This window comes from Amborella trichopoda, chromosome 2 (assembly GCF_054954075.1).
Source record: "Amborella trichopoda isolate Santa Cruz 75 chromosome 2, AtrichopodaSantaCruz75HAP2 v2.0, whole genome shotgun sequence".
Taxonomy (NCBI): domain Eukaryota; kingdom Viridiplantae; phylum Streptophyta; class Magnoliopsida; order Amborellales; family Amborellaceae; genus Amborella; species Amborella trichopoda.
This window is the reverse complement of record NC_142337.1, coordinates 12,331,121-12,385,690: the sequence shown is the minus strand read 5'-3', so window position 1 is coordinate 12,385,690 and position 54,570 is coordinate 12,331,121. Positions and strand designations below refer to the sequence as shown.

Below are 54,570 nucleotides of genomic sequence, written 5' to 3'. Positions count from 1 at the left end.
GATATTTTGAAGCGCTGGTACTATTTGATGTAGGGAGGTGGGATACGAAAAAATAAATAAACCAAAAGCATAGAAAAAAAAAAGGGGATTGAAATATTAATGCCCTCTCAGGATCTGCAGGGAAGTCTACTTTGAAAAGTCTTTCATAAGACCCATAAATTCTTCTCTTCTATATTTCTCGTTCAACAATTACACATTTATAGAAGGAAAAAAAAAATTTGTTAGATGTAGATACCGGTCGCTTGATATACAACACTTAAAAATTTTATGCTAGATACGTATATACACTTTTGCTTTTGCACCTTTTTATAAATGTAATGCCATATCTCATTGTTACAATCACTTAATTCTTTGATTAACACCAATGAAAAACATCATATACATCTTAAAACGGCCTCAACATGTTTTTAGTAGTAGGATTGATTCTCATAAAAAAAGCGAAACATCATTTAGATACAATGAGATTGCTTGCATACAACACAACTTTTACATATGAAAAATTCAGAACATATAATTCTTATGCAATTTCATTAAATACTTACATGTACAAAATCACAATTCAATTGCAATCTCATCCTTTACAACTCAATCAAAAGTGTGCACAACAGAGACAAGAACCATGAGAAGCAAAATTACAGCATAGGTGCCTAGGATCACCTCCTCGTCTATCCGCTTCTTGTGTATATCAAAAAATCTTCTATCATCAACCTAAAGGATAACATCATACATGTTCGCCTCCAGCCATTTTTTGTTGGTAGGAACATTTTGTTTGGGCCATTTTTCCACATGCATCCTCTTGACCTTAGCATAGAATAAGAAGAGTGATGCCCTTAAACTTTCCTTTAAACTCGTCCCATGCTGGGTAAAAGGGTGTTGTGTTAGGTAGGCAGCCAACGTAAAATTTTGCCAAAACTTATCATAAATCCTGAACCTACAGTATCTACTTATGCTAGGGCGTTCCTCAGAAGCAACGCGTTGTACCGAAACCCGGGTACAGTGAAAAATAAGCAAGGGGTAACTAGGGTGTTTCTCATAAGCGGGGCGCTACAAGTCTCTTTATTTTTTCAGGAGCAGAGCAGTCAAAGAATGAACCAGAACCTCGAGTATGACGAGAAATGATAAAGGATTAGCTAGGGCTAGGGCGTTCTCCAGAAGCGACGTATTGTAGCGCTGCCTGTTTGTGGTGAACAATAGGCAAAAGTTCTCACGACATCTTGGACAAGCGTGGGTAAAGAAGCTAGTCCAAGAGAATAGGATTCGTCTAGCCACATGGAATGTAGAAATGCCTATAAGTAAGAGTATGGAGTTAGTGGATACCAAGAGATGAAGGAGAGTAAACATAGTCCATCTACAAGAACTAAATGGAAAGGAAAAAAACTAAAGAAATAGATTGGTATAAACTTTAGTATACAGGAAAGGATAATAATAAAAATAGCGTAGGCATAATAGTAGACAAAGATTTAAAAGATAAAGTAGTTAATGTCAAATAAACTTGTATTAAAGAAAGATAATTAATGTAATTAGTGTTTATGCACCACAAGTAGCATTAGATGATAGAATTACGAGACAATTTTAGGAGGGCATTGATAGAATAGTCTCAGACATACCAAATGAAGAGAGGACCTTTTCAGGAGGGAACTTAGATGGCCATGTAGGGAAGGATAGTAGAAAATATGAAGGGCTAAATAGGGGATAAGGGTTTGGAAAAAGAAATGAGAGGAGTGAGACTATTTTAGACTTTGTTATGGCCTACAACCTAGCAATAGCAAACACCTACATTAAAAAACGGGATGAACGTTTAATAACCTATAAAAGTAGATCACATAAACGCCAGATAGACCTCTTCCTAGTTAAGAAGGTAGATCGATCATCATGTAAAGACTGCAAGGTTATCCCAAGATAGAGTTTGACTACCCAACATAGGCTCATGGTTATGGACGTCTGCATCAAGACATGGAAGAGAACGGGTGAAAGTAAAAAATGAGAACATAAACTTATTTAGGAATAAATTAGTCGAAGAAGGAAAATGAAACTCTGAACATGATGTCAATGTAATATGGAATGAGATAGCTGACCGTATCAAGAAAGTAGCAAAAGAAGTTTTAGGACAATCTAGAGGGAAAAGAAAACCCAATAAGGAAGCTAGGTGGTGCAGTGATGAGGTTCAAAAGGCTATTAGCGAAAAACGATCATGTTATAAAACTTAGCAGTGTAATAGAAATGATCAAAACTTGGAAGAATATAAAAATGCTAAGCAAAACGCTAAACAAATAGTAAGTAAAACTACACTTAAGGCATATGAAAATCTATACAATAAACTGGGAACAAGAAAAGGTAAAAAAGATGTCTTCAAATTAGCAAAAATAGGAGAAAAAAAGTGTAGGGATCTAAACCATATTAAATGTATTAAGAGCGATGATCAAAGGGTCTTGGTGAAGGATGATGAGGTCAATGAAAGGTGGAGAGTTTATTTTCAAAAATTATTAAATCACAAACACAATGGGAACATAGTGGTAGAAGGAACTATTGGTACAAATGAGGGCGGAGGTCATAAATACATTCATAGGATTAAGATGTCGGAAATAAAAGAAGCTTTGAAAGGATGAAGGTAAGAAAGACTTTAGGACAAGATGGTATCTCGATAGAGGTTTGGAAGTGCATGGGGGAGATTGGCATTGACTAGCTGACGAAGCTGCTCAAGAAGGTGTTGAGAACAAAGAAAATGGCAGAAGAATGGAGGAAAAGTATTGTGGTACCTATTTACAGTAACAAAAGAGAGATACAAAATTGTGCGAACTATTGAGGGATCAAGCTTATGAGCCATACTATGAAGCTCTGGGAGAGAGTGGATCAATGACTAAGGCATGAAACGTGTACATCTGAAAGCTAATTTGGTTTTATGCCAAGAAGGTCAACAACTGAGGTATTTTTTTACTTAAGGCAATTGGTTGAGAAGTTTAGGGCAAAGGGAAAAGACCTTCACATGGTCTTTATTGATCTAGAGATCGACTTGGTAAGAGATATATACGATGAAGTGCTAACTAGTGTATGAACAACTAGTGGAGATACAAGTGAGTTTTCAGTGACAATAGGTCTACATCAAGGGTCAGCATTGAGCCCGTACCTCTTTGTCTTAGTTATGGACAACTTAACTAGGCACCTACAGGATGAGGTACCGTGGTGCAAGTTGTTTGCAAATGACATAGTTTTAATCGATGAGACTCGAAACAGCGTCAACACAAAGTTCGAACTTTGGAGGAATGCTCTAGAATCCAAAAGGTTTTAAAATTAACCGGACTAAGACAGAGTACATGGAATGCAAGTTTAGAAATAATAGGGGAGTAGAGACAAGGAAATAGTTAAGATTGACAGTCAAGAAGTACAAAAAAGACCACACTTTCGATATCTTGGGTCGATAATCCAAAAAAATAAGAGATTGAGGAAGATGTCGCACACAAAATTAGAGGTGGGCGGGCTGGAGATGTGCAACTACAATTTTATGTGATCCCATATACCAATGAAGTTGAAGGACAAGTTCTATAGGACAGCTATGAGACCAGCTTTGCTTTATGAGGAGGAATGTTGGGCGAATAAAAATATATATATTCGTAGAATGAGTGTAGTGGAAATGATGATGTTGAGATGGATGGGTGCCAAGACAAGAAGGGATAAAATTTGAAATGAATCCATTCGGGAGAATTTAGGTATGGCACCAATAGGTGATGAGATGAGAGCGAGCGCACTTAGGTGGGCTGGCCATGTGTAGCGCCGACTAAGTACAACACTTGTTAAGAGGTGCGAGTTAGTTCAAGTGGAAGGACTGAAAAGAGCAAAAGGTAGGCCCAAAAGGACGTAGTTGGAAGTAGTTCACAAAGATATAGGGAGTTATAGCCTCATTGAAGGTATAGTCTTTAATAGAGCATAATGGTAGACCAGGATTCATGTAGCCGACTCCAATTAATTGGGAAAGGCTATGATGATGATGATGATGATAGAAAGGAAAAAAAAAACCTAAAAACTAAAACCTAAACTGCTCAAGAAGCTGTAATCAACATTAAATTTTAAGATCTTAACCCCTCATTTCCTAAAAAAAATTAAATTTTCAATTATACCCCTCAATTCCCTAACACAAAAAAAGACACAAATACCCTAAAAGAAAACTAGAAATCCAAATCACCCTAAACCTAAATTTAAGCTCCTAAAAAATAAAAAATGAAAAAATGAAAACCCCAGTTGCATCAGGGGATGAGATGAGATTCTTCAAGCTTATAAGAATAGCAAAACATTTATCTCAGCTTGAGGTAGGATTAGAACACGATACCCAGTCATACAAAATTTCTACTTTGAGCATTTAAACATGGCATAACAAGCAAAGTGATACAGAAACTAAAATCAAAGAATACAATCAGTTGGTAATTTGGTATAGAAACATCCTGTTCAATAAATCCAAAGTGACAGGTTGCACAAGAATGATGACCTAATGAGCAAGTACCAGAAAGCAAATGACAATATCTACTAGAGTTTGTACAAAGTTATGTTAAGAAAAAGCGTAGTACTATAGGCTATATTCTTCCTAAAAGACAACAGAAACTGCAGTCTATGACTTGAGACCTATTAGCATTTGCGCGATAATTTATCAAATAATAAGGCTAAAATTGTAATTTGACTCAAGACAGTCATCCACTACATTGAATAATCTGAATAGGATGGAAATATCGAACTTCTAAATTCAGACATGGCTCAAGGCTTGGACCAACCCACCTCAACTATGCAAGATTAGAAGAAGACTCGAGCTGGCTCAAGGCTTGGACCGGCCCGCCTAAAATGTGCAAGATTAGAGAAAGACTCGAGCCAAGTTCTGTTGAAAATTAATTATAATTTTTTTCATTTTTTTTAAAGATATAAAAGGTTAGAATGAGGGGTTTTAGGTTCATTTAAAACCTAAACTCACAAGAACCCCTTTTAGAGAGAAAGAAACCTCCAGAAAACTACATTTCATTGAATCGAAGTGTTTCTCAGAGTTTGGAGTTCGAACAATCAAAGTAAGTGCAAAACTTTATTTTTTAGATTGCTTGTTTTATTTTGAGATGTCTTCTTCAAGAGTTAGTCGGAGTGGAGAATCGGGTTGGAAACATGGATGCAACCCTAATCCCAATGACAAAAATTGCGTTAGATGCAGTTTTTGTGAAAAATATACAAACAGAGGCATAAACCGGTTTAAGAAACATCTTGCAGGTATTAAAGGGGATGTTGCCCCTTGTAAAAATGTTCTTGAAGCTACCAGAAAGGATGTAAAACAAAAACAATAACAAAATTCTTGTCATAGATTTATTTCTACTACTTCTAGAAGAAGTTATCCTGGTTGGAAGTATGGGTTACAACCCAAAACCAAATGATAAAACTTGTATAAGATGTAATTTTTATGAAAAAGATACCAATGGGGGTATTCGCCGATTCAAAAAAGGCATTGCTGGTGTTAGAGGTAATGTTGCTTCTTGTACAAAGGGTCTTGAAGCAGTTAGAGATGAGATTGAACATCTTCTGAATTTAGAAGAACCAAAAAATGATAAAAATAAGCCTTGTTCTATGGAAGTATCTTTTTCAAGTCCTAGTCGGAGTGTTGATCCGGGTTGGAAGTATGGTTATAACCCGAATCCAAGTGATAAAAATCGTATTAAATGTAATTATTGTAGAAAGGATACTAATGGGGGCATTTACCGGTTTAAAAAATACCTTGCCGGTATTAAAGGGGATGTTGCCCTGTGTAAAAATGTTCTTGAGGCTACCAGGGATGAAATTATACAATATTTGAGTTCAGAGAAGCACAAAGAAAATGGTAGAACAGTCAAGACTCCTAGGACCTCAACTGCACAGACTGCACATACTAGTAAGATGAAGGTAGAAGAAGAGGAGGAGAAAGAGGCAGATTCAGAAGAAATAGAGGAGGACGAGCATTATATTGAAGAGGAAGATGATTCTGATAATGATGGCCTCGACTCTGATGCATATGATGAGGCTTGCCCTATTGATATTCCTTCTAATGATGATGATGACAATGACTAAAGACTCTTGCCTCTTGGTGCTGAGTGTTGACTGTTGTGTTGAGTCATGAGTGTTGACTTTTGATAAACTGTATATTTTCTAAATTTCTGTATATTTATATTGTGTTGAGTGTTGACTTTATATCCTACACTTGTATGGTTTTACAGTTTACTGTTTTAACAATATGGATTATCAAAATTCTCTTCTCGACGTCTATCTTCTTCTTTTTTTAACTTGGAATATGGTATATTGGTATGTTTTTTACAACTAAGCAGCCGCCTAGGCGCTAGGCGACCTGGACCCCCCATGCCGCCTAGGACCCGCCTAGCGCTTTTCGATACACTAAATGGCAGTTCAAACAATAAATTAAGGGATTCACTAGGTCGTTTGTTTTAAGTTTATGTTTCTAGTATGATAATTTAAAATTATGTATGATAGCTAGATGACAGGAAATTTTCTTGATTTGACTAGGTTTTGTAATGCCAGTTTACAGAAGGAATGAATTTATGCATCTTTACCAAAACTTAGTGTCCAAATCCATGGTTACCCTTGGTTTATTACAGTATTTGACTCAAAATGTTATGTCAAAAAACAACAAACTTATCTTCAACAATGAATAACAGAAATCTAATAAACATTGTTATCATGAATAAAGATGGAAGTAAAGTCAGAGAATCATTACCAAAACTGTAATATCGAGTCTAAATCTCCCAGTCCTCACTTGGAAAAGCAACACAACTGTTCAGTGTAGCAGGGAATAGTTAGTAGTTAGTACAAAGGCAGTCCATTCAAGAGTTGCGAGGCGCAGGGTAATTGATGAATTTGAGCAGATAAAAAGCTTAATTATTGACTTTTCCTTAATAAAGGTGAAAATGAACATACATACGATGGCATACTAAGAAATTGATATTGTAATAACGAAGAATGTATATGCCACCTTAAAACTGCATCTGCAAGCACAAGTGCTTCAGGACTTGCCTCTGCAATCAAAGCGGGTGCCTGACACATTACAACCCAAAGCAACATTCATCTGTGAAGTTGAAGGACATTTTCCATTTGATGTGAGACATATCCAAGACTACTGATGAGACCCACAAATCCTCTTATAGAAACCAAGCCCAAGAACATTCATGGTTTGTCAGTGACTGATGATGATAATGTTCATGGTGTGAGACATATCCAAGACTACTGATGAGACCCACAAATCCTCTTATAGAAACCAAGCCCAAGAACATTCATGGTTTGTCAGTGACTGATGATGATAATGTTCAAGCAAAAACACTAATGCTACAACAGAAGAGACATGAATTTCAAATGGATCTTTAAAATCAAAATCAACAAGCAAATCTAGCTCATCATGAAATAGAGCATGAGTCAGGAAGCAAATTACAAAAAGTTCAGCACATGAATCCCAACTGACCATGGGTCCTCATCCTGAAAGTGGAGGCAAGGAGATCCATGAGGAACTAAGGACATTGAATGATGGAACAAGAGAGGTATGCACTTGGTTTCTGAAGCGTGGTTGAGTAGAGTATGGGATTGGGGAAGTCCTACTGGAACCCTGGGAGGTAAGGAGAAGGAGAGATGTTGAAGTTGGAGATGTGCCTATAGGAATGAGGCATGAAATCTGTAGACACTCAGTTTCTGAGATCACAGAGAAGGAACTTGCAGAATAGTACAACCAGTGCAACAGGAGAGTTATGGACAGGAAGATGACCTCAGGTCAAGGGTAGAGGATGAGGTTCAGGACCAAACTAGACAAGGGATGAAGAAAGCAGCCATGGAGGGAGAACATTACTAAAATGAGGGAGGTCTAAAATCATGTCCAGTAGGGTGCTTCCATCCAATGGTGACTTCCAGGGAAAAGAATAGCATGTGCGCGTCCATGGAGTGGACCACTTCAATCTCACAGGGCATGACATTTTTAAGAGGTGTTTCCCTTCTATCTCCACTCCACTCCAAATGGAAAGCACATCAATTACACGAGAGGGAGTGGTTTCGCATGTTGTGACTTGGGAGATAGTTTCTGGTTCCCCACACAAAAGTTTCTAGATCGATATGAGTTCGTGTACAACTTTTTCTTTAACTCTGTAACGGAAGTTATTCCTTTTATAAGTTACTGAAATCTACAACGCAACATTAACAAAATACTTACAGCTTGCCCAAGTTCTGCTATCAAGCATGCAAGACCTCCAATTACTTTCTCATCTCCACTACTAAGAGCAGGTAGGAGAAGTAGTTCTTTGAAAGATGGCACTCTAGATAGCAAAACTTGAGGAATACCCTGCTTAAGCCATAAAAAGGAAAACTTATAAGACTCTGGAGAAAGGCCATACATTTTCGAAAACTAGAAAAAAAAAGGGATGTGCAAGTTTCATGATAACCGACAACTGAGCAAGAAGAAATGTTCTAAATATTAAACAACAGTTCCCATTTTTAATCAACTGCACATGGATTGACAAATAAAGGTTTTGAACATCACTGTTTTACTTTTCTCATTAACAGCAGTACGGGTAAATCTGTCCAATGCAAAAATAGTTGCTCCACAGAAAGTATTCTAAGGAACTACTCATAAGGCTAACAAGTTCATGGCACCAAGAAACCATGTACCAACAACCCGTACCTCATGCCGACTCACAAGCTCCATAAGAACTTCAATGGCCAGATCAAATGACGGCAGAACCTATGCCAAAAGTAAAGTCATATGAAAGAACTTGCCATCACTCATCATCCTTGGATCAGCACCATATACAACACAATCTCAAGAATATCTACAAGTTTATTGTCAAAACATGAAAAGACAAACATTTAACGTTTAAACCTTGGGTTATAAATTAGACCACTTCATCAGACTAAGTTGGTGTACAAACTTAACAACATGACAAAGATGACAATTACTTGTAAAGAGCTGTCAACAAAATTGAGAAGAGGATGCTGGAATCTCTGAGAAACACCCAGCACGAACCTGTTTATCAATTCATTACCATGTTAAGTATATAAACAATGAACTGTCTAAAAAGAAATGAAAATAATTTGTACAAGTGTATGGGCATGCCACTAACCTAATCCAACTAGATTACCAAGTCACTAGTGAAAACTTACACAAGTGATAGGCTATGAATAGGAAGAACCGAAGAACGTTATCTACATTCGTAAACTCCTCCATATAGACACATACAACATAGCAGGAGGAATTGAGGCACTATGAAATAAGAAGAAAGAGAGTTGCTCACAAGCATTCTTGAGACTCACAAGTAGATGCAAAAATCAAGGAAGCTCTGGATTATGAGCCATGCTCCAATACTCTGTTAACTTTGGGACATGAATCAGATAATGTTAACAATGTATATCAATTATTGTGTTCAGGGAATAAATCCCTTATTTGCTGATACATCATTTAGAGTTGACCAAATTACCAGTATGGACACGTCACACATATAAAGGACCAACCTAATATTATGAACTAGAAGTAACAAAATTATTAGGAGATGCAATACCCACAAAGGCCCTGTAGAATATGCCAGTAAACCAGGACAAAGAGCTTTTCATCAATTGATAGACATGAAGATTTGCAATAAATGATACAGAAAAGTGTTCATCTTCATAACTTCACTCACAGAGCAAGCATTATGTCAGGATGATGCAGGATATATACATGGCAAGCATCGAAAAAAAAAAATGCATCCAAAAAAGGATACATACATACACTGTTTTTTGGAAGAACACCAATTCTTTATTACAGCTCAAAAATATACACAAATTTTAAATGATAACAAAGGAACGAGTAATTTATCCTAAGGAAATTGTATGTGTGTGTGACATACTAAGTATAAATAAGGCAGAGCATAAAAGCATGAAGTAGAAGTCTTACCCAGCTCAAAAGGCATCGAAGAACTCTCCGGTTCCTTTCATGGAGTTGGTTAACATCCTCAACCCTTCGCTTAGATTGTTGTAGCAGGAACTCAAGAACCTTGGGGGTATGAGACAAAAGCTGTTCAAAAGGTTGAAACACATTCAACATGAAAGCAAGACAACATTTCCATATGCATAAATGAGAGACAGCCTACCCATCTTATATGAGATAAAAAATGTGCAAAGCAAATAGTTGTAAGGCAGAAACAGGGTTCAACAGCTATCAATAAACAAGTAAATGACAAAATTCTAGGTCAAAATGGCCACACCTCTTGAGCAAATCGCCATTTGTAAGTCAGGCCCAAACCCAAATTGTGATTTTTGTTTTGGTCGTCAATAACTTCTTTAGGTAATACAGTTAGCATCTCTAGTACTGCAATATTACCGTTGTCCTGCCCCTGTAATTTGTATAAACTTGAAAATAGTTGCTCAATAGGATTTTCATGTTCTACTGAACGAAGAACAAGGGCTGACAGTGCAAGACAGATTTGTGTCAAGAGCTGTTAAAAAAAGATTTCCTGTCAATACACAGAATTGCTAAAACACACACATGCATGAGCACATGCACAAAAACAATAATACAAAACTTTGTAATCTAAGATGATGACATCACCACATAACCAAATAAAAACAGAATTACACGTTCTGTAATGAAAAAGTCATTACAATTTACACTTATTGGACAGAATCAAAACACTGTTACTTGAGGAGGATCCAAGCTAAATCTTTGTGCTGCTAGCAGAAGAGCATTTAGTAAAGCATCTTTAGCCCCTAATTGCAAATAACATCCATCGTTTTGGATCTGTACAAGTAACAGTTATTGAGCAATATGAGATGTTTATAGACAATGATAAGACAGACTGTGAGTAACGTAAGAATGACAAAGGATATAGGTGACAGTAATACCATGACCAACAAATGATAAACGTGCGTGTGAAAATCGATATAATTCCAGAGTTAAAATAAAAAGACATCAAAAAGGAAATATATGTGGTCTACCAAGCCCAGAGGAGATTGACCTGACATAGTCGTAACAGGACTAGTGAAGATGCTGCAAATTATGACCTGCCTGTATGATTGTTCACCCTAGTTTAATTTCCATAATTTGGCGCGTGTATCAAGTAGATACAAAACCATTCTAAATTTGTAATGTATAAAATGTTTGTGTTTTTTTTTTTTGTTAACTGTTAACAATTGTATTGATAATAAAAGAAAGATACAAGAGATGAAGTATAGTCCAAGAGTACCTACACCTGGGACTCCTGGTAAAAAAAAATAGGTCAACAGACCGTTTATACAAAATGGGGTTATAAGATTATCCCCTTACAAAGTATACTGTAGATGTACAAAAAAGATGCAAACAGGATTGACAAAGTAAGTCTAGAAGGGGTTCAAGTAAAGTGTAAGCTTTGAGCCCATTCCAAAAATGAACCGCTACACGGGCCATGGCTCCGTCCTTAGCTAGTAGATCGGCGAACCCGTTCGATGTCCTTGAGATAGGCATCCATAAGATTGATGTATCCCTGCAAAGATGTTCAATTTCATCATAAATGGGCACGAGGTACCAAAGGGGAGAAGCTAACTTGGAAGCCCAAGAGAGAATGTTCCTAGCATCACCCTCCACTAAGAGAGTCTGTCCCCAAGACCGATCGATGTTCTGAATGCCTCTAAGGAGAGCCATTGATTCGGCAAATTGTGAAATGTAGACACCAAGGTATTCGAAGTAGGAGAAAAGGATGTTTTGAAGATAATCTCTAAAGACCCTTCCCGCACCTGCGTGGTCAGCAACCGTCAAAATTAAGTTTGATTGCTCCTTGGGGAGGAGCAATCCAAACTGATTTAACTTTGTTTTTCTTCAGGTTGTTGAATAAAAGATGCTCCCAATTCTAGCTGAAAGAGTCTATAGAAATGCCCTTGAATCAGGGGAGGGTTGCCGCCCAAACTCATAAGCCCAACTCAGAAGATTACTTAGCCCATCCGTACACAATTACTTTCAATGTGCGCGTAATGTGTATTATTTTTTTGTAGTACCAATACAGAATGTGATATCAAATGGACTTCCCTTACAACATATATTATTCTACTATATCCCGACCATGGTCTTAGCAATATCTCACACTAGTCTCATACTTGTCCCTAAGGAGTACATGCTAAAGTGATTGATCGAAGCAAATTTTCCTAATACAGTTTAAGGTCTATGAGGGCATCACGGGTCACCTACTTATTAGCCTCGCACAGTAGCAAAAGAGAACAGGGATTATCTTTTTCCACATGAGTAGGTGTTTTGGTCACTAATATAACATGTGTGGCATGAATCACACGTCGTGGTGGATCACATCAAATGTACGTCAAAATCCACACCATGCAAGTTATAGTCTTTCTGCAGCCATGCAACCGGTTGCCATCTAGCGCCCTACAGTCACATCCATGTACCAACCTAAACATCCTTGGCTACTTGCAGGCTACATGATACTTGGGATGTCAATTTGAATAGATAATGTCAATTCCCTTATGAAATCTCATCTCGAACATTTGGTCGAGACAATAAATGCACCATATGTATATCTCATCCTCCAATATCATAGATATTGAGCAAAACTTGTACGAGTAATGAGCTTTAACATGCCGACAAATTAATGATAATCTCAGCTGTGTGTGAATTAAAATGTACAAACAATCCATCATAACAGAAAATAACATCTATATTTCATTATAACAGTGTACCATGATCCTCTAAACTCACAGGATCTTGAGGCCCATAGTTCTTACATGAGTCTGATGGCCTTGACAATTACCTTAGTCAAGGGATCTGCTACCATTTTAGCTGTAATAATATGAGTTAACACCACATGTTCATATGCAATAATGTCTCAAATATAATGATATCTAACGTCAATATGTTTTAACTTTATGTGGTCTTTTGGGTCTTTAACCGATGTACAAAATAGGCTCATTACCAGTTGCAACAATATCCAAGTTACTTAGGAATCTTCTCAACCATGTGGCTGTTTGTACTGCTCTACTACAAGCAATGTATTCATACTCCAAAATGGAGAGAGCGACACATGACTACTTCTTGCTACACCATGAGACTGCATCGCCTCTTAACAAGAAGACATAACCTGAAGTCGATTTGCGCTGATCTAGGTATGCTACCCATTCAACAATACTATATCCCCGTAACCGTAAATTAGTTCATTGGAAACCTAGCATCTGACTCGAGGTGCTTCGAATATATCGAAAAATCATCTTCACTACTTGTCAATGGCCTTGTCCTAGATTACTCTGATACCAGCTAACAAGACCTACTACATAGGCAATATTTGGACACATGCAGAGTATCACGTACATCAAACTACCAACCGCAATTGTATATGGAACATGGGACATTTTGTTCCTCTCAGCTTCTGTTTGCGGCAACATGTTGAGGCTAATAGTATGCTCTTTCTCAACTTGAGTATATATGGGTTTCGAGCCTTGCATACGGAATCGTTCAATAATCCTTAGGACATCTGTTTCTTGTGACATAACAAGAAACCTTTGAGAGCGATCTCGATGTATCTTAATACTGAGTATGTAACTTGCCGCACCCATGTCTTTCATCTAAATTTTGGAAGACAGCCACTCCTTCGTGGCAACAAGTTAATCCAAGTCATTCCCAACTAATAAAATATCGTCAACATACAAAGACAGTATCTGGATGCTTTTCTTATACTTCTTGATGTATACAGAGTGGTTTTATTAAAGCATTTCAAAACCATGTCATTATAGCCCTTATGGAATTTGATATGTCATTGTCTTGATGACTGTTCGAGACAATATATGGACTTCTTGAGCTTGCACACTTTGCGCTCATGACCAAGGGCTACAAAACCTTTAGGTTGCTTCATATAGATTTATTCCATTAAGTTACCATTTATAAAAGCAGTCTTCACATCCATTTTGAAGAGTTATAGATCTATATGTGCGACGATTGCTATGATTAAGCGAATCGAGGTCATTTTCACCACCGAGGACAATGTCTCATCACAATCCACTCCCTTAATTTGGGCGAACCCTTTCGCCACTAAACGGGTTTTATACTTGTCTATAGTTCTATATGTCTTCCTCTTGATTTTTAAGACCCACTTGTTTCCAATTGATATTTTATTATGAAGCATATCCACATGTTCTCAGACTTGATTCTGCTCCATGGAATTAAGCTTGTTTTTCATAAAAGACATCTATTGATCTACTACATGATAATTCGATACCTATTGGAATGAGCCAGGCTTATCAACATCAAGTGAAATGCATGTGAGACCCTCTACTTCGAAGTGCCTACGAGAAACTTCCTACGTTGATTCATTCGAAGTTCGAGCTGCGATTTACTCTCAATAGTCACCTCTAAAATGGATTGTGACTCAATGTGGGTCATTTTCTAATTTCAACATGCGGCTCACTCCCATTATTATTGATAATCATAAGAAAATTCCCACTATTACCCTCAAGTGGAGGAACCATCTCTATGTCTATCGGAGATTCAAGCTCTTCAGACATACGAGATTGCTTCTTGTTAGGGAATTTCATTTTTATAAAATCTACATTGTGATATTTTATTTCTTTCATCTCGCCACCATCATGTTCTTGACAGAACGCATATCCCTTTTAATGCTTAGAATATCTGACAAAAATGCGCTCGCGAAACCGCTTGTCCAATTTTCCTGCTAAGAAGGAATGTGAACGTGTACAGCTGACCCCCAAGGATGTAAATAAAAAAGATCTAGCTTTCTACCTGTCCATAACTCATAAAGGGTATTAGGAATATATTTTGATGGCATTCTGTTTAGGACATACATGGCAGTAAGGAGTGCATCTCCCCAAAATGATATTGGGAGGTTAACATAAGCCACCATAGACCTCACCATGTCCAACAGAGTACGATTCTTTCTTTCTACAATATCATTTTGTTGCGGATTATAAGACATCGAGTCTTGTCTACGGATTCTCTTATCTTCACAAAGCTTCTTAAATTGATCAGATAAGTATTGTCACCGTTAACCAGTTCGAAGAACCTTAATTCTTCTGTCCAACTAATTTTCAACCTCTAGCATAAAACCAGGGATAAAAAAATTGACGATCCAATCCAAAATCTGGCGATCCGGATCAGGAATCGTCGAGGACATTGCAGATTCAACAAAAAAAGGGGATTCGTCCGAGTTCGACAAAAAAATCGTTGAGTCTCTGGTTTTTTGGGCGAGTCTCACCGATTCCTTGCATGAAAAGTGAAAAAATCATGTGATTTTCACTTTTTGTTGTAGTATTGAACCATAGCAGGCTTTGCAAAGCATTATTGCTCACAATAATGCATTAAAACATTGTAAAAATAGTGGATTGGATTCACGGTTTTGAAAAAAAAAATCTGCGTTATAAATTTTGTTGCCATTTGATGAGTTACATGCAAATTAGAGAGTTTTTTTTTTTTATCAAAATCATAGGGTTTTAAAAGATCAAAGTGTTATTGAGAGTATTATAGTCATATTTTTGCTTATCCAACAATTATTTTGCTCGATTTTTGAAGAAATAGAACTCCGGCAACGTTTCTTAGTACGATCCGCCAAAATGATGATATCTACTGAAATTGGGCACCATATTGCGTTATATCTAAGGGTTTTATAAGCTCTTGATGTTCTTCAGGTCCTTGTGTAAGTTATTTTTGTTATTAACCATTTTTTGTTCATCAATTTATGAAGAAATTGTGGCTGATTCACAAAGAACCCTAATTTTCATATAATTTATGCCATTTGATTAATTTTAAGCGAAATAACAAGTATTTGTGATCAAAATCAGATGGGTTTTGAAGTTTTAAGTTATTCAGAGTATTGTAGTTATATTTTTTGTGATTAAGCACCTATTTTGCTCGATTTTTGAAGAAATCGAGCTTCGACAACATCTTCTGAAATTTTTGATTCGCCGAATTGTTGATTTTAGCACAAATTGGGCATCATTTTAAATGATATTAGAGGGTGTTTGAAGCTCATGATGTTCTTCAAATTATCGTGTAAGTTAGATCATCATTTTTTTAAGAAATTGTGATTGATTCATGTGTTCCCGAAGAACCTTAAATTTCGAATCAAAAGTTTTGATTAATATAAGTCGATTCAGATCAACTTGAGGTATTTATTATGATCCTCATTATTTCAATGCGTATATTTATTAGTACCATGATTTATCATTTGGTTTTTTTTATATATGAATTTCTTTATTGAAAATGCTCTGAGTAAAAATAGATCTCCTTGTTCAAAATGCTTTGTGTATGAATTTTCTTGAATCTAGGTATATAATTAAATTTCCTTGATACATCAAATTCATGTATGTTCTTATTTCTCTCAATATAAAAATATATTTTTTCTATTTTCTTGTAATTATAATTATAATTAAATATCCTTAATACATCAAATGTTCTTATTTCTCCTAATATAAGAAAATGTTTTTTTTTCTATTTCTTGTAATTATAATCATATGATCCAATTTTATGTCATAAATGTCTTTTTATCATGCATCAAATATATTTTTATCATGCAATAAAAAATTGTATTTTTAAGTTGTATTGTCAATTTTTTTTATGCACTAAAATGTATCTTCTTAAATCTAGATATGTAATTAAATTTTGTTGATACATCAAGTGATTGTATGTTCTCGTTTCTCTTAGTATAAGAATATATATGTTTTTTTTTTTTTTCTTATAATTATAATCTATGATCCAATTGTATGTCATGAATGTATAATTATTATGCAATAAAAACTTGTATTTTTTAATTTTATCGTTAATATGAAGATATGTGGCGAGTCTACATGTAGTGGCATTATGAATGACTATATCATTGTAAATCTTTTTTTTTATTGATAGTATATCATTGTAAATCTTTTATTTATTTATTCTAGGTTTGGCTGATACAGACTATTTTTATCTATAATGTTGCATAAATAAAATATTTTTGCCAGTAGGAACTAAAATATTTTTGTCAATAGAAGTATTTTGCATGGACAACAGAGATAACTTCATGAACTACCCCTACACATTATCACTACACATGGAGATTATTTTTTATTTTGAATTGTCGGGTTTATTTTTGACCATTTACATCTTAAAGCAGTTGAACCATGGCAAATTCCAGGGAAGACCCTGCATGGCAACATGGGGTCAGATTTGATCCCAACAAAAAAGAGAATTTTATTTGTAATTACTGCAAGAAATTTATTAGTAGTGGGGTATATTGGTTCAAACAACACTTGGCAAAGGTCAAGATAGATGTTTATGTGCGCAATAGTATCCCTGACAATGTAAGAAAGCAAATGACATTCATTCTTAAGGCTACCAAAGGTAAAAAAAATCAGAAACTAGATGATAAATGAGGAGATGACTGGTTTATATTGGCCATCGAGCAAGATGGATCCATAAGAGCAATATAATCATGACTTGGAGATGATCACAAGAACGAGCTTGCACGAAACATACCTGAGGCAAAGTGAGTTCGAAATGCCTCGTGGTTATTGCATGGGCATGTATGGAGGGCCCAGTCCAAGCATGCATGGTGGGCCCAACTAGAGCATGCATGGCGGGCCCAGCTCAAGCATGTATGGCGGGCTCAACTTGAATATGTATGGAGGGGTTGCTGGCAATATGTATCCAGAGGCACTAGACATTGAGGAAATTGTTCCTGACTTATCTAGGAGCACCAGTATTACAGGTCATGGTCGCATAAACTGATTTCTCTCCAAGCCCAAGTCACAACAAATGACCCTCAAAGGCATGTTGAAATATATAAGGAACATGTTGGGCAGATATGTTGGTAAATAGTTCTACGATAAAGGGATCCCCTTTGATGCAGCCAATAACCCATATTTCCCCCTTATAATCATCGCAATTCAGAGAGTTGAGCCTAGGGTAAAACCCTTGACTGCATATGAGTTCAGTGGACCGATCTTGGATGAAGATGTAGAGGAAGTTAGGAAGTGGATTGAAGAATATAAACCTGGTTGGCCAAGAACAGACATTACGCTCATAAGTGATAGTTGATTGAATAAAATTAGCAAGAATGAATATTTTAATTTCTTAGCCTATTTCTCAAAAGATACAGCCTTTCATCTCAGGAACAAATATGGATACAAACTTTTTGGTACTACTATATGATCAGTTTATTACGGACAATACTAGTGCTTGTGTTTCTGCGGGCAGCAAGCTGATGGATAAGAGGAAGCATCTAATGACCTCGTGTGCTGCACATAACATCGATCCTATGGTAGAGGAGATCAACAATATCAAAATTATGAATGAGACTCTAGAGCCAACGAAGTTTGTGTCAATATTTATGTATAGCCACTTTAAAATCTTATTTTTGTTTAGAGAACAATCCAATAAAAAAGAGATAATTAAGCCCGTCATAACCCGCTTTGCGACATATTACTTGGCTTGGACTCCATTCGGGAATATCAAGTTGCATTGAAGAGTGGTCAAAAGATCGTCTCTCGAAGTCCATAAATGGACTAAAAATGGAGGGCATAGTCACATATAAAAGGTTATGATTTCGGTGTTTTAGTGTCGTAGAGATGTTGACAAAAAAGCTACTATGGGCATCATTTATGAAGGTATCGAGATTGTCAAATCAGCTATTAGAGAGAAGTGTAGTTTTGCTAATAAAGTGATCGAGATTATAGAAAGAAATTGGAACACCAAATTGGGCTGCCAAATTCATTATGTAGCTACATATATATTTATATATTTAGAATGTTTAATCTAAAAAATATTTTTAATGTGCTTTCAAATGACATTTCTCTATCTATGTATTTTTTAGGTTACTACTTCAACCCAAATTTTTCTATTTTACACATGAACATCTCAACAAGATTATGGAAGGAGTCAGATATATTATTGCTAGGCTGGAGAGAAGCAATCGAAACCAAGTAGTGACAATACAGGAGGTAATATTTTACATTTGGGTAAGAGCTTCATTGAGTTGTTATATTTGTGAAGAATAACTAATGCACTAAAATGAGATATTTTTGTTTTAGCATTCAATGTATATGGATATTGTATAATCATTTGAAACTAGACTTACAAGGAATTCTCGAACTATGATGGATCCAGGTTAATCCCTAACTAATATTTTGTTATTTCATATATTTAATCTTATGAATTATTATTGCCCTTACAATGCTTTTTGCATTTTAATCCAACTGAATGGTGGGAGATATATGGTATTGATGCACCTCACTAAAGGAAGATAGGAATCAAGATGCTCTCCTAGACATGTTCTGCAACTGGGTGTGAGCGAAATTGGAGTACGTTCCAATGATTGCACACTGCTAGAAAGAATCGACTCGCTTCGGAGAGGCTTCACAAATTAGTCTATGTTAATTACAATTTAAACCTTCGAGAACGACAAATAAGAAGCAAGCTTAAAGACTACAAGCCAATAGACTTAGACATAATATTTATCACAGACACAACAGAACAATAGGTAGCAAAGGAAGGTGAGTCAGTGTTACGACAAATAAGAAGGAAGCTTGAAGACTACAGGCCAATAGACTTAGACATAATATTTATCACAGACACAACAGAACAATAGGTAGCAAAGGAAGATGAGTCAGTGTTGCACAATAGAGCATTCCTTGGGGCTATCGATGAGGAATATCATGAAAAAGGTGATGAGTAGCATGAAAGATAAAGCAATCGACCAATATATCCACAATTCATCAGTTATGTCAGTGGTGTTGCACCTAATGAGGGAGACTGAGAATGGGGTATAAGGGAAAATGAGAGAGATGATAATTCTGATGCCACGCTATCCCAACTAAATTATTCACATACCAAGTCCCAACAACAAGAGAGTAGGGCGAGCACGACAGTGTAGGTGAGTATAAAGAATGGACAAGCTTCAGGGATTTTGGATTAGGAGCGCAACAAATCACTAACACTCAAGGATCTGGGTATAGTCAGATGCCCACTAATTTGGATGATTCATTCTTAGATCGAGTCAATGAATTGTCACGCGAATTCAATCGATGGCACCAGCGTGACCAAGATGAAGAACATCATTGTCTTTCATTTTGGTATTAAGTTGTATTTTACAAATTGTATGTTTTATTGTAGTCCATGTGTAATGATATACTTCATCCATGATAACTCTATGGTTTTCCTTTTGTGTGATGTAAATTTGTAGTTCATACAGGGACAGAACAATCTCAATATTCGTACATTGATGCAAAAAATGAAAGTTCTTAATGGAGTAACCCCATTTCTTATTGGATTCATAAAAGACAACATTTATAATCAATTTTAATAAAAATTTTGGATTTTGTTAAGGATGAGTATGACCGATTCGGTCGATTCCCGATCTGAATCGCTAATTCACTGATCCATATGGGTTTTTAGGGAGCCCAATCCAAGGCACCGATTCGTTTTTTAAACCACTGGATAAAATGGTGAAAGCAATCTATTGCTTGCGATTTATGTGATATTAGGTATACATACCCCTAGCAAGAATAAGCATTGATAAATATGATAAAATAACAGGAACCGTCACAGGTCATAACATTGAATAGACACAAATGTTGAAATGTATTATATCTAGAATACCAGTTTATCTATTTGCTTTATGAATGAGTTTTTTAGTGAATTTTTCAGCTATACATAGTTTACAAATAGACATGTCTATTTTGGATAAAGGCAACAATCCTTCTTTGACTAATCGGATCATCCTATCTTTTCCTATATGGGCAAGTCTAGCATATCACATCATGGAGCTGTGTGTAATAAAAGAGGTAGAAAATGATGAAGATGTCATATAAATAAAAGGAAATGAAAAATTAACATTAACATTATCCAAAATAACTAAGTCATTCATAATCTGGCCACAACAATGAAAACCATATAGAAATGTAAAGGTAACATAATTAAGTATGAAACTAATAAAGCAACCGTCTCTAACTAGACATAGAACTGAAAGCTAACTTTTTATCATTCTGATAGTATAAAGACGTCATGAAGAAGAAGGGTCCGTCCAATTCGAAATAGGAGTTGGTATAACCCCTAGCACATCCTCTGATGCACAATACCCATGAAGATCTTCTGACTCCAACTGGCAAAGTTTGGAGTTCAACAAATCATTCTCGATCCCTTGTTATATACCTTGTCGCTCTTGAATCCACAATCCAACCAGTACATTGTGAATGAGCAATAAGCACCTGAGTGTAAACATTTGCATAGCTAGGGAAATCAGTTCGTACCTTTTTAGGTTCAGAACATTCGCGTGCATAGTGACCCTTTTTTCGCAATTGTAGCAAGTTATTTCAGATTTGTCCCTTGTGTGCCTCCTGCATTTTTGCCTGCCCCCTGCATTTTTGCCTGCCCTTTGTTTCTTCCTCAACTTCTTGCTTACGTTGCTCATCCCTTTGAAGTGCCCCATTCATAAACTTACCTCAAGGTTTATGGCCTCAAGGCTTGCTTGATTGGGCAACTAGAGCGGTTCCAGCTCTAGAAGTTGAGCAGAACTCTGCCTCTATCTCAAAGTGATGGGAAAGCTGGGAAAAAGTTGTTACAACTTCATTGTGTAACATTAGTGACTTGATATTTTTCGAGGATTCTGAAAGAGCAATCCGAGCATCTATTGCTCGTGACGAAGTTTGTTTCCAGCTTCCTCTAAGTCATGTATCATTTGAGACATCTTTCAAACATGGTATTCCATCGACACATTTGGAGGCATTTTGTATGTCTCAAAAACCATAGATAATGCTAGTAACTGAGTAGAGGAAGTGCTAGTATATTTCTATTGAAGGCCATCCCACATGGCCTTCGTTGTTGTGAATCCCTCGAATTCACGAATGAGGTCATCAACTATAAAACGAGTACTACGGTCAGCATTGTTCCATGCGTCATATTCACGGATAAGTTCCTCTACGGCGCCTTGCTCTGGTTTTTGCTTAATGTTAGTTAGGTGTTCAAGAGTATCTTACTTATTTAGAAGGTATTGCATTTTCCTATGCCACATAGGAAAATTGCTCCCATTCAACTTTTTACCTTTAGTGATAAGCCATTTTAAATTCCAGACAAAAAAAATGCATCGATTAATATGGATGTCTGATGGTTTGTTTGATCTATGATGGCACTTAGATTATCAATTTTACGCTTTTTAATTGTCTAGTTATTTGAAAAAAAACATGACCCTTGAAAGTCTTGATATAAAAATTTCACACGACCACATTGAGCTCTTGCTTGTAATCAATACCAAATTTATTTTGTTGGATCTAGTATCTGAAATACCTCATAATTTGCAAGTGGTGCACCTTTCTAGATGTACTCCCACTAAAAAAAACTATATATGCGGCCTTAAAACACCAGCAAAAGGAGTAGGACCTGTCATGCATGGCTTAACGTATGATGCCTATAAAAGCAGGTAGTCATGATTCTCATGGTCTAGGAGGCATCAACTTGCATAGGCCATACATACGGTTGGCAACTCCTTAATGAGTAAGGCCTACATCACTATATGGTCGTTACATAAAGTTACATAGTACACCTGCTCATGGTTTTAATATAACCATCATGTGCACTTTGCAATATTATCGGTTAACCATAACCGAGCCTTAGAAGAAAAAAAAGGCAAAAAAGATAATGCGGGCACAATCAGGAACCCCGTTCCACGATGACTCTGATACCAATGATTAAACAATAGACCTTTGATATTGCCAAAACCAATGGAGGCCTTTCCTCTCAAAGAGGGAGCTGGTGATAGTTCAACCATGACATTCGCATCAATCCTATTCATATGCTTCTCTTTCAATTCTTCGTAGGATATGTTCTGAGATTTACCAAATGCTGGATATGATAAGCCATGGGTGCTCAAATGAGGTCCTTAGTAAGATATAACACACTTGGTAGATTGAGAATTGTTTAGTACACTCACGTTTGAGATATGTGAGAGCCAAGGGGAAGTGGCCATTGAAGAGGATTATGCAGTTCACCAGTGCACCTAATCTGATCCAGTGCCAGTAGCCTAGGGGAAAGATTCCATGAGACCTCAACAGTTGCACTCCAAGAGTTTTTGTGTGACCCATTAGTTACATGCACAAGACTTTCAAACATGGAGTTTCAATAGGATATGGAAGCACTGCACATACCAATGTAATATTTTAAAGAGAATCTCAATTTCTGCTAGCTATCTCCAAGGAATTCATTAACTGATATTGCATTCTCCCCATACATCATAGGTGAGATACAGCAGCCCCATGTCCACCACTTTTGCCCTGGCTCTGTTAATCAAAGTAAAAAGAAGGGTCACATCCATTACTCAAATTTCCATCGGATAATGTATACTATAACCCCCTGGATAATGGTTTTTTCTTCGCCATTTGAATATATTGTACCTTCTCTTATTGATCACCCATTTTGTGAATGAAGTAACAGGAAATAAAGTTATGCAGAATTAGTTTAATTGCAGTGAATTACCTTGTCAGAGAATGAAAGCGCCAAGAACCATTACAACAAGAATTGCAAAGTTCCCAAATTTTGTTTGCTACAATCATGTCCCGACCCACGAACATTTCACCATGAATTTGAATATATCTCCAAAAGAAATCCAATCTATAGCTTTCTAATAATGTAAATTAAAAATATTTAAATAAAATGCTCCTTTCATTGTTTATTTATTTATAATTAAGACAACATATTTTTTTAAATATGGATGGTAGTAAATAATTAATTAGTCAATAATTAATAAAATATTAACCATTAAATATTAAAAACATGAGCTTCTCAAATAAAAGAATTATTTTTTTTAGAATTTAAATCACAAAAAAATAGAAATGCTATTTATTTAATATGTTAAGGTTGAATTCATAAAACAATAGTTAGAATTACATGCATAAACTTTTCACCGTGAATTTGAATACATATCCAAAATAAATCCATTCTATAGCTTTATAATAATGTAAATAAAAAAAAAACATATACAATAAATTTAAAAAGGTTAGATGAATACCTTATTTAAATATTGACTTTGGAGAGAATGAGAGATCGCCCTAATTAGTTAAAGTGTGTGATTCTAAAAGGTTGCAACCTTAAACAATCCAATTAAGGTGCACCTCCAAATTTATCATAACGTGTAATTTTGGTGAAAACCATTCTTAGGATTATCTCAAAATCTATTTTCATATCGAATTAAAAAATTTTAGACTCAAAATATGGTTAAAATCAAGTGGATCTATAAACTATGAAAATCTTGAAAATGGACAATCTAGATAATGTATTGTAAGATGTACTATTTATGGGACTCAAAATCTTTTTTTTTTTTCCATATTCATACATCTCGATGAGATGATCACTTAAGGGTTTTTTCAATATTAAAACAACCCTTTCTGATGGATTTTTGCGGTGCATCTATAATTCTACATTTTAAGGTTGTAACCTTATATTAATGTTTTCCTTAGTTAAATATCTAAGTTAGTAATCTATATGATACAATAAAATATAAAAAAGAAAACAAAGAAAAGAGCAAAGACTCATGTTATTACCTGCATAGAAACCGCAGCTATAAAACAATAGTATATATATATATATATATTATTTATTTCATACGTGCATAATAAATTTTTATTCAGGATAATGAATGTATTGTTTGCTTCTAAAACAACATGATTGTTTCCATTAATTTTCAAATAAAGTATGACTAATTTTAAAATATTCCTAATATTTTGTTATTATAATAAAACAATGAAATATAGACTTAGCATATGGGTGTTGGATATAAGAACAGCATAGATAAACGTATATTTAAAGCTACCGATATGTGTTAACAATTATGATCGAAAAGCATCGACTATCTAATGGAAACACAATTTTTTTAGATAGAAAAACATTTTTTTTTTTTAATCACTGCAACCATAAAAAAAAATACTATTTATGTGAAAAACTCACTAATGTTGTGAAGTAGAGTGAAAATTTGTAATTATTTTCATTGCTTGTAATTTTTATTTATTATTTTTTACTTCAAATAGAACGTCCATAAAATAAGACCATGTGCAAATTAATTTAAAGCAAGTACTTATGAAATTTAAAAACAAAATAATTGCATATCTGGGAAACACAAGGTTTCTCTTACCTTTAAAGATACATGTGTTTCTCGATCTTCATAAAATGGGAAAAACGTCTAAAAAAATACAAACAAATATGATACCAAAAATAAATAAAAATAATTATTATGACTTACCTTCAATATAAACACCTGAAATGCATAAAAAACACCTAAAAAAATACAAACAACAGTAGTTCAATAAATAAATAAAAAGAATTACTACAACTTACCTTCAATATAAATACCTAAAAAATACAAACACGAATAATAATAAATAAAATAAAAGGAATTACTATGACTTGCCTTCAATATGGACTTTGTTAAGATTCATTTAACTTAAAAGTTATTGCAATATCAAAATTTAGATGTAGAAAAATAGGTAACATCATTTCTTTCTCTTCCCACAATTAAGCACACCATAGGTACTAGCATTTCTAACTTCTATAACATTAAAACCTTGACAATACAATTACAAAATTATTTAATATCAAAATTGAAAAGTATCACTATCTATCCTTAATGCATCAATTTTAGGAACGGTAAACAACACAAATAATTTATTTATTTTATATGTGCATAATAAATTTTTACTCAGGATAATGGATGTAATGTTTGCTTCTAAAATGACATGATTTTTTCCATTAATTTTCAAATAAAGTATGATTGTTTTCTAAATATTGATAATATTTTGTTAATACAATAAAACAGTAAAATATAAACTTATCATATGAGTGATGGATATATGAATAGCATAGATAAATTTATATTTAAAGCTACTGCTACGTGTCAACTATTGTGTTTGAAAAGCATTGACTAAGTAATTGAAACACGATTTTTTTAGATAGAAAAAAATAAAAAATATTTTTTTTGTCTCTGCAACAATAAAAAATAATATTTATGTGAAAACTCACTAATGTTTTGAAGCAGAGTAAAATTTGTCATTTTTGTTACTGGTTGTAATTTTTGTTTATTATTATTTTCTTCAAATAGAATGTTCGTAAAATAAGACCATGTACAAATTAATTCAAAGCAAATACTTATAAATTTTATTTAAAATAATAATTGCATACCTTTGGAAAAGCAAGGTTTCTTTTACCTTAGATTAATGTGTTTCTCAATCTTCATAAAATGGGAAGAACACCTAAAAAAAATACAAACAAAGATAATACAAATGACTTACTTTCAATAGAAACACCTAAAAAATACAAAGAACACCTAAAAAAAAAATACAAACAAAGGTAATGTAATAAATGAATAAAAATAATTACTATGACTTACCTTCACTATAAACACCTAAAAACTACAAACAAATATATTAGAAAAAAATAAATAAAATAATTTGGGAAGAACACCTAAAAAAATACAAACAAATATAATGTAAATAATAAATAAAAAGAATTACTACAACTTACCTTCAATATAAATACCTGAAAAATACGATGAACCCCTTAAAAAAAAAATTAAACAAAGGTTATGGAATAAATAAATAAAAATAATTATTGTGACTTACCTTCAATATAAACACATAAAAAATACAAATAAAGATATAAAAAAATAAAACAAAAGGAATTATTATGACTTACGTTCAATATGGACTTTGTTAAGCTTCATTGAACCTGAAAATTATTGCAATAACGAACTTTAGATGTAGAAAAATAGGTACCAACATTTCTTTCTCTTCCCACAATTAAGCACAAATACTAAATGAAATGTCCCCTTAGGGTTTCCTAACATCTCTATTGTTTCTCTCTCCTCCTAATAAAATACTTAAGGAATGGTGGAGATCATCTTTTCTCTACTCTTCACGCACAAATTTAGAAAAATGTTGGATTAAAAAAATTATCCTATTTCTCAATAAGATATAGAAATAATATCTCTCTCTTCTTAAAATCTCTACTTCCTCTCTCTTCTTCAAATCTCTACACAAAATTTTAGTCTCTCTCTGTTTCCCTAAACATGGGAATATGTCCTACAACCTCGATAACATTATGGTCTATTATTATTTGCGCAATATGTGTTCACACCTTAACACTTGCTTAATGATGTAGTATAGATATAATATAAATTTCATTTCTCCTGCAAGTTCCATAAAGTAAGGCTTGTATTTCAACCTGGAACCTTCAACTACACCATGATAATTGCATCAAGTTCCATAAAGTAAGGCTTGTATTTCAACCTGGAACCTTCAACTACACCATGATAATTGCATCAAGCAGATTAAGGCATTAGGGTAATTTAAAATGTGGGAACTTTACCATAGATCAGCATGAAAATGGGCAATATTTGCCAAGGAAAGTTGTTAAAAGTTCCCTAATGAAGTTGAAGACTATGAACTAAAAAAGTAAAAATATTATCATAAAACCAACAGTAGAAATATTTATTAGGAGGCATAGAACAAATATGTCACATGAAAGTAATGGGTGAATCCACTAAAAACAAGAAGCACAAATATAGTGTACTTCATGATGAGATTTTCTTCATCAATGCCTCTCAAAGTGTACTTCATGGTTTCCAAAATCATTAAATATGACAAGTAAAAAATAACACAAAATGAAATATTGATATTAGATAAAAACAATCTTAAGCCGCCTTGCACCATTAAACTTTTGTTACCAAAATTCTTCCCCAAAACCCAATGTGGTCCCATCATAGTTCTCAGCCATTGTTCACCCCCTTCAAAAAAACCCAATTTAAAACACAACCAATACATATATTTGGAAACCTCTTATGCTCAAAGAGGTTATTAAGAACTCTACCAAAAAATCACATTATTATAAGTATAATTCATGCAATATTTGCAAGCCAAAATGACAGTAATGTATTTCTCAACTTTCTTTTAGATGTAGCTAAACAATAGCAACGTACTTCACATGATGTATTCAGATACTATCCAAACAATAATAATTCATTTTCAAGTAATGTATTACTCAGTAATGTATTTCAAAAATAATATATTTCTAGGTACCCAAACGGCCCCTAAGAGTGTGAAAATTGTAGAAGATAATTAAAGAATAGTCATGGAATTATTTGAAAATTGTGTAAGCAAAATGGGCTATATAAAAGATATATGTCAAAAAAGTACTAGATGAACTCCTCTCGCTTACTTTGTTCTTTTTTAAAATCATAATATTTGTCTTAAAATATTAGAAAATATTATCCTCTTAAATTTCCCTTTCTTGAATTCCTACTCTTAAATGCCTTCTTTTTCTTAGAAGTGTGGAATTCTAGGACGTAGTTACAAGATGATCATGAAATAATTTGAAAATTGAATAATCAAAATGGGCAATACAAAAGACATGCCAGAAAAATCGACGGTAAACTCTTAATTTTCCCTTTTTTAAAATCCTAAACTCTTTTTAAAAATATTAGAAAATATTCCTCCCCTCAAATATCTCTCTCTTAAATTCCTTCTCTCGCATGGCTCTTTCCTTGTCTCTAAAGGTTATGTTCATGAAATAATTTGAAATTTGACCAAGCAAAATGGGCAATACAAAAGAAACATGTCGGAAAAAGAGAAGGCAAACTTCTCTCACTTAATATGTAGTAGATAGATATATTATATAAGATACATGGGAAAATATAGAATGAGATCATTTACCTTTGGGACAAGGTGGTCACATTAATCTTGACCATTGTATGTGTAATTTGGTGGCTGCAATTATTCCATTGACCAAGCTCAAATTGTAAAATAATTTTTCTCGAACTTTGTGACACATCCAAGTTATCAAATTTCACATTGGATGGGTGTAAGTAAATGTGATAGGGTCGTTGTGGTAGCATCCTCACAACCACATTATGGTTTCCATCCCTATCAACAACACCACCCCACTAATATCTTCAAAAATCTAACTCCTAATCTACTTAAATAAATTGGTAGGGGCCTATCTTCCCCACTGAATTACCAAAAAAAAAAAGAAGAAGAAGGGTAGGGGCCTACTTTCCCCATTGAATTACCAAAAAAAAAAGAAGAAGAAAGGTAGGGGCCTACTTTATTTCCGCACTGAATTACCAAAAAAAAAGAAGAGGAAGGGTAGGGGCCTACTTTCCCCACTGAATTACTAAAAAGGAAGAAGAAGGTAAATGGTTTCATTATATACCACTAACACCTTCAAAACTCTAACTCTTAATCTACTTAGTGTCAAGACAAGTAATGATTAAAAAATTAAACACAATACAATATGGAGAGAGATTAAACACAATATAATATGGAGAGAAAAGAACAGAGAACAGAGATAACACAAGATTTATGTGGTTCAGGCCGAAGCCTTACGTCCACAGATTCAAAGCCCAATAGCTACATCTTCACTATTTTTTATGTATCTTTACATCAAAAGTATATCTATATATAGAGGACAATCACACAATTAGAAAAGCTAATTATGGTATGATAATACCTAACCTTATCAAGAGATTTATACATGTACATCCATAATGATGTATGTCAACATGAACCGAGATATCTATATCCCAACACTCCCCCTCAAACTCAAAATTATTTGAAACAAAGCAGCTCAAGTTTGAACAATATTAAATTGTAAAAAAATGCTCTCTACTTTCTTCTCTGAAGATCTTCTCTCTTCAAAGGCTTATCGGAAGATCTTATCTCTTAAGAGGCTTCTCTGAAGATCTTCTCTCTTAAGAGGCTTATCTGAAAATTTTCTCTCTTCATAGGCTTCTCGGAAGATCTGTTCTCTTCAGAAGCTTCTCTGAAGATCTTCTATCTTCATAGGCTCTCTGAAGATCTTCTCTCTTCAGCGGTTTCTTTTCTTTCTATAAACTTTCTCTCTTTAAAAAAACTGATATTTTTATCTCTCTCTCTCTTCTTCTTTTGTTTTCTCTGCAAAAGAAAGCTCCTTATATTTTTTCCAATACACCAAGAAGAAATAACAGGCCATCGCAACATCCGGGCTCGAGTAACGAAAAACTCGATCATCACACGAGATGGAGCAACAAAAAACTCCATCCATCTCCTCTCTCTCTACAACTTACATGTTCCCCTTTTTCTCTCTCCTACTCTATCTCTAAAAACACAAACACAGACTCTCTTTAACACAACCTCTCTCTTTCTTCTTCCAGTTAATGGTTTGCTTTCTCAATCTCTGCCTCTCTAAGAGGATCTCGCGGCACAAAACCCGCTGCTTATAAATGGAAAACCAGGAGTAGTTTTCTAACACCATGATGGAAGGGCCTAACGGCATGATGGAAGGCCCCAAGAACCAGAAGCTAACCAATAATGGCAATATGTACGAAGGCGATATGTATGAAGGCGAATTCCATCAAATGAGGAGCTCAGGAGTGGGGTTTATTACTATTATGAAAGTGGGAGATATGAAGGGGATTAGATTGATGGTAAGTATGATGGCTATGGAATTGAGACTTGGGCACAAGGGAGTAGGTACAGAGGTCAGTATAGACAAGGAACAGGAATGAGACATGGATATGGAATTTATAGGTTTTAACATGGAATAGTTATGCAGGTGAACGGTGTAATGGACAGAGCCATGGCTGTGGGGTTTAGTCCTGTGAGGATGGAAGCCGATACGTTAGAAACAGAAAATCATAAACATGAGCGTGAACCAAAAACCTCAGAAACAGGAGCCAGAAACAAATCAATGAGTGTGAATCAAAAATCTTAGAAACAGGAGCCAGAAACAAATCGTGACGTTGCTTTGATACCATATTAGAATTCGTGGGAGCATAGAATTGAGAGAGAACAGAGATAACACAAGATTTACGTGGTTCAGGCCGAAGCCTTATGTCCACTAATCCAAAGCCCAATGGTTACATCTTCATTATTTTTTATGAATCTTTACATTAAAAGTACTTCCATATATAGAGGACAATCACACAATTAGAAAAGATAATTATGGTATGATAATACCTAACTTTATCAAGAGATATATACATGTACATCCATAATGATGTATGTTAATATGAACCTGAAATATCTATATCCCAACACTCCCCCTCAAACTCAACATTATTTGAAACAAAACAGCTCGAGTTTGAACAATACTAAATTGTAAAAAAAAAAATTCACAGGTTACCATGGACTTCCAAGAAACAACCTTTATTGGGCTCTCTACTTTCTTCTCTAAAGATCTTCTCTCTTCAGAGGCTTATCTGAAGATCTTATCTCTTAAGAGGCTTCTCTGAAGATCTTCTCTCTTAAGAGGCTTATCTAAAGATTTTCTCTTTTCATAGGATTCTCTGAAGATCTTTTCTCTTAAGAGGCTTATCTGAAGATCTTCTCTCCTCATAGGCTTCTCTGAAGATCTTATTTCTTCAGAAGTTTCTCTTCTTTCTATAAACTTTCTCTCTCTAAACAAAACTGATATTTTTATCTCTCTCTCTTCTTTTTTTGTTTTCTCTGCAAAAGAAAACTCCTTATATTTTTCCCAATATACCAAGAAGAAATAACAGGACATCGGAACATCCGGGCTCGAATAACGAAAAATTCGATCATCACACGAGATGGAGCAACGAAAAACTCCATCCATCTCCTTTCTCTCTGCAACTTGCAGGTTCATCTTTCTCTCTCTCCTAGTCTCTCTATAAAAACACAAACACAGTCTCTCTCTAACAAGACCTCTCTCTTTCTTCTTCCATTTAATGGTTTGCTTTCTAATCTCTGCCTCTTTAAGAGGATCTCGTGGTACAGAATCAGCTGCTTATAAATGGAAAAATCAGAAGCAGTTTTCTAATACCATGATGGAAGGCCCTAACACCATGATGGAAGGACCGAAGAACCAGAAGCTAACCAGTAATGGCAATATGTATGAAAGTGATATGTACGAAGGTGAATACCATCAAATGAGGAGCTCATGAAGTGGGGTTTATTACTATTATGAAAGTGGGAGATATGAAGGGGATTGGATTGATGGTAAGAATGATGGCTATGGAATTGAGACTTGGGCACGAGGGACAGGTACAGAGGTCGGTATAGACAAGGAACGGGAATGAGACATGGATATGGAGTTTATAGGTTTTAACATGCAATAGTTATGCAGGTGAATGGTGTAACAGATAGAGCCATGGTTGTGGGGTTTAGTCCTTGTGAGGATGGAAGCCAATATGTTAGAAACAGAAAATAAAAAACATGAGCGTGAACCAAAGACCTCAGAAACAAGAGCCGAAAACAAATCGATGAGCGTGAACCAAAAATCTTAGAAACAGGAGCCAAAAACAAATCGTGACTTTGCTCCGATACCATATTAGAATTTGTGGGAGCATAGAATGGAGAGAGAAGAAGAGAGAACATAGATAACACAAGATTTACGTGGTTCGGGCCGAAGCCTTACGTCTACGGATCTAAAGCCCAATGGCTACATCTTCATTATTTTTGATGAATCTTTACATCAAAAGTACCTTTATATAGAGAGGACAATCACACAATTAGATAAGATAATTATGGTATGATAATACCTAACCTTATCAAGAGATATATACATATACATCTATAATAATGTATATCAATATGAACCCGAGATATCTATATCCCAACAGGTGCGATACCTTATTATGAGTTAATATATATCAATATGAACTCGAGATATCTATATTCCAACAGGTGCAATACCTTATTATAAAACTCATGTTTCATCCAAATATCAGATAGAGTCGACGAATGAATCAGGTTCATTAACAAGATTAGAAGTGGAAAAAAATAACTCATGTTTCATCCAAACATCATATAGAGTCGACGAATGAATCAGGTTCATTAACAATTCCCATATTAGAAGTGGCCAAAAAGAAATCATTGACTTCCTTGCCATATGCCCTCGGGAATTTCTCTATCATTTAATAAAAGTTTGGAACCTTACGTTACAAATTGGTGGAATACCAACCAATACAAAACTTTCTTGAATGAACTTCAAGAAAATAACGTTCTTGAAAGATTCATAAAATGAGAAGAACTATTCATATTGGACGAAATGATAAGGGATTATCCGTACACATATATAAAAGCTTCGTATAAGAATCCATAAAAAAACGATAGAATTGGTAAAAATATACAAGATTATATCCATATAATTTCGTATTTCTCGACAAATGTAATGAGTTTTGCTATTCTAAGTATTTACACCTTAAAAAATCTAACTCTTACTTAAAAAAAACTGGTAGAGGCCTCTTCCCCACTAAATTACCCAAAAGAAGAACAAGAAGGTAAATGGTCTGTTGTATATAACCCGTAATATATATATTTTATATATAGACCTGGAGCCATCCCGACCCAATTGATCAATCAGATTGACTTAACCCAATCTGACCCGACCGGACCCGACCCACCCCTACCTTCGGCTACTAGCCCCTCCGTCAATTTCCCACTTGCTTAGTTTCCCTCTCTCACTACTCGAAATATTAACTCCTCTCTCCTTTTCCCTCCTTGACTACGAACCTTCATTTTTAACGCTCTCCACTTTACGGAAGAATTTCCATTAGGTTTTCCCTCTCCTCTCTCCTCTCTTCTCTCTCTCTCCACTTCTCTGTCTCTCTAACAAAAAGGCACCCAGTCATTTCAGAGCTTTAGGGCGAGCACAGAGCGAAGAGGGAGGGGGAATGGGAATGGGAATGGGAATGGGAATGGGAATGGGAATGGTTTCAGCAACCAAGGATGCGAGGATCAAGTGCACAGGGAGACCGAGAGATGATCTATTGTTGATCACAATGTGCCTCATAGGCTTGCCTGTTCAAGTCCAGGTCAAAGATGGCTCCATTTATGATGGGATCTTTCACACTGCTTCTGTTCACAAGGAATATGGTATTCTTTCATTCCGATCTCTGCTTGTCGTCAATTATGTTTTTCTCCATCTAAGAAATTTTCGTTTATTTTTGTTTTCTTGTTTTTATGTTTTCGTGTTTGGTTTTTCCATATACTGTGTGGATATTTTCGTTGTGGGCGCGTGTAATCTTGACATGAACATTTGGGATTGATGCTGGAATTATTGTCTCATTTTGATCCTGAACCCATCAGTTTTATAAATTATAAATTGCCTTAAAATATGAAATGCTAGACAATTTGATACTTTTATTGTTCTTACAGTGATCGTGAGGTAGAGATCTTAGGTGGGTATATGACTATTGTGGGTCGTTTGTGCTATCACACTCTTTGTGTATTTACTTTATTTCTTTCCCCATCAAAAGAATTTTCATATTTTCACCTTGAGTATTGAATCTAGTCTTTTGGTTTTCTACAAGTGTGGTTATGTCCAACGTGGTCTCATTATGGTATGTATTTGGAGTTTATGTTTATTGACTTCTATGGTAATTTCTCAGTGATCTTCTTGTGTGATCACTGGGAGTCATTACTTGTTTCAGATATGATCAAATGTGTTGTAAATTTGCATTTTCTCATCTTATTCTTGCCCAAATCAAGTTGTGATTCTATATTGAAATGCTTATGTGAAAATATGGCGACTCATGTTTTCCTTAGGTTGATCATACATTTGTTTTTCTAAATAGCTTCTCGCATTTTCTCCGTCTGGTTTTTCTTGATAAGAAAACATTTGTTCTATTGAAACAATGAAAATCTGGTGGTATGATTCTAATGGATTGGGCTCATTTTGCCATTTGTTTATTTCTTCTGTCTATATCTTATCGTACTGTTTATTTTATTACAGGGATTGTACTGAAAAACGCGAGGATGGTTAGGAAAGGAAAAATCAATGTGAACTTACGAAGAAGTCCTCTTATAAATACTTTGGTTGTTCTCTCCAAAGACCTTGTTCAAGTGCTGGCAAAGGTTAGGAGCATGATGTTGTGGTTATTTTATTTTGCATTGCATGATATTTATTGCTGCTTAATTTCATTTATTTTTGGTTTATTCTTAGGATATTCCACTACCTGCAGATGGACTTTTTGATAGCGTAGGTGGTGAAAATGCAGAAGTTATGATTGGGTCTGTCAGTGCTCAATCTTGCCTTAATGAATCTGAGAACGGAGCAGATGTGCCAAACTTTGACAATGGTGCAATTCAAAACTCTGCACTAGAGACTACCCTTTCAAATGGCTCGGATGAGTAAGTGACTGACCTGAATGTGTTTCTAAAGTCTCTTAACTAACATTAAAGCAAAATTGTTTCTTAACCGAAGGATTCCCCCTGCAAGGTTTATTGCACTTGTCAATAGTGATCTAACCAGTGTGTTTAATTGTCGATAGAGATAGTTCCACTAGGTTTTGAAGGAATCATATTTCAAATTTGATGCACATGAAATGTACATGATTTATAAACACAATGTATGACTAGCACGGAGATCCAATATGATAGCCAGTGATTTATTACGACTTATTTACATGTGAAGTTGATCTTCCTGGTTTTCACTTCTTGGTCTAAATATTTATTGTTAGCTCTGTAATATAAATGGGTGATTAACTTTGTTTACAATTGAATATCCTCAGGAACTTGCACCACATAGATGAAAATACTGCCATTTCAGATCTGAAACATAAATTGGAGAACAATGCATTTGCAAAACTTGATAAGGAAATAGAATTGAGAAGTACTGCTTCAAAACCTTTGGAAATGGGTCATGAAATTGAAGTGATGAATAACAGTTGCTCGATGCAGGTAATTGTATTTGACATCTTAAATAGGTTTGCTTTCATTGGTTACATGCATATACTTGGATTTGTATCCATATAATAGACTCTACTATTTTTCACTATGAGAGAATGAGGTGATAACATTTCTTTATCAAGCTGAATTCTCCAAAAAAAGGAATCGGGTTCTATGTCTTGATGATTATATTCAGCAACTTTAAGATGCTTCAAAGCTTTCATCCAATTTACTTCTGCTTATGTCTCTCGGGATATTTTTGTGGATCAAAGTAAGTTTCCTATATTTGCTGGTAAAGTTTATTTTGGCAGTTGCACAATGTGTGGTCATTTTACATTCTAATGCTTCATTTCATTGATTGTCTGCATCTTTTGAGTTCTAGTTATGCATAACTGTAACTGTAAGGTTGGCCGCCATTTCAATTGTCTTAATAGTTGAACTAATTTTCTACATCTTGGATACGTAGATTTGTTGTGGCGGAGTCTCAGTTTTCTTTAAGTAGGGCCCAAAACATTGTCATGGCTTTCCCATCGTATAAAGGGATACCATGCAATGTAACTATTGGATATGTTTGAGAATTAAAGAATTGAGTCATTTTGGTCATCCTTTAGAAGAATGTGAAGGAAAATATTGCCATAACGGATCTAGCGACTGCAATTCTTTTGTTTCATGAATCTTTCAAGTACTCAGGGGCTCTATACATACACTCACACATAGAAAATATTTTTGGTAGCCCAAGTATGGAACAATTTTAGCCCTACTGCTCAGGTTAAATCTTGACAAGTCTTATGATCGGCATTGTTTGGACATTGTTTGGTTTTTAATACTTTCTTTTTACAAGTCTATATGACTTGAAATATTGGGAGTATGACAAGAGTGGGGATATGTTGGTCATTTTAATTTTTGTGTGCATATACTCTAGTTGGAGATGGTGAGATGCGGATACCCTCAAAATTTCAGGTCCATTAGATTTATAGAACAAATTTTTAAAATCAAACATTGAGCAGCTAGATTGGTCCTGATTCAATTAGGTCTAATACCAATATTTTTTTAAAAAAAAAAAAAACGGATTGGTGACCCAGATGGCCCATCTGGAAAATTGGTCGGATCGGTTAGATAAAAAAATCACTTAAATTTCTTAAAAACTAGTTTCTTATGTTTCTAAAGAAAATGGGGGTATTGCATTGTAGATTTCATTTTTTTATTGGAAATATGTAAACACTAAGAACCTATTTCATGCTTGGGTGTTTCTTGATCAAAGCAAAAGTTTTTTTAATTCTCCGTATGATCAAGATAGAAGTTTTTAACTCTCCATCTTATCATTTTTTCTAACAGGCCGATAAATTTATGCTTCATTTTCATCAAATTCTAGATCGGCCAGATCCGACCATAAAATTTAATGGCGATTTAAAAAATTTTAAGCCATCTCTGTCGCTACATTGGTCTAATCCACCGTTAAATTTTCTTTTGCTCAATTTTTCAAAAAATGCTGGGTGGCCCAGCTTGGCGCTCAGAACCTCAGGTGCTTTGTAGTATGAATGCTTTAGATTTATACATATATGTGCTGTCCAAACGCACATATATGCATATAAATGTGTCAATTTAGTAATTTATTGCAGTTTGTATGTATTGTAACATATTTTTTCAATACAAACATATTACATGTTAAGAATAAACTTGTTCAAAATTTTAAAATTCAAATCATAGAAAATTTTACAAAGTAAGAAGTTTAGTCTATGTATTAATAATAGTCTCCAAATCTCCATGTTCCATAATAGGATGGACTCCAACTCTCCAACCTCCAATACTACCCCAAAAATAATTCCAATGAGAAAAGAAAAGTTTAGGATGCTTCTTCAAACCACAAAAAATACTTTTGATTCTCAGAAATAAGTATAGCTAAGAGATTTAGGGTTTATGGAAGTGTTCTTTTAATTTTGGGGGTTGAAAATAACCCCTCTAATCTATTTGTACTTTTTTGGGGGTCAAAATTACCCCTTTTGCCCTTTTGGGCTTCTTTAAAAGTTAAAAAAAAGGCTCACGGCCATGGGGGCCTGCCCAAGTACAGCCGCCCAGACTGGGGTGCATAGGCCTAGGCATGTGAGCTGAGGTCTCTTGGGCACTTAGGCACTAGGTGGCCTATTTTTTAAATCCCTGGGCGGCCTGTTTTTTAAAACCTTGCTTTTGCTTTATTTTTCTAAATCATTTATTTTCTTTTCCCAGCACCGGTCTAAGCTTCTAGTTGGGCTCGATTTTATTTTGGCATGCTTTGAACGTGGTGATGGGAAAAGAAAAGAAAGGAAGGGTCACTCTTGAATGTGGTGGCTCTTGATTTGGGTGTCACTACTGCACATTGTGCCCATGGTATGTCTGTCTCGTTAATAATAGTGTTTAATTTTGATTAGAATTTCTTATTTGTAAAACAACATATGAATTTTACGTATACCCTTGCTTACCTATATCCCTATTGTTCGTCACCAAGAATGGAGAATGACGATATAACATATACCAAGTAACATTGAACTACTTCAGAGTTTTAGATCTACGAAATGAACATGTAGAATAATGTACAATATGTTTAGAGGAAAGTGAGCTTTAGACCCACATGGGGTAGTCCATGCATGGTTCCTGTTTACGAGAAAAGGGTTGTGTCCCTTTGCAACCCGTCTTTAAATGATAAAAAATCACCAAATAAAAATAGACTAGAAAAAATAAAATTTTAAGAAAAAAAATAAAATTTAAGGTAGGCTAGTTGTGCGGTCTCTGGTTTGACAGAATCGGTCGAGGGATCAGGTTGGTTCAGGGGGGCGGGGGGGGGGGGGGGAACTGGCTGGCTCGCGATCTTTAATGGGAATCAGCCCCACCATTTTTCGATTCAGATCAGGTGATTTCATTTCGGATCGGTGATTTTTAGAACTTTGGCTAATATTGTTCTATTGACCCTGTGGCTAACAAAACTTAAATGAAAGGTGTGGCTGTGTAGAATTCCAGAGCATAAATTTTAAAAAATTTCTTTATTTTCTTTAATAAAAGCTAGAATTTCTACTTACAAATGCAACAATGTGATGCAGAAATAAACCTACTGCACTCTGGGATCTTTTAAATCTTAATGCCCCCCAAAAAAAACTTTATTTAAAAATGAACTCCTTAGGAAAGAACTAGCAATAAGGAACATCAAAATAAATAAATCTGGGAAGACTTACTAAAATATTGCTTAAGGGTTACCCCCTTAGGACTTAGCACACACACTCGATCCCCTGACTGATGGTGTACTTGATCCTTAGATCCTATTGAATCCATCAATTTGAACTGGGAAGCACCTTTGGAACCTCCTTATCTGAAATATATAGGGCTCAGAGCATGAGTCACAAATAGGGTTTCTTAGACCCATTTTAAACCTTGGGGCATACCACTGAGTGGCACCCCAGCTTAGTCTAGTAATGGGCATGCCCCTTCTCTCCCCTCTTCTTTTTGAGTGGTGTGTGCCACCCAATATCCTTATAGGGGTGGCGTGCCACCTAGAGAGAGAGAGAGGAAATAAGAGAGAGAGAGAGAGGGCTGAAGTGTGTATATAAATTGGGAGGGGTGGGGGGTTCCCCCCTCTTTATATAGGCCTTAAGGTGCCTAGGGTGTTCCAATCAAATGAGGATTCAACATTATCCAAAAAATATTTAGATAATCTGTCAGGCGAGAGAGAAATAATTTGAGCCATCCATCCTTGAAATTGGCCATCATGATTTAGGGAGAATTTCAAGAACCTTTTCCCCTGAATTTTTTGATCCATATCCATTTCTAGATAAGACTTCTATTTTAATTTGAATTCTGGTCAAAGTAGGAATCCTAGTCCACGTAGGAATCCTAATCCAAATAAGACTCCTAATGCAATTAGAACTTTTTAAACAAATAATATTTTATTACGATTTCTCATTAAATTGGAGCCCTAGTCCAGATAGAAATCCTAGTCTAAATAGGATTTATAATACAATTTGGACGCCTCAAATAATAAAATAATAGTTTAAATTTAATTAAGGGTGTCCCACTTTGTGTGTGGGACATGTGGCCCTTGTGGGTCACACTTCCCACCCTATGTGGCCTACCCACATATGGGAGTTGGGCCCTTGGCTCCCTACGCGGATCCCACATAAAAATCAAGCCCCTTACTAAATTGTAAAATATCAAATTTTCCCTTTTTAGATTTCACCTCATAAATAAATTTTTTCAAAAATTTCTTAAAAAAAAGCACGTAATCATAATTAAAGCTGAAAAAGAATATTTATGAGGTTCTTAAGAATTCTCAAAACACTTATGAATACATCTAGAAGTGAATTGGTACTAATGAGTTAAGAAAAGTAACTGTCAGGCTACTCCAACGAGGAAGAAACCATGATCCACAACTATCTTATCAGAACAACCCAACGGAACCCATGACCCACAATCATGCGCAGGGGCTTGTGATTGGCCTGTCAAAGCTGACTAGTAAATAGATACCGATACATGGAATACAGGTTCCCTCTTAAGAGCTAGTCAAATGCATGTATCACTATAGAGCAATGGAACTATCTCCATGCACATGTACAAGCATCCCTTTATAGGGTTGCTTCCTAAAAATGTGTTATCATATGTACATATTGTGTGGAAGTTCTTTTGAGGATTTGACCTTTGTTCTCACAGGCTTATATCTGCACACAGGAGACCACAAAGCTTTCATGTCCAAGAGCCCTTTCCCTTGGGCGTAGGCACTATTGTTAAGGGTTTCTAGAGGGTCATCCTTTGTTAATGTCAGAAAGATGATTAAATTAGGAGTTCTAGTTCAAGTAGGAATCCTAATTCAAATAATATTCGTACTACAATTTGGGTTTTTTAAATAAATAATATTTTATTATAAGTTCTGATCAGACGTGGAATCTATTCCAAGTAAGAATCCTAATCCAAATAGGAATCCTAATACAATTAGGACTCTTTAAACAAATAATTGTATTAGGAGTCCTATTTGGATTAGGATTCATACTTGCATTAGAATTCATAATCTAATTAGAACTTGTAATAAAATATTTTTTGTTTAAAGAATCCTAATTGCATGAGGAATTATATTTGAATTATGATTCTTACTTGGACTAGGACTTCTACTGCGATCAGAAAATTGAAATAAAATTCTATCTTATCTAGAAGTGGATATGGGTCCAAAGATTTAGGGGATAAGGTTCCTAAGATTCTCCCTATATCATGATGGCTGATTTCAGAGATGAATGATTCAGATTATTTTTCTCACCTTACATATTATCTAAATATTTAATGTTGAATCCTGATCTGATTGGAACACCCTAGGCCTCTTAAGGCCTATATAAGGTCGGAAACCACCCCCCCCTCCCATCTGCAAACACACTTTAGCCCTCTCTCTCTCTCTCTCTCTCTCTCTCTCTCTCTCTCTCTTTCCAGCTTCCTCTTTCCTCTCTCGGTGGCACGCCGTCCCCATGAGGACATTGGGGTGACGCACACTACGCAAACAAATAAGAGAAGGGGGATTGCCCATCTGTAGACTAGGCTAGGGGGTACCACTTAGTGGGATTGCCCTAAGGATTGAAAATGGTCTAAGAAATCCAAATCGTGACCTATGCTCTCAGCCCCATAGATTTTAAGTAAGGGTGTTCCAAAGGTGCTTCTCAGTTCAGATTGGTGGATTCAACAAGATTTGATGATCAAATGCACCATCTCTCAGGTGTGATTGGGTGTGGGTTGTGCCATATCCTAAGGTGGTAGCCCCAGGCAACATTTAAGTAAGTCTTACTAGTTTTATTTATTTTGTTGTCCTTGATTACTAGTTGTTAAGTTCAAGTTCATTTCCAAATAAAGTTCTTGTTGGCAGTAAGATTTAAAGATCTTAGGCTCTAATAGGTTTATTTTTGTATTGTATAGTGGCTTTTGTAAGTACAAATTCCAGCTATCAATGAAGAAAAAAATAATTTTTTTGAAATTATACTATGGAATTTTACACAGCTACACTTTTCATAAATTAAAAAGAATTTTTTTCTTTATTAATAGCTGGAGTTTCTGCTTATAATTGTCACAATATAATGTAGAAATAAACAAGATCTGATGATCAAATGCGCCATCTCTCAGATGTGATTGGGTGTGGGTTGTGCCATTTCCTAAGGTGGTAGCCCTAGGCAATATTTTAGTAAGTCTTACTAGTTTTATTTATTTTGTTGTCCTTGATTACTATTTGTTTCCTAAGTTGTAAGTTCAAGTTCATTTCCAAATAAAGTTCTTGTTGACAGTAAGATTTAAAGATCCTAGGCTATAGTAGTTTTATTTCTGCATTGTATAGTGGCATTTGTAAGTAGAAATTCCAGCTATCAATGAAGAAAACAAAGAAAGTTTTTGAAATTATACTCCGGAATTCTACAGAGCTATACATAGCTGAAATTTCTACTTGTAATTGCCATAATATAATGCATAAATAAACCTCCTACAGTCTAGGATCTTTTAAATCTTATTGCAAAAAAATAATAATATTTTAAATCTTGCTGCAAAAAAATAATAATTTAAAAATGAACTTGTTAGGAAACAAATACTAATCATGAACAACAAAATAAATAAAACTGGGATGACTTACTAAGATATATATATATATATATATATATATATATATATATATATATATATATATATATATATATATATATGAGGCAGTGATCTAATGCAATGGTTGTATCATAGTATAATGCAACCACACTACTAGAAAACCATGTTTGTGATATTTGTATGACCCAAAATTTTGCATACACACTCTCTTCATCTCAATAATCAATCCAAAAAAAAAAAAGTTCAATTTGAACCCTAGATATGGTCAAAATGAGTCCCCTCCAACAACAAATCTAGACCATTCATTTGGTGAATTTCAAGATCTTAGCCTTTACAAACTCAAAATCATTTTTTTATTTTATTTTTTAACATTGTTCATCTAATGATAATAAAGTCATCTAAAAAAATTGGAAAAGAAAAAGTCTTTCAAAGGCCTAGATCTAAGCATCTTAACAAAATGGACGGCCGATGTGAATTGGGCTAAAAAACTACTTTCTAGGTTGCATTTTCAATTTTTTCTTTTTTGTGATTGTTCGTTAGAATGAAAAGTGCGTATATTTTAAAATTTGGATCAAACAAATGACCCTAACATAGTTTTTGAAGATTGTTGCATTATATTACTATACAACTGTTGCATGAAATCACTGCCCATACATATGTTCTTCTTTTTTCTTAATTTTGTTTTCTAATAGGTAACTATTGTAACACATTTTATTGTTGACGGGTAATGGACTAATTTTTGTTAAAAAGGAACAAATTTATACAGCAGGAAGGTTGTTTGCCATCAGAGGTGTCATCCCAGTGTCATGCTTTTATGATGGAAAAAGTTTTAAAAAGGTGTCAAGGGTACTCTATGTTTATAAGAAGAAAGATTCACTATTCTATGTTATGTCTGCATGAAATTTGAGGAAGTCAATAGGTACTATGTAGGACATTGTGAGGAATTTCCTCATGTAAGACGTAAGACAGAGAGTACTTCATCAGCAGATTCGTGAATACTTACCCCTAAAAATCGTTAGTCTTATTGGTTTCTATTTGAAGTGAATTGTGTTAATGTGAATTGTTCGATTGATCAAATCAGGTATTATGCTTCTTTTGAGTTCTTTATTATTGTACCCATGCAGGTTGAAGAGCCTTTCAGTAACCTCTATGTTATAGTTGACGATGGGTAATTTTTTTTGTTCTCCCAAACATGTGAAATTTGATGCGTCTTTCTTTGTTCTCCTGAGTGGAAATTTTGTTTTTGCAAACCTGAACTCACTGCCTCTCTCTTTACCTTATCTATTTATCGACTTACTTTTGCTGACAGACAGGCTGGAAAAGGCAGGTCACATATGAAGGAAGATGCTCATGTCCAATGTTGTGCTGAGAACGGAGGCAGGAATCTGAAATTTTCTGGAGGGACTTCTATGGATTTGCCTGTAAGTGGAAGGAATTGTAAATAGTATAATTCTTGGCGATAGGAGTGAAGTTAAATTGCAAATGTAGAACACCTCTTTTAACCAATTCTGTTTGGATGAATCAATTTTGATACCTTTCTTTTCCTCCTAACCATGCAGATTGTACATGAAACTCCCATGTCAATTTTGCCAAGTGAGACCTTGATCCATTTCATCCAGAGTATTTCATTGTTTTGTCTCTTATTGTTGTCTCACAACTGAGATGTTTATATTTCATGTGACGAATTGATTTATATTACTATGTGCAGATATAAGTGAAAGTGCTCACCATGCTATAGAATCTGAACCCTTCCTTGCAACAGATAGTTCACGCTCAGATGTTCAAACCGCAGATTCTAATGTCACTTTGTGTTCTACATCATCAGCATGTTCAAATGAACCAGTGCCCATAAGAAAATCAATCGGTCATTCTCATGCTAAAGTATGTCAACTGTCATATATGTTTATTCTTCTTGTCACATTTTCAAGGGACTAGGCTTTTATGATTTTGAATATGAGAAATTTCTCTTTTCTTGGGTAGGACTTCAAGCTCAATCCAAGTGCAAAAACCTTTTTGCCATCTCTTCCAAGTAGTAGATCGGCATCACCAGTGTTTGTATCTGGTGGTTATATGCACGACGGTTCTTCTGTGGTACCTGTTGCTGCTACATATCCTGGAGCTGAAGCTAGCACTTTTGCCCCTCATGGCATGTTGCCAATTAAATTTGTCCAATACAACAACATGGTGACTGGAAACGTTGGGAGTGGGTCTCAATATGCACAGCCTGTATGTACTTTTATGCCATTGAAGTTATAAATTTTATCATTGAACTTGAAGAGTTTGGATGCTAATATATATATGAGAATAACTTCTTTTTTTTTTTCAATTGACACAACTACCCCTTGCACTCAGTCCCTTGATATACAATTTTACATTATTAGTTCTTTTGCCAATTAATCAATTAATTGTTTTAGATCTATACTTTTAAACCAAGTAAAAGTCACTTTAATATGAACTTAGAGTTTGGAAAGCCGTACTTCTACTTGCACAACTTTTTCAATCGTTTTCCTTTATTTTTCGATATTTAAGAAATTTATTGTGTTAGGCCCTACTCTTTTGAATTTTGCCTTCACTCTGTGCTAAAAACTTTTACAGGTGTTTAATTCCATAGTAAAACTCACCAACTTGCAAATTGAGTCATTTTTTTTTCTTTTCCCAGATGAGCATTGGAGGACTTTAACTTTAAATCGTTGGCAATTTGGGAATAGAAAATACACTTATGTAGATGGCCCCCTATGATGAATATATCCTTCTGCTAACTGCCGTGCAAAATTAACCACTTGTGGAGGAGAATGCGCATTCAATCCTATTGATTGCAAAAGAGACTACACAAAAAGGTTGCTAAGTGCTCAATAGAAGGACCATCGACCTGTCCAAAGAGATACTTGATAGAGGTGTTAGAGTTGCTAGGGCTCTCAATGGCTCATTCACCTTTTCAGTTGGAACGCCTTCTGCAATCAGGAGGGTATCTTGCATTTCTCCACCTTCTCGACTAATTTGCTTTGTTAGGTAACTGATGGGTGTAATCCTTATAGGGGGCATCTACACACACGGAATTTCAGTTCTCAAAATGTTAGTATTGTTTAGAATATAAGGGGCAATGGGGTGCTTCTTTCTCAATGGTGTGTTCTCTTAAACTATTTGGTATTACAAAAACATTATACCGATCAAGAAAAAGAGAAATGGTATATCAAGCATCCATTACTCAGTCTATGCTTCTAGAATCCTGCTAAAGGTATTTTTCATGAAAAAGGAAAAGGAGTACGGCCAAAGGTTTTTACAAACCTGCTATTCGATTTGTAATTGTTGGTACTTGTTTTTGTCCGTGTGCTGGTTATGTAGTGTTTTTACCTTAACTATAATGTCTGATTTGTGCCCTAGATGATGTTATTTTTCATGCTCCAGTTCTCCAGAACATTGTAGATTAAATAATAACTTTACCTAAATCCTAGAAATGCTTTGTTTATAAATGCTTAAAGAACTTCTTTGGCATGGTCACAGGTTGTTGGAAACATGGGCGGTAGGCAGCAGCCCTTCAGATATGGTGGCCAATTTCCTCCCATTCAAGGGATGCCTGCATTTATGCCCCCAAATAATCAAGTTAGTCATTATAGAGAAATTATTATGTTGATTTTTTCAATCTCCATTCACATATATTTTGGTTTTTAATGACTAGAAAATTATGGTACTGCTCTATTAGCTATTATTAAACCTATAAATTTGAAGCTGCCTTTTGCTGCAGGTAATGGTTGGTCGCATGGGACAACTTGTTTATGTGCCTCCACTTTCCCACGTAAGCAAGAAAGTTTAGTTGTGAGAATTGAAGCACAAATTTTAAATGCCCATAATTGACATCCTGAAAACGAGTTATTCGAAGTGCTTTGGTACATGTGTCCATAAGTGTTATGGAATTTCTTATTCCACTGATGCAATAGAGCTGTCTGGTTGACATTTGACTTTCGGGGTGGTGACATATATTTGTCTTTTGTTTTTCTATTTTTGACTTTTGATGCATGGCCAAGTGACCCCTTTGTGACTTTGTGTATTATATGTATCTTCCTATAATGATATGTAGGATTTCATGCAATTTAATGTGTCTTACAGTCTCTCTGTAATATATGTTTTTTTTTTCATCTCAAGGGGTTTGGGGGTCTAAAATTGCCATAAAAACTCCCTAAGGCCTAAACCCCTTCCCTAAGAACTCCCTAGTCCTATTTGTTTTTCGTTTTTTGTTTTTTTGGGAGGGGGGTTGGGGGTTCCCTACCAGTTCTTGTCCCTGGGCGCCCCGCCTGCAACGTTTTGAACATTGATTCATCATGCATATCAATATAGGGATTTTGTTCTGGGGCAAATGTTCCTTGAAACATCATTATTGGACAATGATCATGGTTATGTATTTATAGAACTAAATCTTTGTTCTCATACTCGAAACCAAATATAACTATAAGGAGTCATTCATGATGAGATTTCATATGTGCAGAAATGATAGATTCAAGTTAACTGCAATGAACTATAAAAACCTATAGTTACTTAAATAAATTAGCATAAGGCCAAGGCATTACATTAAAAATAAAGGAGCATATGAAAACTCTTGCCAGAAATTGCAGTCTGGCTCAGGAAATCCATATGATTGCCTGACTTCTATTTTCACCCCTGTTATGAAACTTGAAGCTTAAAAGATGGTGCAGATATGGCCGACCTGTAAACACTTGAAATGGGTGGTCCAGAGATTGTCTTACAAGATACATTATATGTAGGCTTGAAATCCTTCTTTTGTTTTTCTCCAGATCCATAGTTTTTGAGGTCAAAATGACAGTTTGAAGGATTTTTGGCATCGGATTTGGATTTTCCAGCAGGGTTTTGATATGTGGATTTACTTTTTATGACATGGCCTCGGCTTTATATGGCCTTTTTCTTTTCTTTTTTGTCCTTTTTTTAAATATGTTAACTGTTGTATTGAGTAAAGAAGCGTACAAAAAAATCAACGGCCCACAAGTCCAGTGCTCAAACCCAAAAACTCCATAAAGGGCCGAAAAAATCTATACAACCCCAAAAAATAGGTAGAATATAATATACAGGGACTTGAGTACTCAAAAACTTCCCAAAAAAGTCCCTTGCGAGTTATGTAGGTTTGCTCCCTCCTTAGCGAGGGCGTTGGCTATGACGTTGACTTCCTCCAAGTGTGCCTCCATACAATATGTATATCCCTTGACATGGAAAATCTTCTCAAAAATGTGATCCATTTCCATGGGCAAGGTGAAGCTCTGGAGGTCCATGCAATGACATTCTTGGAGTTGCCCTCAACAATCAGGGAGGGACCCCATGTGTGGTCGAAGTACCTTAGGCTGAAGAGGAGGGCTGTAGCCTCCATTGTGTTGGAGTTGGCTTGGCCTCTGAAGCAAGAATAGGAGAACAGGGTGCAGCCATCCTTGTCTTGGAAGATACCTCGTTGCCCGAGGAGCCCGGGTTGCCTAGGGAGCAACTGTCAAAATTGAGCTTAGATTGGTCACAATCTAGAGGTCTCCACAAAGATGCTCGAGGGATGCAAGTGGATTGGAAAGAGAGCATTGCTTGCCAGGTCTCGTGGAAGTCTGCCAAAGACCAATGCTTGAAAGGTTTTTGTGCCAGAAACGTGACCAAGGAGCTAACCTTCTCTCTTTAGGGTCTCGACATGGGTTGTCTCGCCACGGACTGTTCTGTTGTTTCTATTCAACAAGTGCACCCAAATTGTGGCAGCAACAACAGTTCTCTACAGGAGTATACCTGACAGGGGCCATGAGGGGAAGAGGAAGGACAATAACAGTTGATGAATGGAATGTGGAGTTGCCTATGACCATCCGAAGAGCTGGAGAAGGCCACCCCAAACCTATCCGGTGAGGTTGCAATGGATGAAGATGTGTGTTGGATTCAACTTCATTGTGGCACATGATACAACAATTAGGAATCTGCATACCCAGATTTGTACTCGATCCACAGTCAAAACACAATCGGAGATGGCCATCCTGCTGAAAAATTGAACCTTTGGGGGAATGAAAGAAAACCAAGCTCTGGCAACTGTGGTTGGAGGTGGGGAAGGTCCCATGGAGGACCTCTTAGGGTTTGGTAAAAGGCGGATATCGAGAAGATGCCTGACAGAACTGGAGATCAGACAATCTTATATATATATATATACGAAAAAGGTTGTTTTAATGTTGAAAAACCTTGTGATTGATCATCTCAACATCGAGATGTATGACTATGAAAAATAAAAAGATTTTGGGTCTCAGAAATAGTGCATCGTACAACATAATATCTACACCGTCCATTTTCAAAATTTCCATATGTTTATAGATCTACTTGATTTTAACCATTTTTGAAATTTAAAATTTTATAGTTAGATATAAAAATAGATTTTGAGATAATCCTAAGACTATTTTACCTCAAAATTATATATTATGATAAAATTTGAAGGTGCACCTTAGTCGAATTGTTTAAGGTTGTGACATTATGGAAACCACATCCATATATATATATATATATATATATATATATATATATATATATATATATATATATATATATATATATAGAAGATACTACAAAATGTCTATAGGCGAAAATGAATAGTGATTTCGCCTACCTTCATCACCATCCAAAGTTCATCTCATGGTCACGATTGTCCGTTAGTGTTTCATTTTTCATTTTTTTTCTATCAATTGGAATGACATGAAATTTAGAGTGTGTGCTTATAAAAAAATAGGCGAATTACAAAAAATATCAAAAAAATATTTTACATGAAAAAATTGATCAAAATAGCCCTGAAATATTTTGGGGGTATTTTGGTCAATTTATTTTTCACAAATTATTTTTTTTATATTTTTATTAGGTGCGCCTCACTAAGATGTACAAAGCCTTCAAATTTCAGATCATTCCGATTTGTAGAAAAAAAAATGAAAAATGAAACACTATCAGACAATTGTGACCATGCGATGAACTTTGGACAGTGATAAGTGTAGGCGAAATCACTGTTCATTTTCGTCAGCCCACATGCTGACTGCTACAGTGTCAACCAATGGATTGAATCTTGGCCGATCTGACGGTCACGACCTTATTTCGTATTTGAATTTTCATTTTTTTTTGTACAAATCCAAATCACTTGAAATTTTAGGCCGACATTCTACTTATCAAGGTGCACTTAATAAAAATATAAAAAAATAATTCACAAAATATAAATTGATCAAAATACCCCTAAAAAGTTTTGGGGGTATTATGGTCAATTTATATTTTTTGAATTATTTTTTTAATATTTTTATTAGGTTATCTCAAGTGCTTTTCTAGGAACCAACTTGGTGCTTTTGACTAACATAATTCTTCCTTGTCAACTCCTTCTATTATACATATTCTACCTAAAATTATGTAGATGTGGTTAAATCTTTAAACTTCTTGTACAAACTGTTATTTAGTTGCAATTGATGTTTTCTTTAAAAAAAAATGTAAGATGCAGAAATTCCTTTGGATGTTTGTAATTTTTTAAAGCCACTTTTTCCTTTCATCCATTCTTGACTGTATCGTCCTAACGTCATTTTTGCGGCCAATGTCTAAGATGCAGTTCCTATATTATTCAACATCCTATTTATTCGAGAGCTTCTGTTATCTACTCTTCTTTTTTTCTGGATGGTTTTTTTATATAGTCAAATTGCTTTGTTCTGTTGATTGATTTGTCCTTGTAATGAGTGAAGGATGCCATTCAAGGAGTGCCAAATCTGTCACAAGGTTCACTTCGCCCTCACCTTGCTGTTCATCAAGCTCATTTGCCAAAACAACATGGTAATCTATGGCTTTTTGCATCATACAACTCTTCATTAGATGTTCGCATGTGCAAATCACTAAACATTAAGATTATTCGGTCTATGGGTATGTCACTGCTATATATAAATGTCATTTCAATTGGAGGGTCCATCTAGATGAACGCCATAAATCTTTCCAAGTTGACTTTCAAATTTTTGAAGCTTTCAGGGCTTTTTCGTTGAAGCTAAAAAACAGACCAACATGCTTGGTTTTCTTATTTGCATGCTCTGTATTTGTTGTGTAAAAATGTGGCCTTAACTGCATGAAGACAACAAATCGGATTGAAATGATCAATTCTTTAATGAATTATGTTGAAAGGGATATTAATAGATGTCAAACAGATGTTTTATTGTTTAGTAAAAATATGGTTCAATGAATGGTTTATTGAGTTTATCATGGGAGATCTTAGCATGTATGATGGTTTACTTGCCAAAGCATCGGATACTTGTGATTGTCATCAACTGATTGAACTCAATTTTGATGAAATATTCATCTATTTTAATTGAACCTGAATTGAGCTTGTGTAGTGTGCAGAACTTGAAATTAACATATGTGAATACACCTGGTGTGCATTTGGAAGATGATGATGTTCTGCAATGTTTTTTGTCTTCCTGAAAATTCACTTCATAGTAACTTCCTAAATGTAGGAGTTAAAAATAACTGGACATCATTCGTTTACATGGTTCCCCCACTAAAGAGAATTGGTATTGAACTAGTGTCTTCTTGAGTCGTAGGTAGCAAGATCTCATATTAAGCATCTTTCGCTGCACTGCACTGTAGTACTTTAAATCTCTTCTCCAACTTAATCATAACCAGCTGTAGATGCTCAAAAGAGAACTCCGTTGGATCTTGAAGGGAGCAGCTAATGAATTTACGGAGTAGGGTAGGTTCCAGAGAAAGAAACTCGACAAATAAAAACCGGTTGTGGGAAGGTATAGAAACCCCTTCACAACCTTCACCATACTCTGCTGACCTTGTTATTGGATTAGTTTAAACATCCATCTCAAGACGTACCCAAAATCTAACTTTCCACCCATAAAAGAATCATGAAAGTCTGCCTGAGCTGATGCTGATTGAGAAGGGTCTCTTGCATGTTGTTTGGCTTTGATTGGCAATAGGCCAGGCATTAGTGCTTAAGCAATAATAGCGTGGATTTCCAAGAGTCACTTAAATGTGCAATGGGCTCCCAGATATGCTCCTGATCTTTCTCATTTGTTATTCTCCAACTAAGCTGTTGATTGCATTATGAGTTTCTTAGCGTGGGTGACTTTTTTTCTTGTTTTGGTGTGGGGATTTTTGGAGGAAGTAGACATGGGTCTCAAGTCCTACACTTGGTAGTAATTTGGAGAACTTGGAATAGAAGATGAGAGATCTTTTGAAGGACAGGAAATCAAAGTGAATTTGATGATTAGTAGTCATATCACTTAAGGTGTGCTTGCTTGCTTTGATCAGCCTACCTATATTCACATCAATCACCAGATGGTGGTTAAGTTGCATGAATATTGTCTGCAGTCTCAAGCTTTCTTGATAGATAAGCCAAAACCTAGGCATTCTAGGAAGACTGGAAGCATTACCTGAGGAGGGTCATTCTATGATGGCTTTCTTGGGGCATGCAGACTGATACATGCTTAATCACTATAAAGGTTCCCCTAATTTTATGTAAGTAAACACTTGACATTAAATTATTGAGTGTGGCTTGGAAGAAAGTGTACTTTCTTCGAAGGGTAGTTGCACATGTGAAGAGGTTGCGCATTTGTCACTCACCTTAAAAGTGTCAAATGGTGGTCCAGCCTAGGAATGCACGACAGCTTGCAAACTATCTTGTGTTTGGTTGGACAACGATGATTTACTTATTAAATGTATTAAAGCATTTGAATGTGTGCCCCAAAAAGAGGCTCAGGGGCTAGTTTGGTTATGAAGATGCTCGCCGCCTTCCCAGAATATGAAGAGGTCACCCTTTTTCGGCTATCAAGATGGCTACTGATTTTTGTAGAGAAAGCTTGTCGAATCACATGGGGGGATTTGAGATAGTGATATGGGACTGTTTGCTTTGTGTTACGATATAGGTCAAACTCCAGGTAGTTTTTACATGTTCTCTTATCCAAAGGCACCCAGACTGATGGCATCACGGAGTTTATTTGCTTTTTAGTTTAAAAAATCAATAATGTGGATCGGGAGTAGCTCTACACAATTTAACGTGTATGACATGTAATAGAGCCATTTTCATCATAAATTATATTGTGGTTTTGGTGGCTAGTGTGCTTGTGTGCATTCATCTTCAAAACAGAGGCTTGAACCTGTCAATTTTTTTTAAAGTTAGAAGATGATACATAAACCATTTAAATATTTTGTATAATACAGAAAGTTCTATCATGAATATTAGTCTATTTTGTTCTTTTTGGTCACCCGCCTCGGTGACCTGCTGTATTTTGGCCCTTTGGGTCCTCTTTGTTTTTCTTATCCATCAATACAATGTTAATATAATTTTAAAAAAAAATGTTGTGGGTTTGTGGCCAGCGCATGTGGGTGTTCACCTTTAAGACTAGTTTGTAGTGTCTTTTTTTTGTCCTTTCAATATTCCAAAGTGATACATGTACCATGGAAAAAGAAAAGAGGAAGTGGGGGTTCGATCCCTCAACCTCAAAAGTCATTACCCGCAACATCAGCAGATTTATAGAGTTTATCCCTTATCTACTGTATGGTTTTCTTCTTTTATTTCTGGATTTGCCAGATTGGCAATCGTAGCTGGGGTCAGTGGGTGGACGATTCCACTGCGTTAAGCTGTTTTTCAAAGCACTGCTTTTATAAATGGCTCTTTCATTGTTATCAAATGATTCGAGCGGTAATTGGATCCTAGCGATTTACCTATCTTTCCAAATACTACAAGTATATTTATTTATACTTTCTCATGTTCTTTTTTCAGGTATTGGAGGGCAGTCATTTACGTTATATATGCCTCCACCCATGGTAGCTGGCCCGCAGCAGCCATTTGCATTACCAGCTCCCGTGCCGATTTCGCAACCTTTTGCCGCTATTCGTCCTCCAATTTTTAGTAACAAGTTTCATGTATAAAGTCTTTGAGGACTTAGTTCTTTCAATTGCAACTAATTGTCGGAAGATTGAAAATTCTTAAATTTTGGTATGTGAATGTTTTGGCAGAAAATAAATGTGGCATAGCGCGCTGTATTTTTAATTGTCCTCTGGGTCATTTGCTTTGCCTTAAACCCTGTGGGTAAGAAGGTTTTCAATTTGATCAGGGTCATTTGCTTTGGCTTAAACCCTGTGGGTAAGGAGGTTGTCAATTTGATATTTGACTTTTGGATTCTTTCATAAACGCCTTTCTAGTAATCAATAAACATACAAAGAGAACCCCCAACATGGGGTGCAAGAAAGAAGGAAGCGAACCCCATCACATGCTGTAATACTGGTTCATTTTGAACTTCTAATCACGTCTATTGCTAGCAACAAGTTCTGAACTCTCTCCTAAAAAAAAAAGCAACGAAAGGGAATGAAACATCACATTGCTTTTACCTACCTGGAATCAGTCACAAGAGTTCGGAACCAATAAAAATCATAAAAAATATTGGCAAAAAAATGTGTTCAACAAGGCCTTTTTATGCGACTTAAAAGAGTAACATTTGTCTTTCAAAGAAATCAGTGAAAACGAGATTTTCTTTGCAGAGGTCTCTGTCCCCTGGCATCCTAGCAACAAAATGGTTCCATGTCGCTAACAATGACAATGTCATGAGAGTTCCTCCAATCAATCAAAACCATAAAAGATTTGGAAGAAACAGTATTCACTAGTGAACATGGGAAGGTTCTTACAAGCTAGAAAACCGATCTTTCTCGAGGAAAGTAACAAACACAAGATTTGTTTACTAGTGTCATTTGGTATCAAGGACCACCCAACGACAAGAAAGCGCAACAGCTGAAAACTAAAGGGCAGACTGCAATCCATTAATGGAAAAGGAATCAGACCACTTTTTCACCCGCTTTTACGATTGGGTGTGGTTTATATAGAGCCGAGGCTCTAAACAATCAAATAAGAGCCCACCTTCAAATAGTATCAAGAATACTGAAAATCTTTGACTAACCTTAAGTTATATTTGTCTTTAATTATATAATTTAAAGCTTCAAAAATAGTGTAGATCGAACAAGACTATGAAAACTTGAATAACTTAAACGTTGACGGTTCAAAAATGTGCTGCAGGATGCACTATTTTCAAAACTTGAAATCCATTTTTTCTCAATTCCATACATCGTTATATTGACATGATCAATTTGAAGATATTTGGGCATCTAAACAACCTCTTCTAATGAAATTTTTGAGGTAGGTTCCAATTTGATTGTTTAGAGAGCCTAAGCTGTATATAAGCTTTTCCGTATATGATTTGGCCTTTATAAAAGAAGGTTCACTACATCACCTTTTTTTTTTAACTTCTAAAAAATTATCATGCGGCAAAAGGGAATAAATCTCCAAATTTTCCTTCAAATATAACAGAATTAATGATTTTAATCAGGGCAATTGTTGTGGCATCAAAA

General features: G+C 35.3%; 1 protein-coding gene across 12 annotated transcripts; it reads left to right on the top strand.

Moving 5' to 3' along the window:
* Positions 1-33,291: 33,291 nt before the first annotated feature.
* Positions 33,292-53,221, top strand: LOC18448040 (uncharacterized). Of its 12 annotated transcripts, none has more exons than XR_016049176.1 (14): positions 33,292-33,825; positions 34,685-34,806; positions 34,895-35,082; positions 35,463-35,631; positions 43,326-43,369; positions 43,511-43,622; positions 43,761-43,794; positions 43,964-44,082; positions 44,182-44,427; positions 44,861-45,166; positions 45,703-45,801; positions 45,944-45,994; positions 49,920-50,007; positions 52,952-53,221. XR_016049176.1 is itself a non-coding variant. In XM_020675918.2 (13 exons), the coding sequence occupies exons 1-13, from the start codon at positions 33,624-33,626 to the stop codon at positions 53,098-53,100; spliced, it is 1,623 nt and encodes a 540-aa protein (XP_020531577.1). In that variant the 5' UTR covers positions 33,292-33,623; the 3' UTR covers positions 53,101-53,221. The 12 variants fall into 12 exon arrangements, 7 of the variants coding, with proteins under 7 accessions (XP_020531577.1, XP_006858179.1, XP_088714145.1 ...); XR_016049177.1 differs by having other exon boundaries at positions 44,861-45,210; XR_016049173.1 differs by having other exon boundaries at positions 43,910-44,082.
* Positions 53,222-54,570: the final 1,349 nt, after the last annotated feature.

What these genes read in the sequence shown, in the direction of transcription:
- LOC18448040 (XM_006858117.4), top strand. Translation starts at nt 33,624, where the DNA reads ATGGGAATGGGAATGGGAATGGGAATGGGAATGGGAATGGTTTCAGCA. An exon ending in TCCCATGTCAATTTTGCCAA is followed by an intron (nt 43,795 to 43,909) that starts GTGAGACCTTGA and finishes TACTATGTGCAG; the next exon opens with ATATAAGTGAAAGTGCTCAC. An exon ending in GGTCTCAATATGCACAGCCT is followed by an intron (nt 44,428 to 45,702) that starts GTATGTACTTTT and finishes GCATGGTCACAG; the next exon opens with GTTGTTGGAAACATGGGCGG.